This window comes from Nelumbo nucifera, chromosome 6 (genome assembly GCF_055504915.1).
Source record: "Nelumbo nucifera cultivar China Antique chromosome 6, China Antique-T2T, whole genome shotgun sequence".
Taxonomy (NCBI): Eukaryota; Viridiplantae; Streptophyta; class Magnoliopsida; order Proteales; family Nelumbonaceae; genus Nelumbo; species Nelumbo nucifera.
The window spans coordinates 13461094-13533182 of NC_142654.1; the positions used below are offsets into that span (position 1 = coordinate 13461094).

General features: G+C 37.7%; 2 protein-coding genes across 3 annotated transcripts; both read left to right on the top strand.

The window, feature by feature from the left end:
• Window positions 1-23838: 23838 nt before the first annotated feature.
• On the top strand, window positions 23839-53101 carry LOC104588913 (leukocyte immunoglobulin-like receptor family A protein). The gene is made up of 4 exons (XM_010247039.3): window positions 23839-24070; window positions 26334-26423; window positions 45151-45418; window positions 52646-53101. Exons 1-4 carry the CDS (start codon window positions 24028-24030, stop codon window positions 52920-52922), a joined length of 678 nt encoding a protein of 225 aa, XP_010245341.2. The 5' UTR covers window positions 23839-24027; the 3' UTR covers window positions 52923-53101.
• Window positions 53102-57532: 4431 nt separating this feature from the next.
• On the top strand, window positions 57533-70260 carry LOC104588922 (uncharacterized protein At2g38710). 2 transcript variants are annotated; one of them, XM_010247046.3, is made up of 5 exons: window positions 57533-57923; window positions 58871-58990; window positions 68254-68368; window positions 69189-69282; window positions 69759-70260. In XM_010247046.3, exons 1-5 carry the CDS (start codon window positions 57820-57822, stop codon window positions 69956-69958), a joined length of 633 nt encoding a protein of 210 aa, XP_010245348.1. In that variant the 5' UTR covers window positions 57533-57819; the 3' UTR covers window positions 69959-70260. The 2 variants fall into 2 exon arrangements, with proteins under 2 accessions (XP_010245348.1, XP_088746302.1); XM_088890176.1 differs by having other exon boundaries at window positions 57784-57923; window positions 58809-58990.
• Window positions 70261-72089: the final 1829 nt, after the last annotated feature.

A 72089-nucleotide genomic window follows, 5' to 3' on the forward strand; every position in this document is an offset into this window, starting at 1 on the left:
TATTATATAATTTTATTAGAATATTTAAATAATTCTTAAATTTTTTAATCCAAACTTTCTTTTAGATAGTATAGATAAAAAGTAGGGGAAAGGATAAATAGGAATTAGAGATAATTTAGGAGAGAAACACTCTACTAAATTAGAGATAATTTTGGAGATAAATAGGAATTAGAGATAATTTATAAGATAAATAGGAATTAAAGATAATTTTGGAGTAAGTGGGGGATAGTGGGGGAGATAGCTTATGTGAAATTTTAGAAGAAGAGATTATTTAGGTTATTGGGAAAGTGTTTCTCATTGGTTTTAAAAAAAATGACATGGAATAAAAAATAAAAAATTCAAAAAAAATGAGAAAATTTCTTCACCGCCTTGTTTTAATATGTAGATAGATTATATAATAATATATAGTATATAATATATTAATAAAATAAATATTTTTTTAAATTTTGTTATATCAATTTATTTAATTATTGTATATATAAGCATTTGTATACATGAAATTCATATAAAATTAAATTTTAAAGTTTTTTGTAATTTTTTTAAATAAAAAGCATGGGCCCGACGCACGGCCCGACCTGGTCCAAGGCTTGGCCCGCAGCACGGCACAAGCCCGTACAGACCTATACCGTGGGCCATACCAGGCCGACTCCAAATTTTTCACTAGGGAGGGCAGCACGACCCATAACGGCCCGCGGGCCAGCACAGCATGGCCCACGCAATTTACACCTCTAGCTGAGATAGGTATGGGCAGCATAGTGTAGGGTTTTGCATGTACAAGCTAGCGAGATTAGCCAAAATAGAATCTTTTTAGATAGAAGGGTAAATGAGGGTATTTTTTTTTAAATTTTACAGGGTGTCGTTTTTTGATATTATGAGTTGATTGGTAAGGTAGGATTGGCCAAATTGGGCCCAGATTGTGCAGATCTGGAAAGGGCTTGATTCAATTAATCTAGAGTATCAAAATGGAATCTTTGTGTGACCGAATGGCAAACAATGTCTATTTTAGATAAAAATTCACAAGGTAGGATTTATGGGTAGCCTGAGGTGATAGGTGAGGTTAGATTGTGCCAACAGGGCGCAGATCGAGCAGATTTGGAATAGTATCAATCTAAGACCTTGAAATGGAATCTTGGTGCGATTAAAGGGTAAATGGATGAATTTTGAGCTAAAATTTCATGGGTAGGTATGTTGGGAGGTCTTGAGTCTGGTAGAGTGGTAGGTGTGTCGGATCTAGTGGTCAAGGTGTTGATGGGGATTGATCAGGGCCATCATAGTGATATCAGAGAGGTTTAACGGTGGATTCAGGGCTTTTGGGCTGAAAGTTGGGATTTTTGGGGTTTTCAGGTGTTTCGGAAGGATCGAAAGGGGCTGATCCAGCATTTGGGGTGAATTGGGGTTCAGGTGGCGGACCGAGCAAAAATCAAATGCTGATAGTAAGTTACCCTTTTCTTCTTCTTCTTCTTCTTGTGTGTTTGAATACTCAAGAGGCCTCTTACCCATCAAGTGCCAGTCTGTCAAGTTTAGGCGCACGGTTCTTCTTCATGGCAAAAGAATGTACTAAAAAATGAATTATATGCATGGTTTTAAAAAACGACCCGAAAACGAAACCATTTTGGACACTGGTTTTTGGGTCGACAATTTGACAGTCCGGTTCGAACAGATGCCCTATTTTGACAACAAAAAAAATAAAAATAAAAATAAAAATGATTAAAACCATTGAACGAATCAACAGGTTGACAGTTCAACTGCCCTGATCAACAGGTTGTTGACTGATTCAACGACTTTTTGCCAAGGACCGGGTTTGGGGTAAAATGGAACCGGTTGCCTAGATGGTTCCCAGGCCGAATGGTCCAACCATTCGGGTCAATGGCGATTCAAAAACCATGGTTATATGCATTAAAAAAGGTTGTTAGAGCTTACATTTTTATATAGAGTGATGATCTTCATCTTAATTGATTGATATTTTCTCATTCATGAATTATATGGTTATTATTAGGATTTACATGTTTAATTAATAGCTTTGCGATTGACATCTTGAATTTCATATCCATGTTTATGAACTCATGGAAGGCAATATATATATAGTCTACAAATTGAAACTCTACTTTCTCCAAAAGAATCTTCCTAATCTTTCTCCCCCACGAGGATCAGGGAAATGGGGAAAATTGTCATCTCTAAGTTTGATAAACAACACTCTCTAAAATGAATTATTGTTATTTTTGTGCCATATAAAAATTATTAAAAGTAGTATATAAAATATAATTGATTATTAGTTATTATATAAAACAATTGTATACTTTTATATGTTTCTATTGTTTATCTGTAACTTAACAAATCCTATGCATCGCATGGGTCCTCGCTAGTATTCCATTAAATCTATGCATTCTCTTCAGACTCTTCTATCATGATAGTAAGACTTGTTCATGGAAATTGATATCTTATCCCACATTTATTTTTATCGGTAAATGTGTACATGCTTTGCATTTCATTACATTATTAACAAAAATAGGAGCAATTTCACTTTTGGGTTAATTTTGAATTTTGTATTTCATTACATTATTAACAAAAAGTTAAAAACAATTCATGTCATGTCTAATTTTCAATATGATTAACATAAAATATTAGAGATGTGTTCAAATGTTTTCTAAAGGGTTTCTATCTTTTTTCATATTTTTTTATCTTTTTAAATTTTTTACTATTTAATCATGAATCGAGGATTGACACATATGACCTAAATGGTTGAACTTTGACCCACCACCAAGAAACAATTTCATTTTTTGGTTGGTTTTACACTTTATATTTTATTTCCAATATCAATAAAGCAACTATTATTTATCACACATGTTTTCTTTAATATGATTAATATACAACATTAGATAGGTGCCTAAATGTTATTTACACTTTTTTATATTATTATATAATGTTTTTGTGTTTTTTTATATTTGTTTATTTAATTAAGATATCAATGGTTAACACATTTGACACAAAAGGTTGAATTTTTTACCCGCCACCACAAAAATAATTTTTATTTTTTTTGTTTGGTTTTAAATTTATATTCCATTCCAACATCAGTAAGAACAGTTATTATTTTTCATGTTTATTTTTATTTAATACGACCAATATATATATATTGGTCTTGACTTAGGTTAATACCCTAAGTATAAGACTTAATGAGAGGGAATTGAATGAGGAAAAATGTATTAGTTCAAATTATATTTTGTGCCCTCACAATTCAAAAATAGGGGCATTCTAGTCAAAAAATAGAATTCAATGAATGTTAATAATATTTAATACCTTAAATATAAGGCTTAATGAGAGGAACTTAAATGTGGAGAAAAATGATTATTCAAGTTACATTTTTTGCCCTTAAAATTATTGGGATAATTTAATCAAATGAAAGTTCCACACCCCATTCACATTTTCAATAATAATATAGATTTATTTGTAAAAATCTTACCATGAACGAATTCAAATGTTTGGTCTTGACTTGGTGTTTTTCTTTTGTGATTTTTATAATTCAGAATCTTGGCTTGGTGTATTGGAACCGTATCTTAATACAAATCTGATGTTTTATGTCAACCTACTCTCTCTAATATAGGTTACTCACAACTGATTCAGTTTCCTTTTTAATAGGAAACCTGGAATCACTCCCCTTAAATGGTAACAGCAGCCCATGCATCACAGGGCTCTTCTAGTCTATATTCTAAAATGCAGTTGTCCCCATCAAAATCATCATATTGTTTCCTAACCCATTTAGAATTTTGTGTTTTTTTTTTTTTTTTTTAAAATAAAAATTAAGTATAAAGCTCTTTAAACTCACCCACCAAATGTAACATGGGCATATTTTTAACATAAGCTTGTACATCACACATGCCCCTTCCAGTTTATTACTATATTATAAAATGCAGTTGTCCACATCATCCTACTCTTTCTTGCTTCCTTGCTCATTTAGAATTTTGTGGGTTTTTAGTTAAAAAACAAAACATGGGATATTCATCACAATCTTGCAATTCAGTTTTCTTTTTATTAGGAAACCTGTAATCACTCTTATGTTTTGGAGTTGACTATGATGCCTACAAGACATCATATCGGAAAAACTTTAAACCAACCAACTTGGATTTTCCAGCATCATAGTTTTTCCCATGTTTTAGAGTTCGGCTATGATGCCAGAAAGACATCATACCGGAAAAACAACCAACTAGTATGTGCATTGCACGGGGCTCTTCTTGGAGTTCAGCTTCCGTCAGGGCAAAGCCCATTAGAACAGTCTATACGGCCTATACTTATGTGCTTTATTTTATAGGAAGATATTCTCAATGCAAGGTTGCAAATGGTGGTTAAAACGATGTGGGCACAGGCTTGCCCTTAGGAAGCCGACCTCCTCTTCTTGTAATGTCTAAAATGGAATCAAGAATCCTCCCTCAAATGATTCTCCAAAGAGGCACTCAAATGGAGTCCATAACTAACTTACACCATCCCCACCCCTTTCACCCCCGGTCCGAATTTCAACTATAGCTTATACCCTTTGACTAGGGCCGCAACTTGGGTCAGGTTAGATTGAGAATTTTCTTAAATTTTCAATGGGCCCAAACCCTAAGATGTAGTATTCAAGTAAGGGAATCCAACTATTACAGCTCTACCATTGACACCATTTCCTGCTATGTCACCATTTTTAAACCCACCCTGAAAAAAAGGGCTTACAAGTATGCATATTATATCTACCCACAAGGATTGGATTTAGTAAACCATTTCAATAGTTGGATTTTGGTTTACCACTTGAACAACCAAACATCATGGTTCTAAATATCAATGCCTTAAGACTGACCTTTCACTTTTCTCTTTCAGATTTTACAGATAAAATTTTCACAATTTATGTATCACTCTCTTTTATTATATGCTTCTTTTGGAAATTATCTTTTCCTCTTGAATATGTTGTGGTGTGTTACCAATAAAAGTAGCTAAGAAGAAGAGTGGGGCATCGGATGGAACTCTGGAAGCTCTCTATGAGTCCTATATTGAGGATAGCTTCCGAGGAAGAAGTTGACTGCTACATTCAAGTCCCCTCCTACATTTACAACAGTTAGTCTATACAAGATTTCTTTACCTTGCGTTCAGACTTGGATCAGATCAGATAGTTGCATGGGAAAACTGATGACCTGTGACTGTGAGCTTTTTGAGTGTTTGAGCCAACTGAGAGGTGGCTCAGTTGGTATGTTAAGCTGGTTCGCTCTAGTATAGAGGTGGACTACTTGATTTTTGCAATCACCAATTTTGGGGAGGGGAGTTATTAGTATGGTTTAAAGTATCGATATGATATGTTTCGCATCGAGTGTATCGTATCGTATTTTTTGAAAAATATATGGTCCGAAATGTCTGTTTTCAGGTATTTTGGACCTCCAACTTTTTTTTAATAATAAAAAACATGTTTTAAGTTTCTCACAAAACCAAATTTTGAAAAAAAAAACTTAAAAAAAAAGTGTTTCAGCCATTTCTAAATACCAATACGATACAGCCGAAATGTATAAGGTATCGATACTTTGAACCTTGATTATTAGTGATGTGTATCACCAAATACCCAAAAAACCTTTGGGTGGGTGCATTCCAGGACACTGGGTACTACTGCGGCATCATTTGAAAATACGTCACTATTTGGAAGAGCATGTGTTTTAAAAGCAGCTTGAATTAAATTTTAACATACACCCCTACCCGTATTATATGGATTGGGGAAAACCGGATTTATACATTTCTTATTTTAAAGATTTATCTCCTTTTTACAATTAAATTGCCCTTATAAATATTGAATTTTTAACTATAAAAAAAAAATTACCCTTATAAATACTGAGTTTTTAAATATAAAAATGAGATAAATACTTAAAATAAAGAATGCCAAAAACAGCCTTAGCCTAATACCGTATCCCATCCATACCCATACGGATTATAAAATTAATACAGGTATTACTGGTCAGACAGTGAGAGGCACTATTAAGGGATCTTTCCACAAAGACCCAATCAACCTGATCAAAAGCCAGTTGGTTTTTAATAAAAATTGGGGAATAAATTGCTCCAAGTCTTTTGTCCTTCCATCCAGTCGGATTGACCGTTTGAAGTTGTTAATCACTGGAAAGTGGAGACGACTTCATCCTTTTGATTTTTCTAGTCAACCAAACGGCAAATTACAGAGGAGCTTATCTCTGGATTGTATATCATGTGTCCAAGCTCCACTCTGAAATTTTAGCCTTACCAAACCAAACCCAAGACGGAGGATCTAAACAAAGTGGTCTTTTTTAACTCTTTATACATGGACCCACAATCCTAAGGTCTCCATATCATCATGGTTAGGCTAGAGATTTCATGTTTTGTTGATTCCATATCAATGATGGAGACCCCATGTCGTGGGCTTCGGGGTGTTTTGATTGCTCAAACCAATCAAGAGTTTAATCAGCCTTTTGCAAAGAAAGAGTTGGATGTCAACATCGAGCATGGAATTAGAAATACCACGCCATGCCTTGGCGTTCTTCATGGGAATTGATTGCTTTGCAAAGGAAAGCAAACACAGAGGAAATCAAGTTGGGGGCTGTTGAGTGCTGGCAATGGGGAAGCTCTGTTTTCAATTAAGTTGCGGTTCTAATTCAGATGTGAAGGTAACCCTCTTGCTGATAGCTCTTGCAGTGTATCTCATCCTCATGTCTCTCTTTAACCAGCCAAAGCCGCGAGTTTTTCTTGTTCGTCGTCGTTGTTGCTGATGGTGGTAGCTCTCTGCTGCTCTGCTCTGTTTTTTTCCTTTGTGTGATGCCGATTAATGAAAATTCTGTCTTCCTTTGTTTGTCTTGGGACATTTTGTAATGGGTGTGGAGATTTTAAGCATTTATTTATCAAAGTTTTCTGTGTCGTGTTATATTGTCATGGGTTTAGAGCTATTAGTGAATCAAATTTGAGCTTCCTCATTGTTGTTATATTGTCTAGATTCGCCTCCTGTTACCTCCTCCTCAAGCTCAGTTTGGTTGCTCCATGGATTCCATTTGCATTAGTATAATTGCAAGGGAATGCAAAATGGGCTGAGTGCAAATTCTAGTTTACTTTTCTTCATTTTGACTGTCTCGTGTATGAGGAGAAAAAGTAGGAAGAAGTAGGGGTGTAAGTCGGGCATAGGGATGGCAATTTTCTTCATTTCCCCAATTCTCGTGGGAATCTGCCTCGAATGGGTCGGGGATGGAGATGATTTTCCCCTGCAGGGATGGGGATGGGGAAATTTTCCTCCCTGTTAGCGGCTCTCCCCGTCCCGCGAGGATCCCAATCTCTGCCCCGTGGGATCCCTACTAATAGATTGTAAATTTTAATTATTTCATTTTTTTTAAATAAAATAAAAAATAAAAACAAAATGGTTAATATTATAAAAAATTATGGGGAATGGGGATCCTCGTGGGGACGGGGATGGGGATAAACTTGTCCTCGTTAGCAGGGACGGGACGAGGATAGCGATTTTCGTGGGGACGGGGATGGAGAGAGGCTACTCGTCCCCACTCTGCCCCGTTGCCATTCCTAGTTGGGCAAGTTGGGGGTGGGTTTATATGGGAGTGGGTTAGCTAGAGACAAAAACATACACACTCAGCTACTACCTATCATGGTTGAACATGCCGGTGTTCAATATAGCTGGGTCCCAAATGGGGCCCACAGTGACAACTGGTGTGTTCAAGTGTGATAGGTAGTTCAGCCGGGTGTGTATGATTTTCTCTCCAGCTCATCCGAACTGGGTTTATGTATGGCCAACCCGGGCTTAATCCTAAGATTTGGGCCTAAGGCCCTAGCCCAAGGTCAAGTCTAATCTTCCCAACCTGATCCCAGCCCACATTCTAATTTGATGCATTCAAATTGGACTCGGGCCCGGGCTGAGCTCGAGTTGGTCAATGAAACCATTCTAAAACTAGATATATAATGTCTGTATATGATATATGTATGTGTGAATGTGTATAGTTAGGCCAAACTCAGGTTGGGATAAGGTCAGGCCAGGCTCGAGTCAGGTTTAGGCTAACCTGAGGGCTAGGCTCGATCCTAACCCAAAAAATAAAGAAGCCTGAAGTTTTGGACCCAAGTACAGTCGAAGGACCAAAAATCCAAGCTCAGCCCATTTAAAATCTCTAGCTGGATCAGTCTGGGCTCGAGTTGGGTAGGCCCAAATTGCTCTCCTAAGAAGAAGATGATGCAAATTTTGTATCAATTTTTTACATTCAAAATTTGCACTGATAATGAATGTAAATAAAACAAATGAGTCACATGCGATGTCATAAATTAAATAATAAAAATATAAAAATAGATTATTAATCAAAAGTAGGTGTGATAAATGAGAAGTATTGACTAAATTAAGAGAGAGAGAATTAAAATCTAACCTCTATGACCCGTTAATCGGGTCAAATAATTAAGCAGTTCAATTGGCTTGGTCACCTGATAGTTGACGGAATCAACATTTTTTTTTTCTTTTTACAAAGAAACGGCTGGGGGATGAAACAAACCCAGAAATCTGGCTGATGATGGATTGACCGGTCTGCCCAGCTGGTTCAACTGCAACTTGAAAACATTAGAGCCCATAAAGATCAGTCTGTGATTATAGCCCAGTTTTGATTGTGTTGGGTTAAGCTCGAGTTGGGAGTGGTTCGGTAAATTTGGGCTTGATTTCAAGTTAGACCATGCCCAAGCCAAGGTTTGAGTCTTAAGGTTGGGTCTGGAATGACCATTGGCCCTCAACACAGTCCAATCCATCCAAGTTATTCAGCTAAATTTACTTATTCATGTTCTTTTGGTTACCAAGTATTATATAATGACCTTTTTGTCCATAAAATGTCATTATTATAAGGGGTAAATTCGTTCTAGAACATTTTGTCAACTTCCCCCAAATGCCCCGTTCATTTTCAATAAATAAGAGGGAAAGTTGGTGAATGGGAAATTGATACCCATCCACTAACTTTAAGGTGTTTTTTTTTTTTTCCAATAAGTATTGGGCCTCATGTTAAAATTAGTTTTATTTACCTGGGTAAAATTAACCATTTCTTAGATGAGTAATTAATTTTTTCACATGAGGGAAAATTTATAAAACAATGGGACAAATTTGTCCATTTTAATATTGGCCTTTTATAGGTGAAAAGTCATTATATTACCTAATGAAAATAAAAAGAACATGGTTAATTGTTACCCAAAAAGCATTTATTCGTACACCTACCTCGGTAGCTGCTTTTGAGAGCATTCTTTAATTCCATTTCTTTTTTCTTTTTTTCAACTTCAGAATACGGAAAGTAAAGCAGTGTCGATTCAGTTGGGTTCATTGGTTGGGCCTGATCCTCTTTAGACGCAATCCACCTTTTTCCATACCAAACGACCTAACCCTTTCGTTCTCTCAACTGCTTTTCCCAGTTTAGGTTGAAAATGGGGAAAAAAATTTTGCACATATTTTTGGATGTAGCATCCAGGAGAGAACAGCGATACAAAGACTTTCACAGTATTACCCAACCCAGGTCCAATCCTAGGATCTGGGTATAAGTCCAAGCTCAACATACCCAATCCAACCTCAAACCGAACCAAAACTTGACAAAATCGGGTGAATACATCTATATGGATGGACTGGAGATCGGATTTGGTCCTCATGGAACCGTGCTCACACCGTCTTCATAGCCTATTGCAGCTGTGCATTTGGAATATCTCCATATTTTTATGTTTTTATTCATCGAGAAATATTCCCTATATGTACAGTTGCAATAGGTTGTGAGAACGATGTGAGCTTGGTTCTGTGAGGACCAAATCCAAACTAAATGGATTGTTGGGCTGGCTACCCAAATAAAAAAAAAGGACTGAATGGGTTGGTCCAAGCTTGAGTTGTTGGGCCCACCCAACGGCCCAAGTTGCACCCCTAGTCAAAGGAAGTCTCCATGTGAATCCAAGTTGGGGTTGGGTCGGTCCAGAATGGCTGTTTAGTTATTTTGATGCACAACCATCAAATAGCAAGACTTTCTGAATTGATTAGTTGAAACATCTTTTTCATTCTATTGCATCCACTAGACTAGCCTCCCAAGTTCCACATAGCTGATTGATCAACGCGACTCAACTTGACCTGGTTTAAAGTCAACATGATTCTAGATGATAAGCTTCATATGACACATCCATGTAAACTGTGACGAAACCAGGGAAAGATGAGGCGGCCACATATTTCATCATTTATCAGTCAGACTAACCATGGGTAATCTAAAGATCAATACCATGTTTATATCCAATTTTACTGGTAAAGATCCCCATTTAAGGGAATTCACAAAATCATTACTGGTAGTTTTGTATGGTAAGTCCGTAACTTGAGTGACAACAGAGAACCAGACGATAAGAACTGAAGGGGTTCAAAGAAACTTCACACCAAATCAATGGAAGATCAGCAGAGTGGACTGCTTTCCATGTACAGCCAATTTTGAAAAAGAAAAAAAGGAATGAAAGGAAAAGGAATTTGGAATTCCTGCTTGACCAACTATGTGTGACTGTGGAGCAAATATAAATTTAGAACTTGGGAGTAGCAGGCCAATAATCCCCTGACTTTGGCCATTTCTTCACCAACTGCCTGCAGAAGAAGAAAATAGATATTTGGGGTGGTTATTTCTCAGTGCTGGTTATGGGGAATGTCTGCTTCGAATCAGATGATGGTCCCGATCTCACCGGAATTCTCTTCGTGCTCTTTCTTGCTATCATGCTCATGTATGTATGCTCACAGCCACCACGACCACGGCCGAGGGTTTTGATTGTTCATCGTTTAAATTGAAGCTGTTTCTGGTTGTCTTGTTGTCAAACATGTCCTCTTCATGTTTCTGTGTATGTCATGCTACTACTACTACTAGTATGAGTTTGCTCACAGGATATGTGAACAATTGCATTCAATTAAACCAAGCATATTTTGAGTATATTTGTAGAAACTTAAATAGAGTTGCTCATACTACAGCCCAGAAAGCTAAGGTTTGAACTTGCTTTTTTTTCTGTTCTAATTATATGATCCTTTTATCCATAAAAAAAAAGAAGAGAGAGAGAGAGGATAGCGGAGATTAAGAATTGGCAATAAAAATTGTAAAAGTTGGCCTTTCTCTCAAGCTTGAATTTGCCTTGTCTTTTATAGAGAACACCATATATTAAACTTGTTGAATTAGTGTTTTTCAAAGGAAAGATGGGACTGTAGTACATGACTACATGCTTTCAACCAGACTATCTGAAGAATGAGACTGCTTCAGATGTATGTATGCCCTATTAATGCTTAACCATTTCATATAATGAGTTCTATGCCCGATTTTTGGTGTATATAGAGTAGTTCCGATGACCTAAGCCGCTGCTGCCTCATAGAGTAATGGGTGGACATCACCAATATGGCAGAGATATGGTGGCTCAGTTGGTAGCATCTCTGACTCATTGTAGCAGAGACCTGGGATCAAATCCCGCTGCCACCAGGGTTGAGGGGTTTTGGCGTTTTTGGGGCGGACACTGTAAAAAGATGCCACTAACTGCAAAGATTATAGCAACTATGGAGTGCTGTAGGTTCAAATTGTAGAAATTACAGAAGGCCAAGAATGCATGTTTAAGTAGATATAAGAAAAAGTATATAAGTCAGTCACGGAAAGCTACTAAACAATCTCATATTTTTAATGATGAAAACGACCACAACATTCTTTAAAATTGGAAGTTGTTGAGTAGTTTAACTAAACAAGAACAGTAGGATCAGTACCCTCAAATATCCACATCCAATATTAATTTTTGCGCTAGACACATGGAAAACCACTGGGTGCAGATGTTTGCATGGTCAGCATCAGTTAAAAAGTCCTTTGGATGGGACATATAAATACATTACCATAATAAATTCTTAAAACAATTTCTTGAGGTTCTGTACGCAACAACATCAAAATTTCAGAGAGAGTACCAATTAAAAACACATTTTACAAGAAAAACAACCTGGAACCTGAGTAATCCAAAATCGTCAGCTTGCCCATGATGCATTGCCTCTTGTCCATAAACCACTTTTCATTTCTTTCTTCTTGACCAACATCTCAGCTTCTTCCTTCTCTGTCACAGTATGCTTTTTCTCTTTTTCTCTTTCTTCTACTCAGCATTGGCCTTTTGTTTTTCTTTTTGTACTTCTTTTCATCTCTTGTAACAGGAACTTACCTAAATTGCTCCCTGGATCCAAGATGGTATTGCTTCTCCATTTTCTCCCTTGGATCATCTCTTCCTCTGCCTTCACCAAATTCTCAGACACTGATTTGATTTTCAGTCCAAGTACCATACAGCTGAAGAATTAATGAGCTATTTCTACATATGGGCACAAGAGTCAACAATCACCTTATTATTTATAAGAAAAAAATGGCACAGAAATTGGCACAAAGTTCACACCCTTGAAGCAGTTATCAATGCCCCTTCCCTTTCCAGTCTTCATCCATCTATCTTTGGCTTGCTTTTAGTTGATCCAGCTCAGTGGCCCAATTCTCTGCCCTCAAGATTCCTCAACTGGGCTTCAAGCAACATAAGGGGAAAAAAAAAGATTCCAAGGGGTAAAAAGTGGTCAGCATATGATTAAAGTTTGTATATTCATATTAGCTTAGCTCAACTCTCCAGTCCCATAGAGTTATCTTGACTCATCATCATCATCATCATCATCATCATCATCATTATCATCCATGCCTTATCCCAACTATATAGGGTCAGCTACATGAATCCTGTTCCACCAATCCCTTCTATTTAAAGCCATATCAACTGTTAAATTACTAGTGCTTAAATCATTTCTTAATACTTCTACCCATGTCCTTTTTGGTCTACGCCAAACTCTTCTACCCCCTTCAATGTGTAACAAATCACTTCTTCCAACTGGTGCAGTTGGTGGTCTTTTATGCACGTGCCCAAACCATCTTATAGTCTACTCCCTCTCATTTTATCACTTATTGGAGTTACTCCTAGGTTCCTATGAGATCACTTTGGCTGTTTGGGAAAAACAGCCTGGGCTGTTTTGGGAGCCTTTACACATGACACCTTAGCTAATTCAGGTCCTCATTTGTCTTTTCAACTAAAAAAGTATTGAATGTAAATACTATTTTACCCACACTTGTTGATGTCATTCACAGCAGGCTCCCAAAACAGCCCAGGTTGTTTTTTACAAGGGTTCAACTATGATATGGAAAAGATAGGATATCGGAAAAAACAACTGACCAATAAATCAGAATCATAAAGGTGATAGTGAACATGGTGTTATTTATCAAAATTCATGGGTGGGTTTTGATTGGTCAAAACCTTTTCCATTCCATATATTTTCTGCATCATAGATTTTCCCTTTTTACAAACAGCCAAAGTTTTTCCGGTTCCTACAAATAACTTCATTCCTAATGCTATCCTTTCTAGTTTTTGCACTCATCCATCTTAGCATTCGCATTTCCAAACGGATTGGATCAATATTCGAATCCCATCAAATCTGATAGGACTTGATCTGAATTCGAATCCTATCAGATCTTCACATCTTTGGATCTGATTTGATCCGACTTGTTTTCTTTAAAAATTAATAAATTATTAAAAGAAAAAAATAAAATATACCAATTTAAATAAAGAAATATACAAGTATTTCTTAATTATTTTCATCATATATATACATATTTTTTATAAAAAATGCAAATAATATAACAAATTTATAAAAATACAATATAAATAATATATTTATAAATAAATAAATAGAATATGTGTATTATATATATTTATATTTATAAATATATAACACATCGGATCAGATCTTCTCGGATCAGATAGGGGTGATCCGAATTCGACCAAATCGGATCGGATCGGATCATGATCCGATCCATTTGCACCTCTATCTGCCACATTCTCATAGCAAGAAATTGAGAAATTTTCCCTGAGAATCTTGGTGCTGCCTGATCACTCAAGGATGCATGAAATATAAGCCAATATTTGAGGGTGGCATGCTTTGCCTTCAAATAGCTGACCCATATATTTGGGACAAGGCGTATTTCAGCTCGGCATGCTTTGTCTTTTATGTTCTGAAGATGCCTTCTGTGCACCAAGAATCTGAACTGTACTCCAGCCTACTTTGCAAGATTCAAGAAGCAGCCTCCATGAGCAATAAGGGAAGCACCAACAAGCTCTCCTAGAACAGTCAAATTTGGGGCAATAGTATTCATTCTGCTTTTCAAATAACCGTACCATTGAGCTTTATAGTCTCAACAAGCCAATACTTAAATCACACGAGTCTCTGATATTCATCAAATCTAGGTCTCTGACTTCAGTTCCCATGGAAATCACTACCACCAGTTTCAGTTCTGCTTCAACCTCTTCTGGCAGTATCTTTACAGATTAACAAGAATACCATATCACAAACATTTAGAGGCATAAACTTTGTTCCCTGAAAGTCTGTCATGGGAAGCCAATCCCCGAACTAAACAGGCTACAGATATTTCTCTGAAACACACCATATTATTTATTGATAATTCAAGAGTATGCCTAGGTTAGGAGTTAGTCTTAGTTGAACCCATCAAATGGTGAGTCCCACAAAAACATGCAAAAGCATTACATGTATGTCAATGAGATGTTCATATTTTCAATACTAGTTTATTTCCAATATTTTATTATATATTAAAGATTTTATTTTTTTAATATTGTTCTTAAAATTCATAAAACCAATGTAAGCCTAACAACTTAAATAGCTAAATTACAATTTACAAATTGAGAAAATTCAACTTATAGTCTATTTGAAAGAAAAAACTAAATAAACAATGGGTTATGGATCATAAGTCATGTCTAAATTGAGGAAATTCAAATATTAGAGTCCCCTATTTGATGGTTTAAATGGTTGGACCACTAAATGGTGTGTCTAGGTCCTCAAGATATAGAACTAATCATGTTAATAGTCGAAGTATATTGCATGCATAATGACTATTGCCGGAAAAAGAAAAATTTTTATTAAATCATCATTGTTTTATTTATTGTTAGGGACTGCCTAACTCAGGGACTCTTTCGAGGGAGCCTGCCTCCTGAATGAGAGAGAGAGAGAGAGAGAGAGAGAGAGAAAGAAAGAGAGATTATATTCCCAAATTGATAATCCCCTCCTAGCTTCCTTTCCTTATTTATATACTACTGTTACAATTCTGTTATACGCACCTCTCCACTTGTCCAGTTTGTTAGTTAGTTTGTTCTAGTGGTTGGCTGTTAGTTACATTCTTTAAAGGCTAGCGTGGCCTTTTCTTGTACACTTGTATTCCCTTTATTTGTGTCTCAACAGTCCCTCCTCCCTTGAAAGCGACCTTGCCCTCAAGGTCAAGATGTGGAAATCTATTCTGTAAATCCAAGTAAGGTTCCCAAGTTGCATCCTCAATTGGGAGACCTGACCATACCACCAATGCCTCTGGTTCGATGTGATTCCCTTTGCGTATCCACCTGAAATCTGTTCCTTAGGTTCTTGGAAGAGCACTAGGAACTTCTGAACTAGCTGCTGTAGCTGTGTGCGGCCTTCTTTGGATCGGCTTCCTTGGGCTAGGATGGGGCCGTTCTCGTGGGAGTCTATCTGCATTAATATGATGTGGGTTGGGTCTGCTGCCTGTTTCCTTGGGGAGGCGAGACTAATGGGTCCTGGACCGTTGGACAGCTGCCCTTGAATATGCACCTAAGAGCTGCCCACTTGAAAATCCATGGTGAGACAGGCCCAATCACATATCACTGGCCCTAGTTGCCTTAACCATTGGACTCCGAGAACTACATCTGCTCCATTGATTTCCAAGGGGTGCAGATCTACCTCGAACTCATGTCCTTGTATCTTCATCTTTAATTCTATGCACGTACTGTCGCACACCAGGTTGCTCCCATTAGCTACGTGCACCCAGAAGGCTATACATGGTTGGACCAGAATCCCTAGTTGTCTGACCAATGTTTGGGTAATGAAATTGAGAGTGCTGCCACTGTCTATCAGAACCGACACATGGCGCCCTTGTACCAGTCCGTTTACTCTCATAGTTTGAGAAGAAGCAAGACCGGTCAAGGCTTGCAGGGATACTTCCGGGTATTCCTTTGTCCATTGCCCCCATTCTTGGTTGTCCATTGGCTCTTCAATGTCTGTTGATTGCTTGACATATTCGGTTTCAGGTTGAAGGAAGAAAACTTGAGGGATCTTACAGCGATGGCTCGGCCCGAATTTGTCTCCACATGCATAACAAAGGCCCTTTTCCCGTCGGTCTTGCATCTTAGCCCAGGTTAACCTCTTGGCTGAGCCGGGGCCTGAACCAGAGTTGGCGTCCTTGCCTGTGATTCCTACTCCTGATCTAGGCTCCGGTTTACCCAAGATACCTGGTTCTGGGTTCGGTATACCTGGTATGATCGCAGCTCCCAGAGGTTGATTAATCCTTCTTGCCCAGTTCAGTTTGTCTTCATGTAGTCGAGCTAATGCTGCTGCTTCAAGAACGGTGGTGGACTGCATGGCTTTTACCTCCAGCCGCAATTCTTCCCTGAGTCCACCAACAAAACTACCGACAAGCGCGTTTTCTGGCCAGCCTTGCACGCGCACAGCTAACCTTTCGAACACCATCTGATAATCTTGGACGGAGTCAGTCTGTCGTAGCTTAGTGAGGCTTTCATCATAGTTCTCAAAGGCCGAGACTCCAAATCGCATGGTTAAGGCGTCGGTGCATGTGGCTCTTGGGTGTCGTCGCCGGTACCACTGGTACCAGACGATCGCCTCTCCTTCCAGGTATGCAGAAGCTAATGGGACACGATCAGGTCCCTGTGTGTCGTGGTAATCAAAGTATCTTTCTGTCCGCAGAAGTCAGGATGTGGGATCTCCCCCTGCGAAGATGGGAAACTCGATTCTTGCTGTTCTTGATCCGCTTCAATGACTGGTGTCACTGCGCTCTTCTTGATTCGGCGCAAGTGGTGCCTGTGCCAGTCGTTCAAGCAAGGATGCGAAGCTTTCTTTGACGTCAGCCGATATTCTTTGCATTTCTCCTTCCATGTTGTCGACTCTGTTCTCCATTACGGATGACCTTGTGCTTGGCATCTTGGCTTTGATACCAACTTGTTAGGGACTGCCTAACTCAGGGACTCTTTCGAGGGAGCCTGCCTCCTGAATGAGAGAGAGAGAGAGAGAGAGAGAAAAGAAAGAGAGATTGTATTCCCAAATCGATAATCCCCTCCTAGCTTCCTTTCCTTATTTATATACTGCTGTTACAATTCTGTTATACCCGCCTCTCCACTTGTCCAGTTTGTTAGTTAGTTTGTTCTAGTGGTTGGTTGTTAGTTACATTCTTTAAAGGCTGGTGTGGCCTTTTCTTGTACACTTGTATTCCCTTTATTTGTGTCTCAACATTTATGCAATAGGTGAATATCACTTCGGATAAAAGGAAAATTCTATAAAACAATTGTAAGGCCAGCTATGCTTTATGAAGCATAGTTTTGGGCAGTTAAGAAACAGCATGTTCAAAAAATGAGTGTGGCAGAAATGCAAATGTTTGGATGGATGAGTGGAAAAATTAGAAAGGACGGGGTTAGAAATGAAGTCATATGAAGGAACCTAGGAGTAGCTCCAATAGATGACAAAATAAGAGGAAATAGATTGAAATGTTTCAGTCACATGCATAGAATACCATCTACAGCACTTGTTAGAAAAAGCAATCTGTTACAAGTTGAAAGGGCTAGAAGAGCTGAGGCAGACTGAAAAGGACTTGGGTGGAAGAAATGAGAAATGGCTTAAGCATCCATGGTTTACTAACGGATAATGGCACTGAACAAAACGGAATAGTGAAACAGAACTCATGTAGCTGACACCATATAGTTGGGACAAGGCTTAGATGGTGATGATTATCATCACTATTTTATTTATCAATAAAATATGAATAAGACAAAGAGAAAATCAAACTTCCGTTGCCTTTTTGTTTTGCTGGAACTTCTACAAACAAATTAATAGTGTTGGTATTTAATAGCAATTAGGACACGAGAGTCAACAAAGCGGACACCTAACTAACTAAGTTCACCTTATCCCTAGTTTAGCCAAGTCAGAAGTCAACTCATGGAAATGTGTCAACTCGCATGTCCCCTTCAAAGGCGGGGTATCATGCAATATTGGTGTAGCTGCTACTTGCTAGTCATTGTCAATAAAAAGAAAACCCCCATTTCCTCCCTCTGCCCCATAGAGGTTAACTGTTTCCAAAGAAAAACTTGAGCAATGATGTGAAACATCCCCCTCCTGCCACACGAGAGTCAGGAGTTTGAATTAAGACAAACTTTTGAGGCTTCAATTCAAAGACCACAAAGAATTTGGAATAAAAGTTATTTCAAAAAATTTAAACACAAATATAAGATATCAATGGAACTTTCGAAAGAAAAATAAAGAGCAAAGTAGATCAATTCTCTAATGGGACAGAAAGGATTGCAACCACATATAGTTGGAGGATATGTTGATGTCTTTTTTGGTCTCTACATTGAGAAGTTTATATTTAGCAGAATTTGAATGCATCCTGCTAGTCCACATCCTCATTTAATCTTTTTCATGAGGCTGTATATGACTACTGTGCAACTTGAGGATGGACTCGTACACTTTTGGCTCCTTTTGCCCATCATGCACATCATATTATACTTATTTTGCAACATTTTTTCTCTTTACAATACAATAACTTCTGTGTCGCCTTTCAAGAACAAGATGACGAATAGAGAGAACAAGAAGAATGGCAAAGAGGAGACAATCAACGGAGTGTAATAATACAGCTTTGTACTTTAAAAGAGAAGAGGCACAGTAGGAGAGTGAACATCCTGAACAGGATGAAATAATTCTCTTTTTAGATCTAATCACTTTACTACAGATTTTTGTTAGCTGAAGACATCCCTCTCTAGCCCCTTTGTGTAGTCATAATTCCATAGTGCTACACATTTTGGGTTGCCAAACTTTCCAATATCAAGGCACCATTACAAAATCTCTCCCCCATTAAAATAAGTGGGTATTTATCACACACGACTTTAAACTCAACATGCACCAGGAAAATGGCAGGAGATAGGAGAAAAGGAAAAAAGAGTTTCTTAATTGTAAAATCTAAGAAAAATGTAGAGGAAGACAACAGAACTAACTTTTCTAGCTGATTGTGCCATGGAAAATTCCTTCCACAGATCCTGAACCACAAATTCATAGTAATTAAGAAACCATGGATCTTGTATACTCAAAGCGAACAGCTACATACAATAAAGGATCAGAGAATGAAAATGTAAGTCACACTAATTACCTAAACATTAGAGACCTTTCTTTCATCTAATAATTTAAATAGGGCAAAGCCTGCCAGAGTTTCAAACAACACAAGCATTTTTAAACCTCAAGCACCTAAAGACAGGACCAAACAACAAGATCAGTTACTTCAAAGAGAATTGAGCTACCATATTTACTAATACTTCATTTCCTCTATAAAGAATATAATCATCTTCCTTGATTTGTATAGCCCACTCTAACAGTGGAGCAAATTAATAATAGATGCATAAGAAAATTAGCAATTAAAATATTTTTAGAGCATTTCAAGTGAAAACAATCAAAACATATCAAAAGGGCCTGCAAAAAATAGGGTACATTTGTATTATTATTGCGAAAATAGCCTTTATGCACAAGTATATCATGATCAACCTATGTGTAGTGAGTGATTATAAATTATCTTCCCACCACCAAAAGTTTAGAAAAGAAAAGAACTTATATCTGGAAAACAGAAAATAAGACCAGATATAACTCTAATCCTCATGTAATAGCAGCCTATATGTAATTGAGGCAAACAATAATGGCAATTAGCATATAATATTTAAGCAGGTACAAAAAAAAGGATTTTTTTATCAGTAACAAATGAGCTATTTACTAAGATCAAAAGATGAGAACAACAATGTTTAAAATGTAGATAGCCTTGGCCATCCATTTCAAAATACATACAAATACTACAAAGGAAGAGTTCCTGATCTAAAGATTCCCTAGGCCTAAACCCCTTGTCTTCTATTCCTACAAACAATCTTCCAATTCACCAAATGATCTTTCCTAGTATCTCCTGGTTCCCACAAATCCCTCGCGTTTTTTTCTAACATCTTGGCCACTAGGGATGGGATTCTAAAGACTGAGAGGTAGTAGATGGGAAGATTAGACATAGTGGATTTGATTAGAGCAGTGTTTTAAAAGGCGTGGGAGGCGTATGCCAGAGGCGTTGACACCTTTGAGGCGTACGCCTCAGGTGCAAGGTGCAAGAGGCGTACGCTATGCGCTTTTTTCACGAGGTGTGCTAGAGGCTTACGCCTCATGCGCATCATGCACATCTTATATAAAAAGACAGAAAAAAAAAGAAAAAAGAAAAAAAAGGAAAGGAAGGGAAAGAAAAAGAAAGAGAAGGGAAAAAGAGAAAAGGAAAGAAAAGAAAAAGGAAAGGGAAGGGAAAAAAGGATAAGGGGAGAGAAAGTGTTTGCCCCTACCCTTTCGGCTGGGGGGCTTCGCCCCCCGGACACCCCAGCCCCTTTCAACTAATGCTATGCATCTTTATTCTTCTTAATATAAAAGATTTTTATTAAAAATAAAGAAAAAATGAGACCCCCCCTTCCTCTTCATCCTCGTCCTAACCCCCCTCCTCTTAAGGAGGCTTACGCCTCCTTGTGTTCGGGAGGCTTACGCCTCTTGCATTCTGAACTACGCCTCACGCCTCTAGGTAGTGGAACACCTCGCGTCACGCCTCCGTGTTTTAAAACATTGGATTAGAGTTATCCTTCCCCAAAGAGAAATGCAGTTCTTTTTGCTACCCAACTAGTTTTTTGGAGAAACTATCCACCACTAGATTCCAAAACACTGAAGATCTAGGGCTGCCACCAAGAAGTACTCCAATGTACATGAAAGGCCAATGTAATATTGAACAACCTAGTGAGTCAACATATCTTTGACCCACTCCTTCCTCCAAGTTTACACCTCCTAGGCAACTCTTATCCAGATTTACCCTCATATTGAAGATTCTCTCATAACACTTGACTAGAAGCTTTAAATTTCTCAGTCCCCTCACCCCATCCTCTAGAACAAAAATTATAATGTCATCCACAACTAGCAGATGTGAGACTGGCACTTGCTCCCTCCCCAGTCCCCAATCTCCAAGCTTTGAAAATCCCCATCCTCTCTACTCTCAAAATCAATCTACTCAAAACATCCACAATGAGAATAAACGGAAAGGGGGAGAGGGGAACCCTTTGCCTAAGGCCCCTCTTGGTGGGAAACAAATCCTTTGTTGATCTATTAACCAAAATTGAATAATGACAATTACTTACATACCCTATGATCCATTCCCTCCATTTCCCCCCAAGACCACAAATCCTCAATAGCTCCTCAAGAAAAAGACCAATCTACATAATCATAAGCTTTTTTCTAAATCTAATTTGCACACCCAATCCTTGGATTTTGATCTTTTCTACACACTCATTAGCAATAAAATTTTGATCAATGATCTGTTTTCCTTGGATGAACGTTCCTTGATTTTGAGTGACCAATAGGAGTAGCACCTCTTTCAATCTAAGGGAGAGGACTTACAAAGGCTTCCTATCAAGCTAATGGGTCTAAAACCTTTAGGGTGGGTAGCTTTTGAGGACTTGGGTATCAATCAGACAAAACTGGTAATAGCTCCCTTGTGGATAATTCCTCTCTCGTGATATTCCTCAAATGCCGCCATCAAATCCCCTTTGACAACCTCCCAACAATTTCTTCTTGGTCAGTTATATCTCTACCTCCACAACTAACTTAGAGACTTATCTCATTAATCCTCTAACTTCAACTCTCCTATTCAAATCAAATCCCCAATCAATGGGGTATGTAGAAATATATACAAAGATGCCTTCCTGCTTCTAATAAGACTGAAATAAAAGAAAATACAAAATAACCCAACCCATGTGTGAATTCCTTTGGAACCCATTGACTTGGAGTCCTGGACCTGTTGAAAAACCAAGGACCACTGACTTTCAGGTATTAGGACCCTCAAATGATGATTCTGAATTGGAAAAGCATCAAAACGCCATAGAATACCATTATGGTATGCGACCTTGGACTTGAGTCATGATCAAGTTACAATGGCGAAAAGTGCTAGGCATCTGCCCCTGTCCATTCTTGGTCCCTGTTAAACCTGTTAAGCAATGTATTAACTGATCATATAAGCAATTCATAATTTCCTAGTTAAACTAGTCATGCCACAGCAAAGCATATTAAAAATTCACAGGCTAGAGAGAATATTACATATCTAATGACATAGCATCAGTAATCAAAAAAATTGAAGGAGCTGTGCATGAAACAACACAGAAAATATAGCAAATTAAAACTTAGCCAAATGCATGTCTGGAGCACTAGTCAAATAATCAACCACAAGGAAATTAGATTCGTTCAAATATCATTCTATAACTTAAACTCTTCAGCAATGCAAAGTTGCAAGTGAACTGCGGCAACTGCCACTCAGAATATGCATTCGTGATGCAGAGGAGCAAAGAATTTTTGGATACTAGAAGATCAAATTGTGTATTATAAAATTAATTTTGCTAAAAGTTAGCCATGCAAACAACGTATTAAGGGAAATGACCAAAATTGAAGGGGGAACCACACGGCTCAGCAATATAATAATACTCGAAGCCGTGAAGTAAAACAGTACAGTTATAGGACATCATTCCCTCTGCGTTTCTGGATTCAAATACATAGATGAAGTAGCAATGCAGAAAAAAGATAGACAGGCAACAATTTCTCAAAGAACTAATTATAATTACATTGAGATTTGGACGTGTAATAAACCGATAATGAAATTGTGCAGCAATCAGGGATTGTGTACTACGGCTGTGACAGCATTAAGCAGGAAGCAGACTGCTTTGAACTATCAAGTATCCACGGGAATCATGTTGGAGAAAATAAAAACGAGAACCAACAGACACCCACTCATGCATATCGAAGCCCATTTTCAACGAACAGAAAGAAAAAATGGAGAGAACGAGTGAAACGCCGAAACGTGCTCTGGCCTCTGAGAAACGGTGGTAGTCTGGTAGACAAAAACGAAAATGTAAAGAAGCTGGTTCGATGGATAAAGCGGCTAGCGGTTGAAACGGGCTAACTGAACCGAGCCAACCCATGATCTTTCATTGGTTGTAGTGGAGAGTCTGGAGACTTCGGGATTCTTTATCGCCCTCACTAGTGCAGTGCTAGAGGGATGGAGTGGGGTGGGGGGTTTGTGACCTACCCAGGGATAATGAGCCGGGTTAAGTGGTTAACCCACATCGGCTCGCCTCACGTTGACTCACCCCTGTTGGGTTAGGGTCATATGCTGTTCATTTCGTTTATTGTCTCAATTAAAGCTTTTTATTCAAATATATAAGTTTGCCCCAATAATCAGTAATGAAAATTTTAGAAAATAAGTCCTATTCACACTTAAGTATATATATATATATAAAGTAGTATAAACCATGAGGATAGCTTAAAAAATTTATCCAAAAATAAATAACAATAATAATGAATTAAACCACTATAAATAAAAGATGTAGTCTGCACGTGACATTCAGCTATCATCCTTCTACCATGGTCCATGGGTAACTTACCGGGGCAAGGCAATATAAATGGATGAAGCAAAAAAAAAAAAAAAAGGGAGAGAGGGACTCAAAATGGTATGGACTCGGACGAAAATCCACTCAAAGTCCAAAGGTAGACGATCCAGGAGCGCGTCGTTTTGAGTTACCCACTTTATTACTTCTATCCCTATGGAAACTGGTTTCTGATTAGTGATCAGAGCTCTTTCTCTATAAAACTTCTCGTGGCGTGTGAAAGGGAACGTGTTGTGAGGCGTGCTCTGTGGGGAGCAAAGGGGATTTTAACTCAACTCGTATATTCTCCTGCCGTCTTGTGTAGTAATCAAATTGAAAAACCCACTCAGCATTTCGGAGAGCGAGCGAATAAGCGGAAGGAAATCACAGAGGCTGGTTTCTTCGAATTTTTTGATTTCAAAGCGGTGATAGTCCCGAAGGAGAAAGACCAAAATGTATCATCCTTCAAGAGGAGGCGTTCGCGGTGGTCGAGATCGTAAGCTCCCTTTCTCCCTTCCTCGTGTTTCTCTTTCTAGGGTTTCTACTTTCTAGTCCTCATGTAATAAAAATATATATCTAATCGGAATATGTCGAATTTTAACTTGGATAAATAGTTAATTATTGCGATCGATCGTCGTTGTGATTCAGTTTCATTTATTTCAGATGTTTTTTTTTTCTCTGATAAAGATAAACGTTGCTTTTTCTGCGGGGTTTGAAGTGAAACCCTGTCGGTACTAACAGAAATTTGCAAATTCTTTCATGAGAAATTAGGGAGTGCAAATGTTTTATATAATTCAAATTTTCATGTGCAATGCTAATTTATGTGGTTCTGATTCTATGTTAGAGCATTGAATATTTGAACTTTCTCTGTATACTGTATCATGGAAAAAAGGAGGCAAAAAATGGGAAGTTTTCGTATGAAGTTGGTCCTAGATATATGGATTAAAGATCGTTGTTTTATTAATGTTTTTTAAGTAATGGTAAAATAATGTATTAAAGCAAAACGAGTGTGTTATAAGGATTGGGAAAAGACTGAAAACGTAGAAAATTTGGTAAAAATATAACACTACATGGAAGGAAGTTAAGAAGAAAGTAAGTGAGTATAAAGTTAGGGTATATATGACCAACTCTACCATAAATTACGCATTAAAGAGGGAGAAAGTGGAATTTATAATCTAGTAAAGACGAGAGAAGTGAAGAGTGGAGACTTAAATCATGTTAGATGCATCAAAGAAGGAGATCAAAGAGTCTTGATAAAAGTTGTGGAAATCAAGTGCTAGTTTGGGAGTGCTGAAGGCTGAAGCATAGTGGCTATTTTGGACAACATTAAATGAAGAACATTTAGAGGCTTACAGTGGAGGTGGGAATAGCGAATCTAATGTATATGCAAGGGTGTTTTTTAATGCTTTTGGTGGGGCCACAACCCCTGGCTTCTTCATTGATATCGGCAGTATTTATTAATATAGTTTGGTTTTGTTCTTCTATGTTATTTTTTGATGGTTTAACTCAATTAATAATCTTTGTTCTTTATTTTTTTAATTGTAGTTTTTTAGTGTTTGTTGTTGAACTTGAATGTGGTCATTGTTTTATTTTGTGCATTTTAATTTGTTTTTTATTTTTTTAATATTTCTTGCTTCATTTTAATGAGGTTAATGCCTAATTGGGGGGGGGGGGGTGTTCCAAACCAGTGTACATGATTTTACAAGGGCTACTTGGTAACATGCTGAACTGGGTTGTTTGGAAGTTGAACCTGATTAACATCCCTTTTTTTGAGGGGAATGCTGTTCAGCGTTTGGTAGTGTGCACCAAAGTGAAAAATGATGCAAAGGCCTTAAATGTGTCCTTGCATTGATTGACCCTGTTGGTTGAGAAATCTCATTCAACGCTTCATTTTTACCCTTCCCAGAAGGCTTTGTCAAATAAATGGTTCATTGAAGTTAGAACATAAATATGGGGACTGTAATTTCATCCCCTATTTGAGGGTGGGCCTTGGCACAACGGTTGGGTTGCTCCATTATGACCTGGGCGATCAGGGTTCAAGATTCAAATATTGGAAACAGCCTCTCTGTATGTGCAGGGGTAAGGCTGCATGCATCTGTCCCTCCCAGACCCTGCATTGGCAGGAGCCTTGTGCACCGGGCTGCCCTTTTAATTTAATCCCCCATGCCTAGTTTGGCTTGGTTTGATTTGATTACCTGGTTCCTCATTTGAAAAATGTATCTATCCAGGTTTAGTTTGGTTGCACATAACATGAAGGGAAACAAATGATTTACACAGAAAATGATAATTTGTGGTTTTTGGTTGAATGCTAGATGCTGTGGACAACGAATATTTTCTTAAAATGTTGATTTTCTCTACAAAATGATGACATCAATGAACTTCTAAGTATTTTCACAAGATTCAGCCAACTATCTTGATCATGGGATATGTTGAGAATAAGGATCAGTTATATCAGTGTTATGAATGGATTTCCTACAATTACTTTCTAGTATGGAATGAGTTAATAATCCACCTTTTTAAAAACTTGCAGTAACCTTAGATATCTCAAATATTTAGGTTTCCTTTCCAATTTAGGCCAAACACCAGGAAAATTATGAGAATGAGGTTTCCTTATTGAAATTATGAGAATAACTGGTGGTTCTGGACAAAACTTTATTCTCATAAAGAGTTTCTATGATGTTATAGTTCTGAGCAATGTAAAGTAGTTGTGTTCTGTAGCTTGGTGTTCGCCTTTCACTTAACCTGGTTTTCTTATGCAGAGTTTAAGTGGGAAGATGTGAAGGTTGATAAACATCGAGAAAACTATCTTGGTCACAGTATTATGGCACCAGTTGGAAGATGGCAGAAAGGTATTTTGTTTTTTCCAATCCCTCTACATTTGGATGATTATGATGAAATTTCCTACATTTTGTATCATACTTGCACAAGAGACATGAAAATTTTGTTTGATTAGTTATTGTTAAATCTGACCCTTGGAATATGTTTATTTTGGCTTGTCCTTTCTTTCAAGTTTTTGAAATAATTATCAGTATATCCTTAGTTTGCACATGCTTGGATCCTAATTCAAATGTTAACGTAATTGATAGTTCACAAGAAAATCAAAGAAAAAGAAAAAGAAAAGAAAAGAAAATAGTTATTTGGAATGCGAAAAACCACTTGCCCAATACATTGAATCCAAAACAAGGTTTAAAACTTTGGTGTCGGTGGAAATGTCGATCATCCAAATATAGGAAATATGTAGGAAATGTCGGAAATATCATATGGAAGTATTGTGAAAATTATAGACATGGTGGAAACATTGTAAAATATGCAAAAATATATAATGATACTTTATAAAATGATAAAGAAGCATAGGCACACATTTTTAAATTATTATCTTGTACCAAATCATTAAACAAAGCTGAGAAACTAAGGTTATAGATAACAGAATACATTCTGAAGTTGTCCTGTAAACCTTAAGATAAGCTTCATGATAGAATTAGTTAAAGCAAAATTTGAACTCATAGAAAATGTAATTGGTAATAGATCAATCAAACAATCTATTACATAAACAATAATTAATACTTAACTTCATGTTTCATGTTTAAAATGAAAATTGAGTTAGCTCAAAGTGGTAATCAACTAATCATGCAAGTTATCCAGGCAATCACATTGTTACTCCACATATATACACTATTGTCACCAACTTATGTTATAATAATATCTCTTGTACTCTGCATATTCTGGTAGTGTTCACTGGGAATTTGTTGATTGCAGTAAAATTTCATGTTGCTACCCATCGAAGTAGAGATGGAAATATGTCATGGAAACCATTTCTTGCACTCCACATAGTGCTGGTAGTGTTCATTGGGGAATATGTCGATTCTAGTAAGATTTTGTGTCACTACCAATAGAAATGGAAACAATAGGAAATTAAGGACATTTTAAACCATGATCCAAAGTACCAATAAAAGTGAGTCACGGTATGCCCAAAAGCCTATAAATCAATAAGTAGTTATTACAACCAATTTCAAAATTATTATTGCTAAGTTCATGATGTAAATGCTTCTAACTTATTGTATCATTTTATCTAAATCTAAGCTAGTTTACTAGCTTTAGGTTCCAAGACCCCCAAATTTCCAGTTTTCAGCTTGCATGTTTGTATGACCTAATTTGACATCTGTAACTTGCACTCAACCAACCTAAAATAGGAATTTATTCTTCCAACACAACTTCTCAAAACATATTACAAATTAGAATCGTGTCCCACTGGGAAATGTCACAAAACGATTGATTTGCATTAGTCTAAAGTTGGTTGTCGACCAACATTGCCAGAATTTCTAGATTTACTGTGTTCACGGGCCCAACTTCCAAGACTCGTAACTTTCGGTTCAATTATCCGTTTTGCAAGTGTGACTTATCATTGTGAAGACCTCATAACATACTACAATTTAAACATCACTTTTGGCCATAAGGATCATTAGACAACCGCTTTCCAACAGTCTACAATTGGTAGGCGCTAAATTTTTCCTGGAATTCCCAAATCTAACATATTTAAGATACCAACTTCCAAAAACCGTAACATTTAGTCCAAAAGTCCAAATGAAGAGTTAGGCTAACCATTTAGAAAACCTCAAAGATAATTACAATTTAGAACCAAAATCCAATAAAAAGCATCAACAAAATGCTGGTTCCCAACGGATTAAGGTTGGTAGATGAATGATAATAAATTTATTAATTTAGAAGCAAATTTAGAGTGAGTTCATACAACATCCCAGGGAGAGGCGCGAGCTGCAGCCCCTCCTTGAATCTTACAAGTAAACTAGGAAAGAAAAGCAAGAATCACAACTGAGCCCAAAACAATTCTTCCCTATTTACCCCTTGCTTAGCTAACACATCTGACAAAGTATTTGCTGATCTCCCCACCCACTGTACAGTGACCAACATATTCCTTGTCAACCAACTAAATTTCTTCATTTCATTCTTGTAACACCACATAGCCTCTTTAGGATTTTTCAACCAACCCACCACCACTTTGGAATCTCCTTCGATTGTTAGGTGTTGTACCCCCAGTTGGTTTGCAAATTGCACCCCTTGTACAGCAGCTAAAAGTTCTGCCCTGATGGAATCCCCAATTCCCAAGGGACCTGAGTAGAGCAACAAAATCTCTCTCTTCTCATTTCTCAAAGCACCCACATTCCAGATAATCCTGGATTACTCATGCTACTTCCATCAAAGTTCAACTTTAGTGAGCCTTCAGATGGAGGAGACCAGCTTGTAATTGATTTTCCCTTTAGAGATGAACACCTCGCTACTGTTGACCAATTTCTCGAAAGATCATTAAAGGAGAATTGATGAAAGATTTTCAAGGTCTTCAGCCAAGGTATTGCCCTATTTAACACACAGTCTTTCAATTCCTGACTGCTCCTTTCCTTTTCTTGAAAAATTCTAATATTCCTTTCTTCCCAAAGAGTCCAAATCAAGGCAGCACGAGCACATCTCCACATAATTCTCCCTATTGTTGTAGGCCAATAAAAGGTAGAATGGTTGAAGAGCATGTGAACTTCTGCTGGTAGACTCCAACTACTCCCAAACAACGAAAGTAGCCAAGCCCAAAGATCTGCAGAAAAGGGACAAGATATTAATAGGTGGTAACAATCCTCACCGTGAGCTCTATAGAGGATACACCAATTAGGAGAAATACAGAGGAAATGTGTTCTCTTTTGTAGGTTATCTAGAGTGTTTACTTTCCCATGGAATACTTCCCAACAAAAACGCCATAATTTTTTGGGGAACTAGCTTGCACCAAATTTCTTTTGACGGAAAGGGTTGGTGAGTAGAAAGTTGAGAGATGGACTTGAAGAAAGAAGCACAAGTGAAGGTTCCATTGGGTCTAGGAGTCCATACCCTCTTATCTGGCTTGGAGGGATCCAAACATACCAGATTAAGACAACCAAGCAAAACAGAAAGAGATTCAATTTCATCATCCCTAAGTCCTCCACGAAACCCAAAATCCCAAGTAGGATCTAAGGGTGTTCCCAAAGGTGAGACAAATTTTGAGACCACCTCTTTTTTGTATAAAGAAACAGAAAATAGCGAAGGGAACAAATCCTTTAAAGGTGTGTCTCCTACCCAAATATCCTCCCAAAAATGAACAGTGTTGCCAGAACAAACTTCATACCTGATAAAATTGAGGAATTGAGGAAGGGTGTTGTGAATGGCCTTCCAAGGTGCTGCTAGGTTAGCTTGCCTTGATACACAGCATCCCATCCATTCTTTGACCTCCCATGAATGCTTCCCACCACCTCATGCCACAATCTCTCTCTTTCCAATGGCCATCGCCACAACCATTTCTCTAACAAAGCTTGATTCTTTCTAATTACCCTCCCAAGTCCCAAACCCCCCTCTTATTTACTTCTGCACACAATTTCCCAATTAACCAAGTGATCCTTTTTTTCTTGTCCCGGCTCCCATAAGAAGTCTCTCATCAACTTCTCCAGTTTCCTAGCTTCCCTAATCAGTATCCTAAAAACAGACAAAAAATAGGTGGGTAAGTTAGCCAAGGTAGCTCTTAGTAGGGTAATTCTTCCTCCTAAAGAGACATAATTCCTCTTCCATGAGGCTAATCTCTTCTCAAACTTTTCTATCACTGGGGTCCAAAATCTACTCTCCTTAGGATTTGCCCCTAAAGGAAGCCCTAAATATGACATAGGCCAAGCAGAGGTGGAACACTCAAGACACTACGCAATAGCCTCGACCTCCCCTACCTCCAAATGTATACCCGCTATGTAGCTCTTTTCCAAATTTATTCTCAAATTAGAAATACTTTCAAATCCTTTGATTAGCTCCTTTAGGTTTGCTACCTTTTCGCTAAAACCTCCTTCACAAAAGATCATTAGGTCATCTGCAAACTAAAGGTGGGTGACGGGGACTTGGTGTCTCCCTATTCTCCAACCCCTAATGGCATCTTCACTATCAACCTTAGTAATGATCCTACTAATCACATCAGCTACTAAGGTAAAAAGGAATGGTGAAAGTGGATCCCCTTCCCTGACACCCCTGCAAGCTGGAAAAAGTCCCTCATCATACCATTTACCAGAATAGAGCAGTGACAAGTACTAATACACCAAAAAATCCAACTACACCACTTGTCCCCAAATCCACAGTTTCGCATAATCTCTAATAGAAACTTCCAGTCCACCAAATCATAGGCCTTTTCAAGATTCAATTTACAAATGAAACCTCTCTTACTAGACCTTTCATTTCCTCCACACACTCATTTGCAATTAAGATCTGATCTGTTATTTGTCGCCCTTGAATGAAAGCCCCCTGGGATTCACTAATGATAGAAGGGAGAACTGTTTTGATCCTCAACGAGAGCACTTTAGCCAGAATTTTATAGATGCTTGTCACCAGACTAATAGGCCTATAATCTTTTGGGTGGTTGGCATCATTCTTCTTAGGTATCAAGGCCAAAAAGGTGGCATTAATTCTAGGGCTTATAATGTGATTGCCTGCAAATTCCTTAAAGACTTCAACTAAATCCTCTTTCAACACCTCCCAACAGTCTTGATAAAAACCCATTGTAAAGCCATCTGGACCTGGAGCCTTGGATCTATCCATTAGAAAGACAACTTTTTTTTTTTTGATGAATAATAATAAGTTTATTGATTCAGAAGGCTCAATAAACCCATTGTAAAGCCATCTGGACCTGGAGCCTTGGATCTATCCAATGAGAGGCACGAGCTGCAGCCCCTCTTTGAATCTTATAAGTAAACTAGGAAAGAAAAACAAGAATCACAACTGAGCCCAAAATAATTCTTCCCTATTTACCCCTTGCTTAGCTAACACATCTGACAAAGTATTTGCTGATCTCTCCACCCATTGTACAATGACCAACATATTCCTTGTCAACCAACTAAATTTCTTCATTTCATTCTTGTATCGCCACATAGCCTCTTCAGAATTTTTCAACCAACCCACCACCACTTTGGAATCCCCCTCGATTATTAGGTGTTGTACCCCCAACTGGTTTGCAAATTGCACCCCTTGTACAGCAGCTAAAAGTTCTGCCCTGATGGAGTTCCCAATTCCCAAGGGACTTGAGTAGAGCAACAAAATCTCTCCCTTCTCATTTCTCAAAGCACCCCCCACTCCGGATAATCCTGGATTACTCATGCTGCTTCCATCAAAGTTCAACTTTATTGAGCCTTCGGGTGGAGGAGACCAGCTTGTAATTGATTTGTCCTTTAAAGATGAGCACCTTGCTACTGCTGACCAATTTCTCCAAAGGTCATTAAAGGAGAATTGATGGAAGATTTCCAAGGTCTTCAGCCAATGTATTGCCCTGTTTAACACAGTCTTTCAAATCTTGGCTGTTTCTTTCCTTGTCTTGAAAAATTCTGAGATTCCTTTCTTCCCAAAGAGTTCAAGTCAAAGCAGCACGAGCACATCTCCACATAATTCTCTCTATTTTTGTAGGCCAATAAAAGGTAGAATGGTTGAAGAGCATCTGAACTTCTGTTGGTAGACTCCAACTACCCCCAAACAACGAAAGTAGCCAAGCCCAAAGGTCTGCAGAAAAGGGACAAGATACTAGTATATGGTAACAATCCTCACCGTGAGCTCTACAGAGGATACACCAATTAGGAGAAATACAGAGAAAAGGTCTTCTCTTTTGTAGATTGTCTAAAGTGTTTACTTTCCCATGGAATACTTCCCAACAAAAAGCCATAATTTTTGGGGGGACTGGCTTACACCAAATTTCTTTTGACGGAAAGGGTTGGTGAGTAGAAAGTTGAGAGATGGACTTGAAGAAAGAAGCACAAGAGAAGGTTCCATTGGGTCTAGGAGTCCAAACTCTCTTATCTGGCTTGGAGGGATCCAAACAAACCTGATTAAGACAACCAAGCAAAATAGAAAGAGACTCAATTTCAGCGTCCCTAAGTCCTCTACGAAACCCAAAATTCCAAGTAGGATCTAAGGGTGTCCCCCAAGGTGAAACAAATTTTGAGACCACCTCTTTTTTTGTACAAAGAAATAGAAAAAAGCGAAGGGAACAAGTCCTTTAACGGTGAGTCTCCTACCCAAATATCCTCCCAAAAATGAACAGTGTTGCCAGAACAAACTTCATACCTGATAAAATTGAGGAATTGAGGAAGGGTGTTGTGAATGGCCTTCCAAGGTGCTGCTAGGTTAGCTTGCCTTGATACACAGCATCCCATCCATTCTTTGACCTCCCATGAATGCTTCCCACCACCTCATGCCACAATCTCTCTCTTTCCAATGGCCATCGCCACAACCATTTCTCTAACAAAGCTTGATTCTTTCTAATTACCCTCTTAATCAGGTTTGTTTGGATCCCTCCACGAAACCCAAAATCCCAAGTAGGATCTAAGGGTGTTCCCAAAGGTGAGACAAATTTTGAGACCACCTCTTTTTTGTATAAAGAAACAGAAAATAGCGAAGGGAACAAATCCTTTAAAGGTGTGTCTCCTACCCAAATATCCTCCCAAAAATGAACAGTGTTGCCAGAACAAACTTCATACCTGATAAAATTGAGGAATTGAGGAAGGGTGTTGTGAATGGCCTTCCAAGGTGCTGCTAGGTTAGCTTGCCTTGATACACAGCATCCCATCCATTCTTTGACCTCCCATGAATGCTTCCCACCACCTCATGCCACAATCTCTCTCTTTCCAATGGCCATCGCCACAACCATTTCTCTAACAAAGCTTGATTCTTTCTAATTACCCTCCCAAGTCCCAAACCCCCCTCTTATTTACTTCTGCACACAATTTCCCAATTAACCAAGTGATCCTTTTTTTCTTGTCCCGGCTCCCATAAGAAGTCTCTCATCAACTTCTCCAGTTTCCTAGCTTCCCTAATCAGTATCCTAAAAACAGACAAAAAATAGGTGGGTAAGTTAGCCAAGGTAGCTCTTAGTAGGGTAATTCTTCCTCCTAAAGAGACATAATTCCTCTTCCATGAGGCTAATCTCTTCTCAAACTTTTCTATCACTGGGGTCCAAAATCTACTCTCCTTAGGATTTGCCCCTAAAGGAAGCCCTAAATATGACATAGGCCAAGCAGAGGTGGAACACTCAAGACACTACGCAATAGCCTCGACCTCCCCTACCTCCAAATGTATACCCGCTATGTAGCTCTTTTCCAAATTTATTCTCAAATTAGAAATACTTTCAAATCCTTTGATTAGCTCCTTTAGGTTTGCTACCTTTTCGCTAAAACCTCCTTCACAAAAGATCATTAGGTCATCTGCAAACTAAAGGTGGGTGACGGGGACTTGGTGTCTCCCTATTCTCCAACCCCTAATGGCATCTTCACTATCAACCTTAGTAATGATCCTACTAATCACATCAGCTACTAAGGTAAAAAGGAATGGTGAAAGTGGATCCCCTTCCCTGACACCCCTGCAAGCTGGAAAAAGTCCCTCATCATACCATTTACCAGAATAGAGCAGTGACAAGTACTAATACACCAAAAAATCCAACTACACCACTTGTCCCCAAATCCACAGTTTCGCATAATCTCTAATAGAAACTTCCAGTCCACCAAATCATAGGCCTTTTCAAGATTCAATTTACAAATGAAACCTCTCTTACTAGACCTTTCATTTCCTCCACACACTCATTTGCAATTAAGATCTGATCTGTTATTTGTCGCCCTTGAATGAAAGCCCCCTGGGATTCACTAATGATAGAAGGGAGAACTGTTTTGATCCTCAACGAGAGCACTTTAGCCAGAATTTTATAGATGCTTGTCACCAGACTAATAGGCCTATAATCTTTTGGGTGGTTGGCATCATTCTTCTTAGGTATCAAGGCCAAAAAGGTGGCATTAATTCTAGGGCTTATAATGTGATTGCCTGCAAATTCCTTAAAGACTTCAACTAAATCCTCTTTCAACACCTCCCAACAGTCTTGATAAAAACCCATTGTAAAGCCATCTGGACCTGGAGCCTTGGATCTATCCATTAGAAAGACAACTTTTTTTTTTTTGATGAATAATAATAAGTTTATTGATTCAGAAGGCTCAATAAACCCATTGTAAAGCCATCTGGACCTGGAGCCTTGGATCTATCCAATGAGAGGCACGAGCTGCAGCCCCTCTTTGAATCTTATAAGTAAACTAGGAAAGAAAAACAAGAATCACAACTGAGCCCAAAATAATTCTTCCCTATTTACCCCTTGCTTAGCTAACACATCTGACAAAGTATTTGCTGATCTCTCCACCCATTGTACAATGACCAACATATTCCTTGTCAACCAACTAAATTTCTTCATTTCATTCTTGTATCGCCACATAGCCTCTTCAGAATTTTTCAACCAACCCACCACCACTTTGGAATCCCCCTCGATTATTAGGTGTTGTACCCCCAACTGGTTTGCAAATTGCACCCCTTGTACAGCAGCTAAAAGTTCTGCCCTGATGGAGTTCCCAATTCCCAAGGGACTTGAGTAGAGCAACAAAATCTCTCCCTTCTCATTTCTCAAAGCACCCCCCACTCCGGATAATCCTGGATTACTCATGCTGCTTCCATCAAAGTTCAACTTTATTGAGCCTTCGGGTGGAGGAGACCAGCTTGTAATTGATTTGTCCTTTAAAGATGAGCACCTTGCTACTGCTGACCAATTTCTCCAAAGGTCATTAAAGGAGAATTGATGGAAGATTTCCAAGGTCTTCAGCCAATGTATTGCCCTGTTTAACACAGTCTTTCAAATCTTGGCTGTTTCTTTCCTTGTCTTGAAAAATTCTGAGATTCCTTTCTTCCCAAAGAGTTCAAGTCAAAGCAGCACGAGCACATCTCCACATAATTCTCTCTATTTTTGTAGGCCAATAAAAGGTAGAATGGTTGAAGAGCATCTGAACTTCTGTTGGTAGACTCCAACTACCCCCAAACAACGAAAGTAGCCAAGCCCAAAGGTCTGCAGAAAAGGGACAAGATACTAGTATATGGTAACAATCCTCACCGTGAGCTCTACAGAGGATACACCAATTAGGAGAAATACAGAGAAAAGGTCTTCTCTTTTGTAGATTGTCTAAAGTGTTTACTTTCCCATGGAATACTTCCCAACAAAAAGCCATAATTTTTGGGGGGACTGGCTTACACCAAATTTCTTTTGACGGAAAGGGTTGGTGAGTAGAAAGTTGAGAGATGGACTTGAAGAAAGAAGCACAAGAGAAGGTTCCATTGGGTCTAGGAGTCCAAACTCTCTTATCTGGCTTGGAGGGATCCAAACAAACCTGATTAAGACAACCAAGCAAAATAGAAAGAGACTCAATTTCAGCGTCCCTAAGTCCTCTACGAAACCCAAAATTCCAAGTAGGATCTAAGGGTGTCCCCCAAGGTGAAACAAATTTTGAGACCACCTCTTTTTTTGTACAAAGAAATAGAAAAAAGCGAAGGGAACAAGTCCTTTAACGGTGAGTCTCCTACCCAAATATCCTCCCAAAAAAGAACAGAGTTGTCAGAACAAACTTCATACCTGATAAAATTGAGGAATTGAGGAAGGGTGTTGTGAATGGCCTTCCAAGGTGCTGCTAGGTTAGCTTGCCTTGATACACAGCATCCCATCCATTCTTTGACCTCCCATAAATGCTTCCCACCACCTCATGCCACAATCTTTCTCTTTCCAATGGCCATCGCCACAACCATTTCCCTAACAGAGCTTGATTCTTTCTAATTACCCTCCCAAGTCCCAAACCCCCCTCTTCTTTACTTCTGCACACAATTTCCCAATTAACCAAGTGATCATTTTTTTCTTGTCCCGGCTCCCATAAGAAGTCTCTCATCAACTTCTCCAGTTTCCTAGCTTCCCTAACTGGTATCCTAAAGACAGGCAAATAATAGGCAGGTAAGTTAGCCAAGGTAGCTCTTATTAGGGTAATTCTCCCTCTTAAAGAGATATAGTTCCTCTTCCATGAGGCTAATCTCTTCTCAAACTTTTCTATCACTGGGGTCCAAAATCTACTCTCCCTAGGATTTGCCCCTAAAGGAAGCCCTAAATATGACATAGGCCAAGTAGAGGTGGAACACTCAAAGACACTCCGCAATAGCCTCGACCTCCCCTACCTCCAAATTTATACCCGCTATGTAGCTCTTTTCCAAATTTATTCTCAAATTAGAGACACTTTCAAATCCTTTTATCATCTCCTTTAGGTTTGCTACCTTTTCACTGAGACCTCCTTCACAAAAAATCATTAGGTCATCTGCAAACTGAAGGTGGGTGATGGGGACTTGGTGTCTCCCTATTCTCCAACCCCTGATGGCATCTTCGCTGTCAGCCTTAGTAATGATCCTACTAATCACATCAGCTACTAAGGTAAAAAGGAAGGGTGAAAGTGGATCCCCTTGCCTGACACCCTTGCAAGTTGGAAAAAAGTCTCTCACCGTACCATTTACCAAAATAGAGTAGTGACAAGTACTGATACACCCAAAGATCCAACTACACTACTTGTCCCCAAGTCCACAGTTTTGCATAACTTCCAATAGAAACTTCCAGTCCACCAAATCATAGGCCTTTTCAAGATCCAATTTACAAATGAATCCTCTCTTACTAGACCTTTTCATTTTCTTCACACTCATTCGCAATTAAGATCTGATCTGTTATTTGTCGCCCTTGAATGAAAGCCCTTTGGGTTTCACTAATGATGGTGGGGAGAACTATTTTGATCCTCAATGAGAGCACTTTAGCCAGAATTTTATAGATGCTTGTCACCAGAATAATAGGCCTATAATCTTTTGGGTGGTTGGCATCATTCTTCTTAGGTATCAAGGCCAAAAAGGTGGCATTAATTCCAGGGCTTATAATGTGATTGTCTGCAAATTCCTTAAAGACTTCAGCTAGATCCTCTTTCAACACCTCCCAACAGTCTTGATAAAAACCCATTGTAAAGCCATCTGGACCCGGAGCCTTGGATCTATCCATTAGGAAGACACTTTCTTAATCTCTTCTTCCTCGAAATCCCTTTCTAGCCACCTTGCCACTCCTTCATCAATTCTTGGCCAATCCATCCTTTCCATGATTGTCCTCTCTCTCAAAGGCCTTCTATAAATCGATTTGAAGTGGTCCACAAATTTTCTGGCTATGTCATCCTGGTTGGTAATCACCTCCTCTCCTATCTCTAGCTTGGTCACAAAATTCTTTCTTCGTCTCCCATTTGCCAAATCATGGAAGAATCTAGTGTTCCCATCGCCTTCCTTAATCCACTTGTGTCTAGATTTTTGTCTCCAACTGATTTCTTCCCTCAATAACACCTCTTCCAAATCCTTTTTTAATTGTCTCCTTAACACTCTGTCCTCCTCGGTCAGCCCATTGTGAGATTCCTTTACATCCAAGTTCTCTATTCGAGAGATTAGGCCAAATTTTTGCTCCTCAATTCTACCAAACTGATCTCTATTCCACTCTTTTATTTTGGCTCTCAACCTTTTTAATTTCTTGTGAAACTTGATCCCCTTCCATTTTACCCCCCTCTCCTCCTCACCTCACCACTCCTTCACTTTTTTCACAAAATCTGGATGGGTAAGCCACATATTTTCAAATCTAAAAGGTTTGGGTCCTATAGGAAAAGACTCAGTACCTATTTGGATAGGACAGTGATCGGAGGTGACCTTGGGTAATGCCCTAGCAACCAAGTTTTCCAAACTATTCTCCCAGGCAAGGTTAAATAAGAATCTATCCAACTTCGAGCACAAAGGGGTTTCTTGAAGGTTGGACCAAGTGTAAGTGGCTTGCAGTAGAGGTATTTCCTTCAGATCACAATCTTCAATAAAACCATTAAATTTCCTCATGCTTGTTGAGATTACCTGTTGGGGATTACTAGTTTCATCAGAGTATCTAATGACGTTAAAATCCTCGCCCAGGCACCAAGGGCCATCCTATAGCCCCTTGATTGCATATAGTTCCTCCCACATCTCATTCCTCTCTCTATAGGAATTAGGGCCATAAACATTGGTTAAGACCCATACACACCCATTCTCTACATTCTTACACTTAATGGAAACTGAGAATTTGCCTATCAATTCTTCTACTACTTCCACCACATCCTCCCTCCACAGTGTTATGATCCCCCCCGAGGCTCCCCAAGAAGGAGACGAGCTCCAACCTAAGCCTCTAGACCTCCAAAAACTCCTCACCCATCTCCCATCTAATTCCATCATTTTGGATTCTTGTAACAACACAATATCGGGTTTTTCCCTTCGGAGTAGGTCTTTGATCACCCTTCTCTTTCTTGCACTCCCTAACCCTCTTACATTCCAGCTAATAATTTTCATCGAGACAAAATAGCAAAAAAAACCCATGAAAAGGCCATAATCTCTTCATTTTAGGCCCTTCCTCCTATCCCCTCTACCACTGAATTCTAAATCTCCCTCAATGTTTGAGATTAGCCTTTCCACTTCAGATTTTTTTTTCTTTTTTGTTCCTTTTTCCCCCTTCCTAATACAACAATCATCCTTTTTCTTTTCTCCATCCTTTCCGGCCAATGTCTGAGGAAGAATTTTACCCTGCTCACACTTATTTTGGCTACAACATCTCTCTAAGAATCCTTTCTTTTTTTTAGTTCCTCCATCATTGTACAGATCAACTCCCAAATTCTGTCTGCCTCCCCCTTACTACTTCCTTCCATCACCCTCTCTCCTCCTTCCACTATCACCCTCTCTCTTGCATCAGAACCTCCTGGATGGGAAGCTAGAATATCTGTTATAGGCATAGCAGACAAGTCAGTACCTAAAAAAGAATTGGCACCCATACCTGGTAGGACGAAGGTAGGACTAGAATCACTGGAATTGAATTGCTGACAGGCGACAAATGGTTTTAAGGCCTTTCCCCTTTTTGGACAAAGTTGTGAAGTAGACATAGTGAAAGAATCACTTCCTGACGACCTACCCACTTGGAAAACTTTTCTCTGTGTTTCCGACACTGGAATACCCACATCCATCCTCACGGCCGATACAGTCAACTTTTTTGGATGTTCTTGACAAAGAGAGAGTACTGTAGTTAGTTGATTGGTATGTGTTTTTCTAGCAAAATCAACTTTTTTGGATGGTGAAGGGATGTTGGAATTTATCCACTACAGGCATGACAGAGTGTTCAACCAAATTGCTTGTGACTTGACTACTTGAGGGTTTCTGATATCAAATAATGTTTGGAATTATGTTTTTGAGGAGCTGAAGGACAAGTTTGGAGAAATGTTAGAGTTTCCTAGTTGTTGTCACACTAGGACCATGTATGTGGATGGCCCTTGTAGCCAGCTCGGACACTTTGAAAAGTTTTTGTTGAACTGGAAGTTACTGTGGATTTAGGGGGAAAGGGGCCTATGGAAACACAAGTGATTACTAAGCTTGACATGAGGTTTATAAAGGCTGCAAGTTTGGCTATTAAAAGTTTTATTTTTGAGAGGGAGCAAGAGAAAGAGGAAAAATTTAATAATATCTCTAAGTGGTTTAGTTGATATGGAAAAATTTAATAATATCTCTAATTTGCGAGGAAAGGGGATTTTAGTGAGAAGTGTGAAGGTTGGCAAGGGGAAATATTTGAGAAAGCGATGGAAAGTCCAAAAGGGTTGGAGAAGAGAGATCTGAAAGAGGGCCTGCTTATTCTGACGATGAATTTGATGAGGTGCCCGAGGGGTCTAGTGATGATGAAAGCACCGATAGCAAAAAAGATGGAAAGTTCGACCAATATTGGTACTTTCGGCACGTCTTTTTCTCCCTTTAGTTTTCATTTTTCGTTTTTCTTGCATATTAAATTTAGAATTATGTTTTTTCACCGGATGCTCATTTTTCTGCCACTTTCCAACAGGAAAAATAATTCTGATAAGGACCTCGCATCATTAGGCTTTCAACGAATCCAATCTTGTATCTTTTGGATTATGGAATGAAAGTTATGTTAAATTTTGGGATGGGGACATAGTGGACGTCTGCCAACCTTAGTCCGTCGGAAGCCAGCATTTTGATGATGTTTTTGATTGAATTTTGGTTCTAAATTGTAATTATCTTTGAGATTTTCTAAATGTTTGATAAAACCCTTCATTTGGACATTTGGACTAAAAGTTACGGTTTTTGGAAGTTGGTATCCTAGGAAAAATTTGGACTAAAAGTAATGTTAGATCTGGGAATTCTAGGAAAAATTTAGCGACCAACCAATTTTAGGCTGTTGGAAAGTGGTCGTCCAATGATCCTCATGGTCGAACTGATGTTTAAAATGTAATATGCTATGAGGTCTTCACATTGATAGGTTACACTTGCAAAAATAGATAATTGAGCCAGAAGTTATGAGTCTTGGAAGTTGGGCCCATGAACACATTAAAATCTGGAAATTCTGGCAATGTTGGTCGACGACTAACTTTTGTCTTAACCCAAATTATTCTTTTTGAACATTTCTGGATGGGACTTGATTCTAATTTGTAATATGTTGTGAGAAGTTGTTAGAAGGATAAATTCCTATTTTAGGTGGTTGGAGTGTAAGTTACAGATGCTAAAATTTGGTCCTATAAACATGCAAACTGAAAACTGGAAATCTGGGCGTCTTTGAACCTAAGCTAGTCAACTACCTCAGATTGGTTGTAACAACTACTCATTGATTTATAAGATTTCGGACATATTGTGACTCACTTTTATTGGTACTTTGGATTTGGTGTGTTTGGTAGGTGTTTTTTGTCTTCTAGTTAACTGTTTTCTTTTATTTTGTTTTTTTTTTAATTTTCTTGTGAACTATTAGTTTAATTAACAAAAGAATTTCTTTGTATATATGTGTATTTTTTTGTTTATTTGAATTAGGATTCAAGCATGTGTGGACTTTAGATATTATGAATTTGGAAAATAAGTGAATCTTTGGGCTATTGTGGTATATTGATAATTATTTTAAAAACTTGGTTGACCGTTTATTAGGTAAAAGAATCAATGGCATTTTCTCGAACTTGTTAATATCTATTTATTTATTTTTTATTGTTATGTTGAATTCATTTTGTGAGAGTTGTGTGATTTGATGTATCTGCTATAGTCTAATGTTATATGACTACGTGTAGACCCCCCCCCCCCCCCACACACACACAATTGGGATGGAAATGATGGCATCCTAGACTAGTCTATTTTTTATTGTTATGTTGAATTCATTTTGTGAGAGTCGTGTGATTTGATGTATCTGCTATAGTCTAATGTTATATGACTACATGTAGACCCCCCCCCCCCCACACACACACAATTGGGATGGAAATGATGGCATCCTAGACTAGTCTATTTTGAATATGGGCCCTGGGCCCTCAGCATAGGGCATATATGTGGTCCTTTAGCATTGAGGTGAAAGTGGTTTGTTAATTTGCTATGTGACTATGAACTTGAATTTGAATATATCAGTATCTGCCCACAACATGTGTCCCATACAACTTGTCCTTATGGTTTTGTGAATTGTTGGAGCATTTGATTTTTTTTTGTTGTGTCTATTCTTCACTGAAATAGAATAAATCATTTTGAATTTTTTGTTATGTGTTAGATGTTTTTTCTGCGCATTTCTAGAGCTGCAAAAGTTTGGTATCTCATGATTTTCTATGCCGATCCAATAAGCAAGCCTCATCCTGCACACACACTACTCTACGATTTTTTTTCCGTGATTCTCTTGTCCAGCACGAAGTGCATCACCTTCTGGAATCTCATAATGTTGTCTAACAACCTATCTCTAGTCCTTTGCCATGGTCATGCGCCTTTCTAAGGTAAACCACTTGGTGACAAGTTTCTCCACTAAATCGTCCCAAGAATCGATTCCCCTTGGTGTTAGGCTCACAAACCAGGACTCGGCTAGGCCTGTTTGCAATTTGGAGAACTCTCTGATAGTAAGATCTCCGTCCAGCCCAATGGATCCCATGGAATCTTCAAAATTGTTGATGTGTTCATGGGGGTTCCCACACCATCTGTCGTACAGGATCTACTGTTGGAGAGGGGTGTGCCCAACCTGGTAGGGTTTGTTCAAGATGAGGTTGGAGTAAAGCTTTTGGAGGAGAATGGAGATTCTAGCTCAGGTCTGGTTAGCCTTGATGAGGCTCTGAACATATTCATGAATCTCAGCCTGGCTCTCTGGAGATTTAGAGGGGCCACTGGCTTTTTCGACTATGTGGGGTGGTTGTATTGGGGGGAGGAAGGTGGGTGGTGGTTCTTCATGCTCAAGTATGACATTGTCGCTGACCTACGTTATGCTACTGCGCTACAGTGTCATTGCAGTGTGGAGAATTACTGCATTGGCGTATTAAATTGCTGGTGGGCTAACATCTGAAGCTCAGTTAAGTCTTGTTCTGTGGTGATGGTCCGCCACATCTCATTGCGGGAGTGTGTACAACATAGTTAGGTATTCTTCAGTACAATTTACCTGCTGTTTGAGCATGTGGATTTAGGCATGTGTTGCTACGTGATTGTGTTGTGGTCACTTATTTAAGTTGCACAGTGCAATCTCTATAGGGTCTAAATCCATGTGCTTACACCATAAATAGGGTTTGCCTTATTTTATACTTTAGAACTGCTATGCATGTTTTGTGGTGGGGCTATGGGGAACAAGAACTGCTAGTAGAATAAACATTGGCAAATCCTTACTGGTTCAACAACCTTAGAGGTAGGAAGGACTATAAAGTAAGAATAGTAAATTGTAATCAAACTATCAAAGAAAATGTCTATGAATCTTTTGGATCTTGTGCTAGCCTTCATGACTTGCTCCAAACAAGTCTCCTTGGGTGTTCATGGATTCAATGTGGAGGTCCATTGGCCGTACATAGTTTACATTCTGAAGATGGCTGATCCTGTGTCAATGGAATGGGCTTGTGGGTGTGCTTGTATTACCTCTCATCTTTTTTGAACTCAACATTCACGTGAGTCAACCCACCTACGTAAAGCCTTGAAGTGCAGTTCTGGTGCTGATGAGCTCTACATTTTTCCTAGAACATTCTATGATCTTTCTTCAGGTACCATTTGTTGTAGAGTCCTACTTGATGCATATCTCCTTGTATCTGTTTTAAGACCTATCACTGACTAATCTCCTGCTCATTTGTCTCTTATATTTGTGAAAGGTTCTCTCTCTCTCTCTCTCTCTCCCTCTCTACTAGGTTGCAGGTGGAAGCCCCCAGTAGAGATCAGAAGTTTATTTAACCTTCATTCCTTACTATGCCTAGGAAAAAGGAGAAGAATCATTTGGAAGTGTATGAGGAAAGCAGTATCATGGCAGATTTGGGAAGTGAGGAATGGTAAAATTTTCAAAGAGCAGAAAAGGTCCATGGAAGACATTGTGGAAAGCATCCAAGTCAAAGATGTGCATTTTGTAAAAATATTAGAGGCATTTGCCCCATTCTCCATAGTTGACCTTCTTAGAAGGTGGCAATACATTGTTGATTGCTCAATCATCAACTATTAAACAATGCTTATATTGCAGTGGAGCCCTCCTCTTCCAAACTAAATCAAACTGAACTTTGATGGGTGCAACAGGAGTAACCTAGGTGTTTCAGGAGCTGGTGGTGTGTTCAGAAACTCCCAAGGGACCATTTTTAGGTATATACACTCAGATCCTCTAGGTGTAGGAAACTCAACAAGAGCAAAGCTGTCAGCTGTTCTTTGGGGACTTAGGTTGAAAAAGTCGCTCAACATCAGAAATTTAATAGTGGAAGGGGATTTTAAAGTGGTGATGGGCAAGGTTCAAAGTATTGATACAATATGCCCTGTATTGGGTGTATCGTGTCGTATCTTCAGGTGTCCAATACACCTGTTTACAGGTGTTTTCGTGAACCCTTTTTTAAACAAATAATATATATGTATATATATTATTTTTTAATGAATATATATGTATATAATTGAAATTTGAAAAAAAAAACATTAAAGGCGCATGTTTAAGTACCGATACACCTCTGCCAATACACAGAGGTGTATCAATACTTTGAACCTTGGTGGTGGGATGGGTGAAATAACTCAGTAAACTAGCATGTAATTACAGATGAGGAGAAGCCTAGATTTCCCAAGCAGTATCCGTTGAAATTCAGTTTGACAACATGTCAACATCTCTTGGTGAGGGGACACCAATGCATCAGGGAACATCTATGCTCATCAAAGAAGAGGCCACCTCATTGCATCATCTAAGAATGTCATCCACATTGGAATTCTTTGATCCTGGATTATGTTTAGAGCTGCCATCAAACTATATTTTAGGCTCCTCCTTGGTGGGAATTGTCCTTTCTAGATTCCCATGAGAAGAAGGCTGGAGAATCCCTGGCAGATTTTTCCTCGAGTGATTATATGATATCCCTTGATTTATCAGTAGCCATAACCTTGGTGGTGAGGTGGAAGGCAACATCATTCCCATTTCATTGTTTTGAAACTGCACTCATGTTTCTTTTCTCCACAATTTCCCACGTTACTGCATTAATCATGGATCTCTACTCTCTAGTTGTACCATTGTTTTCCTCCCCCCTATCAAAAACATGGATTTCTAGTAGACTTTACCCCAATGTTCTAAAGAATGTATGCTGTCAATCTTTATCTGCTTAACAATGTGTGAATTTATCTTTTCTAACTCTTCTATTTATTTATTTATTATTTTGTTTTTCTTTCCAGGGAAAGACCTACACTGGTATGCTAGGGGTAAAAAATCTGAAAATTCGGATATGGAAGCGGCCAAAACAGAGATACAAAGGATCAAAGAAGAGGAGGAGCAGGCAATGCAGGAGGCTCTTGGCTTAGCTCCTAAACGTGCTAATCGACCCCAAGGCAATCGATTGGATAAACATGAATTTTCAGAGCTAGTAAAGAGAGGATCCACAGCAGAGGACTTGGGTGAGGGCCATGCTGAGGCAGCAAGGGTTCAAGGTCTTGGCTATTATAGGTATGTCAGTAATCCAGATTAATGATATGTATCATTGTGTGGTTTGTTGTTGCATAATGTGTCTTTCCACAGGTAGTCCCCCTCCCCCTTTGCAGGCTTGAGGTTGTTTTTTCATCTTTTCCAATGGTTGGACTAGCACATGGTCTACCTCAGGAAATGACTTATGAATGCACTTTCGAAGTAATAGTGTCTGTGTGTATTAGGGACAAAGCAACTAAGGCTCATGAAACTTTAGAGAAAATCTTTAGATAGCTGCAAAGAGGGAGAAAGCCTAATGTAAGGTAGCAATTATCAAGAGTGTTACCATGAGAATATCATATTTGGTGAAATTTATGGAATCTTTTTTCTATCTTCTCGACAGATGACATTATTAGAAATTGGCAGTTGGTGGCAATATCTTCCTCAGTAAGGAGTTCCAGGCCTTTTGGTCTCCTTCTGACTAACTACATCAAGATAATTTTTTATGAATGCAGCTTGGGGAACCTTGGAATATTAGGAATTAGGTAAGTGTTTAAGAATGATTAAGGAAACAAAATAGCACAGTTTTCTGGTCCAATTGGCTATGGTGATTCTACTTGGACCTAATTATTAGCAGTAATGTAGGTCATGAGACTGGCCAACACTTTGGAGTTAGAGTGTTATTGGCGGATGGAGATTCCAATACAGTTGTGTGATGGTTAAAAAAGAAGACCACAGACTCTTGGGAATATGTTGGAAATTGGAAAGCTGTATGAGTGTTTGCAATCTTGAGATTTAAGAACAAGTTATGATTGGGTTCAAAGATTTGCCAATATCACAACAGATACCAATTGATCCTGAAAAAGATGGAAAGTGGGGCTGTGAGGTACTGAGGTTGAAGTATTTCTCCCAGATTCTAGCATGTGTAAAACAATTGTAGAAGCTTTTGCTAGAAGATAGATAGTTGAATGCTACACTTACTCTTTATAATTGAATGCCAAAGGAGTTTGGGTTAACATGGATATCAAATAAACCAAAACTTTGCAAGCACAGTTGTTGAGGTGACAAGGCACCCATGGAAGGTTGCCTTGCCCAAGTGCCTAGTTGTTTTTGTACTAGGCGCCATGTAATATTTTTTATACTTTTATTTTCTGAGGTAATTGACGTCATAATATTACAACAGATATTTTTTATGCTAATAAAAAACAGATATTTTTATGGATAACACAAAAGGATTTTATTAATATAAACAGGAAAATAAGTACATAAACAGTTCTCTGCAGGAAAATTTGTTAGCTTCTTTTTTTTTTATTCTCTTATTTGTTTGGGTTTGATTGAGACACACGTTGGTGGATGTTGTCTTGACCTTTAGCCTTGAAGACTTAAAACTTGAATCAATAAGCAAGAGTAACCAAAGTATGTTTTCCTCCTCATCCTCCTCTTCTTCGTCTGGCCCTTTATTTTCTTCTTTTCCAAGACCGAATTAGGGGCTCCTCCTTTTTCTAACCCCACAGTTTACTCTCGGTGGAGGGGTGACCAATAAGATATTTATTAAAGATAAGAAAAGCAAAACCTAACCTATGGGGGATATAAAAACCTCATCCCTCTGGAAAAGCTATACAAGCGAGATAATCCTTACCATACACATACAATAATGGTCTGTTTGGTTGCCAAGAAAGGATGGGATGGGAAGGGAAATTTTATTTTCCCATTCCTGTCAACACTATGTTTGGTTGCTGAGACCAGTTATCTCAACAAATCTGTTTCCTAGTGTTTGGCTGCTGAGAAAATTTTGCAGGATTCTTCAATTTCACAATATGGGTCACATTAATGGACCAGACCATTGCCTTAAGAGAGACAAGAGAAATGCACCCCCTTCCCTCTTTGACAGACAAAGAAAAGCGATTAAACAAGTTGGGAGGCCACCTTGCAGCTGCTCAAAAGAAAAAGGGAAAGGGAAAAACCCAGTTGGCACAAGAAAGAGGTTTTTGAGGCTATTAATACAGCAATAGAAAACTTTTTTTTTTTGATAAAAAAGTTAACCAGATTTCATTAAATAGAACAAGGAGTACATGAGCAGATGCACTAAATAAAGGAAAGAGAACTTAATCAGCAGAAACGCAAAATTACAAGGGGGGAAGCCTGTTGCTGTATAAATTTTCTAAGTTTGCTCCAATTCTAGCTAATCCATCTGCAATATGATTCAACTCCCTCAGTATCCACAACAGATTAACATTTACAATTTCCAAGGAGTCTCTTGCCTCTGACAGATAATGACTCAACCTCCACAGACCCCCTCCTTGTGAGTTCTTAAATAGAAAACAAATTTTAAGAACTCACAAAACCACCCAAACCCAGAATTTACTTGCAGTCTGCATAAACTGCTTTGATTCATGAGATTCCAAATTCCTCCTTTTGCTCCTCCCAATTGACAAAAATGTAAATGCAACAAAAATAGGAGTAGGCCCAAATCACCTCTGTTTTTCCATTTAAAGCGCATCTGGTTTCCTACAATCAGAGAATAATACCTAGGATTTCTGTTTGGGAAAGAACAAAATCAAACCCAGATACATTTGGCAGAGAAATAACAATAACCCTCACATAAATTTTAAGAAGAAATCGCAATCTTAACAAGTCAATTTCTTTCTGGTAAATCTGGAGATCCTTGAAGAGAACAGTCAATACCTATCAATTCACTACATTGTTAAAACCAAAAAAAAATGAAAACCTACCCAAAACCAGATGTTTTTAGTCAACCCAAAAAATTGAAACCATTGGCGTCTTTGATCCCTTCAACCGGAACAATTAGAAGCTGCTCTGAGACATTAAAACTTATCAAAAAATTGATTAATGATTGGAAAATATCCCCAAGATGAAACTAGTTATGTTTACTCAAAAACTGTTTAATCTTTACTGAAAACAGAAGACTCGTTGGAGTCCAGTTTCTCATTAAAAAAATAAAGAAAAAATGACGTTTCTCTGATGGAATGATTAGGGCAAGTGTCATTCCACTGCAAGAATAGAAAAATAAAACAGAGAGAGAGAGAGAGAGAGAGAGAGAGGTTTTCCTCCTCGTCCTCTTCTTCTTCTTCTTCTGGCCCTTTATTTTCTTCTTTTCCAAGACAGAATGTCTTGGTGGAGGGGTGGCCACTAAGATATTTATTAAAAATAAGAAAAGCAAAACCTAACCTATGGGGGGACATAAAAACCTCACCCCTCTGGAAAACTATACAAGCGAGATAATCCTTACTATAGACATACAGTAATGGTCCGTTTGGTTGATGAGAAAGGATGGGATGAGAACTGATATTCCTATTTTCTCATCCCGGTCACGCAAACCAAACAGACTGTAAGGAAAATACCAGTGATAATCTCTAAAAGCAACAGAAAAACAAAAGCCCGCTAAACTATTTAACACGTAAATAAGGTAATAATCCAATATCATTCTCCCCAAGAGTGTTAATCAGATCAACCGGAGCCTCCATATGACATGCATAACTAGCCAAGATGTTTGTCGCTCTGTCACCTTCCTGAAAAATGTGAATGAGTTTGACTTGCATATTTTCCATCACTTCTTCCATCCTTTTTATTCACTACTAGAGAGACCAAATGTCCAATGTAAAACCCATTTCCTTTCCATCATGTTCAAAATAGTCAACGAATGAGAATGGACTTCTATTTTTTGGAATTCCATGGCTCTAGCAAGATCAATCTCATCAAGCATAACTTTTGATTTTTCCTGTAAATTAATTGAGAAGCCATACCAGTTTGCAAAAGCTTAAATTTGATTGTTCCTCCAATCTCTTAAAATACCACCTCCATTCCAGCCTGGATTTCTTACAAGGCTCTGTTGACATTCAGCTTGACAATAATCAGTCTCAGGAGGGTAAACATAAAACCAAGTTGTCCTTTTGCTGTGAATATTACCTTTTTAAGCTTGTGGCTAGCAATGGCCTTCTCCATAAAGTTTAAACCTTTATCAAACAAGTCTGGCCCAGGAATTTCATTAAGCCATTTTGTCACGGGGCTAGTTGATGAGGCCCCATGTTCGCTCGATCCCCACGCAAGACACACACAATGACACTCCAATGGCATGCTGAGGGTGCAGTGAAGAATTCAACTTTGACAATTTGCTAATTTTCCAACAAATCCCTTGAGAACAAAGCATCCTATTCTCTATCCTTCTTCTGTTCCTTTATTTCCAGATTTCCTATAAAATGATACTACGATATAGCTTGGGTCCCATTGGTCATTTCTTCTCTTAGCACATTATGACAGATTTAATCTAACACCCACAGAATTTGCATTGAAAAATTCAATACCCATATGTGAGCAAAATGGACCCATACTTTTCTATCCAAACTGCTATTGATAGATCCTATGTCTCTGTTTGAGGACATTTGCAGCATTCACACTTGGAGCAAAGTGGCTCCACCCTTTCTTTTTGTTGCCAAAGCTTTTTTCTTTTAGTTTTTCTAAGATATGATTATTTTTCCAAAATGCTAGTTTGTTTGAATATCTCTCCATTACATCCCAAGAGGGGTTTCCTCCCAAGGGTATACTAAGTAGTGATTTAAAAGGCGTGCCTAGGCGCATAGGCGAGGCACATTTTAGGGTAGGCGCCTCGCCCAAGGCCTAGGCACAGCTCATTCAAAAGATGCATGCCTGGTGCGCCTTGTGCCTTAGCCCAGGTGTGCGCCTTTTGAAAATTTGCCACTTTTTCCATTTTTTTGAGTCTGGCCGTTGGGCCGGGGGCTCCGCCCCCGGACCCCCATTCCATGCCCCTCGAGGCCAGCCCAAACAAGGCCATGTTAGGGTCTTAAATTCTTAGTTTTCACACAAAATAATAATTCACTCGCTCACCAAAGCTTCGAGAATCCCCTATTTGGTAATGTTGTCCATACATTCATCCTAATAAAATATCTTCTTAAAAGCAATTAAAACTATAAAATTATTATTTTTGTGTGAATACTAAGAATTTAAGACCCTAACATGGCCTTGTTTGGGCTTGCCTCGAGGGACATGGCACAAAGGCGGCTCGTAGAATTAGGAATGTAATATGTCACATTAGCTATTTGATGCAATTGAGAAAAAAAAGAGATTGTGGGTTTTATATGCTTGAAAATGTTTTATATGTTTGATTTCATTTTTAAATTCTCATTTGAATATGCTTTATATATTATATTTATGTATTTTAATTTTAGATAATAGGTTTTTTAAAACATTTATTTTAAAACTTAAGTTTATATTTTTATTAGTATTATGTTTTATAATTTTTTTGATTTTTTAGCTTTTTTTTTTTTTAATTTTGCGCCTTGCCTTGCACCTTGCGCTTTTAAAACACTGATACCAAGATATTTGAGGGGCCACCAAACCATCTACGAACTCAATAAGCCAGTAAACTCCTATCTATCTCTCCCATATTGGTCTTCCGCAAAGCTACACTTAAGATTTACTTGCAGATCCAGAACCCTCTCTACTGTTTCAAGGATGGAGAACATCATAGTAATCCCCCCTCCCAATAAAAAAGTATTATCAGCAAACCACAACTAAGATAGAACAGTGATCTGTTGCAAATGCAAGTCTGTATGGATGTGTTCACTTGTGGTTAGTTATTTAGCCAGATTCACATGTGATGAGAACTGCTCACCACGGAAGCCCCTTCAAGGGTGGCTCAACCTCCTGAAACAGAAAAAGTGGAAGGGAGAAACAGGAAGGTAAGAAATAAATGAGATGAGTCTCAATTCACTGATTCCACTTATTACACAATTGGGACCTTATATAGCTAAGCAATCCATAACAGTCGTGAGGAGAATATCTTCATGTGGCAGTGTAGCTAACTCTGATAGTGTATCTGAAGACGTGGCAAGCTAGCCCTTTTGTCTTCTAGTGAAGTGATGAGTGATGGGAGCGTGACCTGCACCTGTTGGGCTTGAGCTGTTCCCTTCATGTAAGGTGTCAATGGACCGGTTTTGGATTGGACCCCGTCTAGTCCAAAATCAATTTGGATGGATTGGACGGACCAACAAGACATTGGACTGGACCAATCCGGTCCAAAATATTTATTAGATTGGATTGGACCTGGTCTGTCCGTAACAAATTTATATTGGGTTGGGTTGGATTAAGCCAATATCTGGTCCATTGATATAACATAAGAATATATGTGTCAATGGACCGGGTTTGGGTTGAAACCAATCTAAATCAAAATGATTTTGAACAGATTGGACGGTCCAGAAATACTTTTCCTTGTCTTCTCCCATCCTCCAAAAGCCCACAATTGTCTGCCTCTTTTAATAATCTGGCTATAGTTTTTACCAAAAGAATAAATAATAATGAGGATGGAGGATTCATTGCCTAATCCTCTTATTGCCATGAAATCCCAAAATCCTCTTATTTCCATGTACGGCCAAATCCTCCTTGGGGAACCATTGATGAATAATGTGATTCACAAGTGTGTAGACTTGTATCCACCTTCTCTGAAATCCCAAAATAAGACTTGTCAATCAGTGACGCGCATGGTCCAGGGAGAAATAACTAAAATTCCTAAGAGCCAATTGCTCCATGTGAATTCTGTAACCTAACTTTTCATGGTAATGTGATGCTCAAACTTGGCTGATCTTTAACCTCAAACCCCTTACCCCCCCCCCCCCCCCCCTCCACAAAAAAAGGAAAACAAATAAATAAATCCCAGAAATTGAAGAGGAATGCATGAATCCCGTTTCTTGTCCATCATATTTGGAGCATGGCTTGTTTCATTTGAAGTATATGCACCTTGATCTGAGAATCACGTGCCAGCACCACCTCAAAATTGAGCCATTTTTTGCCCATCCAAACATTTTATTTATTTATTTATATATTCTAGTGTTGTTGGTTCTAGCTTGTTGTCTTTTGTTATATTTTGATCTCATCAATGTTGATCTTTGTTGCCTTGTTTCCCTGGATCTTTCTTGTGATGGTGGTCGGCAAAAAATATATATCTATATATACAGAAAAATAAACATCAGACTCGCCAGGAATGGTGGGCCTAATTCAACAGCATCAATGCGTGTTAGAATTTAGAACTTCACATGATATTTTTCCAAAGAAAATGTAGGTTTCTGACATTTCTAATAGATACAAACTCAGGATCTGTAGTTATTAGGATCGCAAATGTGCAGATTACATTACCATGCTGGCATTCCTATTCTAATATTTCTTCTTCGCATATTTTATCTTGTTGTAGCCTCTTAAATATCTATATTTTTTGTTGTTTTCAAATTATTACCATAGAGCACCCCGTCTTTGGGAAGAATCAAGTTCTCTTCCACCCATGCCAGAGGTGGTTTCATCTGAGATGGTTAATACAGCCGAGCTCAATCCACCAGCAAGAAACACCGAAGCTGCAGCATCTTCTTCAGGGGATGAGAGGAGTCCGAAGAAAAGGAGGCATGAAGAGAAGAAAGAGAGAAAACATGACAGGCATGGGAAACGGCATTCACGGCATTCACATGATTCGGAAGACAAGAGGAAACACAAACGAGACAAGGAAAAGAGAAGACATGATTGATCGATTGGGTCGCATATTATGTTACCCTGTACATTGTTCTCTGGATAAGTTTGACATTGTGTTCTTCAAGGGCCTTATTACATTACTCATAAAAAAGGCCTTATATCCTATATATGTGTCGCCAAAGTATTGTCCCAGTCTTTCTTGTTTTGTTTGCAAGAGGACCATATATGTTGCAATTTGTGTTTTCCAGGGTACGATTTCATTTTAAAATCTGAAGACTAAAGGCATGGGCCCTTTTGGGAGGGAGGGCCGAACCTCAAAATTCAACTAACCTAGTTCAGCTGCTTTGAAGCACTCCGGATAAGCTATCTAAAGAGGTTGAAGTGGACAGTCCTTCAAATAAAATGACAATTTAGGCTATGGATTTTCACCAAGCAAGGTTAACGACTTAATGCTTATAGTGGCTGTCCATGTAGGAAGGCTAGAAGATGTTGCCCAAACGGTCACCTAATACCAACAATGATTGTGATACACCCAATGGGCGATAACATTTCAAATGAGATAGAATGGATCCAATACGTTATGGTTAAGGCATCATGTACCTAAACCCCATCGTTGTTGCATCAATTTGTCAAACGACTCAAACCCCAAACATGCTGAAACCCAAATCTTCTTTGCAAAGCCCAAGGCACCGAAGCAACATTTTTACTTCGTTTGTCTATAATTCAAGTTGGATCCTATTTCCTGACTAATTGGATCCGTTGTCTTTCTCTATGGAACCAATAAATGTTGCATTACAATCTGTGATTTGCAAAGCATAAATATAATACAAGCGCAATGCCCATACAACAATATGATAAGCCAAACACAAACACCCACTAGTTGTCTAGTTGTCTCTGAGACTGGCAGGCATTGACTGATTGTTCGTTTTCATGATCCGTCCTTTCTTTTCCTATGCGTTGTTTGATAGGCCCATGGCTTGTCACCATTGGTGTTGTGATATCAAGTTATTAGTCATCTGATGCTGATGATCAGCCAATACCCTTTATCCTCTCTAAATATTGAGATTCAAACGTGGATGGTAGACCTTTCTGCAGTTTCTCTTTGACAAAAGGAAACCCTTTTCTTTTGAATCTTCAGGAAAAAAAATATTCCGATCCAATGGTCTGTTTTAAAGCGCGTGTTTTAGTTTGTTGGTCTGGTGTCTCTATTGCATCAGGTCCCCATTCTTAATCTTATCTGGGGTGTATTGGATTTGCCTTTCAATGCGTTGTGTGTAGGCGAATCCACAAAAGTTGCAGGCCAGAGAGAGAGAGAGAGATGGAGAAAGACGACGAGAGTGAGCACCAAATGTCCCCACTTCCCGCAAAACAATGCTTTAAAGTAAGGAACAAGTCTTTTATTTTTATTTTTAGGCCTTCAATTCAACTAAAAGAAAGAGATATATAATTATAAAGGAAGAAGAAAGGAATCCAACAAAATACCCAAAATATCCCCTCTCGTTTTACAAGACGATGACGTCATTGACAATGAGGTTACCAAGTTAACCTTTGACCCTTCATTCCAATCCAATAAAATAGGATCTGCTTTGATTTGTGGAAATAGGTCCGGATTTGGAATCTAGTGGTTTAATTCAAACTATTTGGAATCGAATGGCTTAATGTGCTATATTAGACTAACATTCTATAAAGAAATGAGTTGCTTCATTGAGGGGTTCACAATATGAACAGTTTAACTACCAATTTAGCCCAAGAAGGCTTACTAATAGTAGAAGATAGACTGATAGAGGCTTTGCCCGACCAGTTGTTTTGAGGGTCTGGTTGGTTTAATGATCTATTTCCTTCATCTGTTTGGTTTAGACTGGAGTTGTAATCGGAACCAAAATCAAAATTGGCTAGAATAGATTTTCACTTCCAGGTTTGATGATGACACCTGTGGGATGTTAAGCAATATGCATGATTTGTTTTTCTTAAATGAAAATAATTGGCATTTTTTTTAACACGGTACATAGTGTTCTGAGAACAAACTCAAGCATATTTGTGAACACCCTCTTAGTGATAAATTAGGATCTGCTGATCGCTACGTATTGTTGGCCACGTTCACCCAGTTGCACATTGGGAATATCTCTTATAATTTATATCATTGATATTCCCGATATGAGGCTGGGCGAACATGGCCAACAAGGTGTTGTGGTTAGTAGATCTGAACTCTAGGGCTGTTCACAAATAAATTCAACCTGATCAATTTAGCCCGATCCAACCTGATTTGGCCTGTTTTTTTTCACCACCGATCGGTTTTGAGTTGTAAAGATGGGTAAACCGATAATTCGGTTTGGTTTCAGTGAACCGAGTTATCTATAAATATATTCTCACTGAAATATTATATATAATATGTATATTTCAGTTTTAAATATATATACACGCATTTTAGTTTTAAATATATTTCTAGCAAATATATTATAAAATATTTTATATAATATATATATTTATGAAATATATATTATATATATAACTGAAATATATATTTTGGAAATGTATTAATTTAATCCAAAACCAACCCAAACCGACCTAAACCGATCAGGTCAGTTTTGCTTAATGGAGGGTCGGTTTTGGTTTAATCTTTAAGTAACCTGACCAGTTTTGCTTAAATACTTGTATTAAATGTGCACATATAGAAATTTTAAATTACAATAACAATTACTACTATTGTTGTTGTTGTTGTTACTACTACTACTACTACTACTACTACTACTGCTGCTGCTGCTATTACTACTAAATTTTGTATTTTTATTTTTATTTTAACATTTATTTTTATTTAATATGATGACTATATAACATTAGAAATATTCCAAAAATGTCTTTGATATAACTTTGTACTTTTTATTTTTTGTGTTCTATTTTTTAAATATTTATTATTCAATTATGACATCATGATTTTTTTTATCATTGACTCACCATTTAGATAACAAAATAGTTTTGCTTTCAGATTAGTTCAGTTTTAAATTATATATTTCATTAACATTATATAAATAATTTTTTACTTATCACATTTAATTTTTGTTTGACAACATAATTAATATATATTTTTATATATTCTTTTAATTATATTATATCTTATGTATAATATTTATTTTTGTGATTCTTTGTATTTTTTGTTTTTAAAAAATTTATTATCATTTCTAGGTTGTCTTTAATTTTGGCATTTCATTTTCATCATTTATAAAAATACTTCTTACATTTCATACTTGTTTTTGTTTAGTATAATGAATATACAATAATAGTGACGTGTCCAGTTCTTTTATTTTTTGTATTATAAATTTTATTTGTTTTAATTTTTTATTATTTAATTATGACATTATTTATTAACGCATTTGATCCCAAATGGTTGAACATTAATAAAAACATTTCTTTTTTATCATCAATGTTTTTAACTTGTTGTTGACTTGGCTAATTGAACCGTTCAAACTGTCACTCAGCCTTGATTCTGGGTTTGATTTGTTGAAACTCCCCTTGTAGTTAAAAGCTATCTAACCCAGGCGATTCAACCATTGGCTCGTTCGACCTATTAAGCAAGCCGTAGGTTGCGTATTTAATTATGTGCACACTTTTGGACGCCATAACTTTGTACTTTGAAGTTCGATTGAGGTTATTTTTTTTATTATTTTGAGTAACTTTTCATGACCTATACGTCCCAATGGCCTTTGGCGCCTTACCTTGCTATTTTTGTGAAAACCCCTTTTTTGGCCCCAAATTGCAATTTTTAATATTTTGTATAAATAAAAAAACTGAATTAAAAATCATAAATAAATGTAACATAATACATATATTATATATAATTAATATATGTAAAAATATAATTATACTATTTATCGATAAAATATATGTTTTTACACACACACACACACGCACACACGTATAGTGTTGATACAAGGTGGTTTGACCCATTTGACCTTGATAGTCGAATTGGTGACCTATGACTTGAAGGCAAAAACGGGTCGACCTCTGGGTCAGTTTTTAAAACACTGTTTATCATACTTATTATTGTTTAGTATGTCAAATATATGATGTTAAAATGTTTCCAAATTTTGTAATTTCTATATTTTTTGCATTTTATTTATTTTGAATTTTATTATTTACTTATGGCAACATTGATTGACTCATTTGACCCAAATGGTTTAATTTCTTACCACCACTTAGATGAAAACATTATTTTTGCCAGGTAGATTTTCAAAGTATAAGCTTTTATGTTATCAAAATTATTAATTTATTATCTATGGATTTAATTATAGAATTTAATGATGAAAAGAAACAATATTTCAAAAAAAAATCCCAAAATAAATGGCTGGAGCTGAAACCTTGAAATTTTGGTTCAATTCTAAAAAATTAACTAAAGTATACAACATTTTGAGTCTCCTAGAATTTATTTGAACTCATATTTATCAATAATAAGGTGATCAAGCAGGCTTTTGATCTTTGTAGGCATCTGCCACGTGGTAAATTATGAGGCCCCACATCCGCAACTAGGGTTTTTTCCCAAACAAAAATTGTCTTTCTGTTTCAACGTTCAGCCATTCACAAACTTCTTGGGGCCAATTTTGTCATTTTGATTGCCCCGGAAATATTGCCTGAACTACTGTCTACTGATATATCGGTGTTTCTTATGAAAGTAGGGGTAATTTGGGAACAAAGTCAAATATTTTATTTCAGATGAGCCGTATAGTCGGAGGAAGAAAGAGGCGAGGAGAGCTTATTTAGCTTCTCTTCTCTTTTCCAAGGTTCTCCATCATCTGGCATGCAGAGCTTCAGGAATCTTAATTTTCTTTTTCATGCTATTTAGATTCTGGAAGAGTTGAACGTCCAAAATTCTTGACTCACGTCGACTATCCATATATCCTCTTCTGGAGCTCTGATCAGACTGTATTTTGTAGATTTTCTGGACTTTTTTCTTATTGAAAATGGTGTCTGCGAATCGGGAAATGGTGGTTTACTGCTTTGACACGCTTGTAGCTCATTACAATAGTGAAGAGGTTCCTCCACCTGCCTTTGATGAAGGGCAACAGTATGTTTTCGATGTTCCGATTTTTTTTCCTAATTCTAGATTTAGTTGTTGGTTGATGAAGGCATATTCGCCCTTCAAATTTGCAAATTTCGCAGGTTCTATTCAATTTTCTGGGTTAATAGGTTTGTTTAGTTGAGTACCATTAATTATTTTGGTGTTTGAACACCCAAAACACGAAAAACATAAAACATAAAGAAAATTGAAATAACAAGAAGAAGAGAGGAAAGCGCTGTTCGTTTAATCGCTCTATTTACCAACTTTGGCTATAGGTTTTTCTTTTGTCCAATTTATTTGCATATTTGATGTTTTGACCTGTGTTATAGATATTAGATATTAATTACATGAAAATTTTCTTCTTTGTCGTTTTGTTTGTTGGGGGGAGGGGGGGGGTGTACTTCGGCTCCATTGGTAATTTATAATGATTTCTTGACATTTCATTCTCTTTGTTATGCTTTTCATGTATTCATCTTCTCAGTATAGTTTCTTGTCCATTTACATTTTTTCTTAAATTCGTTATTTACAAAATACTTATGTGGTAGTGGTTAGTGACATTGTTAAGGCGCAGAGTTGTTGAAGATATCCAGTTTTGGCGAAAGCAAATAAAAAGGGGAGAAAAAGGAAGAAAGCAAAAAACTCGAACCAAAACTGAACTAGATTATTCCCTCCTAAATTGGATACACCTAATTGGTCTTGTATGATTTGGTTTATACTAATTCAATTTCCCTGGTTTTGACGATTGATTAATTTCTGTTGTTACTTGGTGCTAAATTCTCTTTGCTTGGATGTTTTATGTGATCTCATGGAATTGTATCTTCATCTTGCATAAACTTCCTTATATTACATTTTGTATGCCCATGATTTGATAAGGTTTATATTGGATGTTAGAACTTTGTTCAGGTATATTTTCCCCATGTGACAATGTGACATATGGAGTTTCCTTATTTCAGCCCACTGTTCGTCACCTGGAAGAAAGTGGTGAATGGTGGGGAGCCTCGTCTACGTGGATGCATTGGAACTCTGGAAGCTCGTTACTTGATAAATGGGTTTAGGGACTATGCTTTAACCAGGTACTTCAAATGCATACGTTATGTTGAAAAGGACATGTAGTTTGAACAAACATTATTTATGTTGAATTCATATTCTAAAAGTTTAATGGCATTATGGGAGAGCGATCTTTTGTCCCCCCACTGCTTTTAAAATTTTATTTTTTGATTTTCAACAGTCATTGGGCTCTTCCCTCCTTGATTAGTGGTGGTATTAGTCACGTCTTGTGTTGTTTAGGAATGCTTTTATGTAATCCAAAATTCTGGTGCATTTTGAAAGAAAGGAACCATATAATTCTTTAAAAGAAGTTCCCTAGATCATATTTGTATTGACAAGCTTTAGCAACTTCTAATGGATTGTTTCTGTTTTATACATGCTCTATGGTTGTATGGCCACTCTCTGTACTGGGTTCATCCTTTTATGTCAATACAATACAATATACTTCACCTTTTCTCAGAAAAAAAGAAGATTTTGGTTCCTTCAAAATTTGGAATTTTCTATTTTTTTTTTCTGGGGGGGTGGAATCTTGCCTCATTATGATCTTACTACTTCTACCCATGTCCGTTTTGGTCTACCCCTAGCTCTTATAGCCCCTTCTACTTGTAACAAATCACTTATTCTAATTGGAGCTGTCGGTGGTCTTCTATGCATATGACCAAACCATCTTAGCCTACTCTCTCTCATTTTATCGCTTATTGGAGCTACACCCTGGTATTTACGGAAGGCTTAATTCCTTATCCTATCCTTTCTAGTTTTTCATTTATCCACATTTCGACCACACTCATTTTCTGAACATGTTGTTTCTTGACTGCCCAACACTCTATACAACATAGCTGGCTTTAGATGTTATTTTCAAGCTTCTGATAATCCACATATCCAAGTTACAAAAATAAAACTTGATGGCAGCAATTCCTAGATTGGTTCAACTCTTAACTTACAAAGATGAGATGGTCATGTCTTGGATGGTTAGTTACATGTAACCTCATTCTGCAAGGAACTGCATGTTTATATCTACAGCTAAGGACATCTAGGATTGGGTTATTTCTACAAGCTTAAAAATACTACCAAGGAATGTCAATTATGTAGGTCAGTCAATGATATTTGACAGGGGAGATGTTTGTGGTGATAATTTTTCTTCTCTTTAGTCTCTATAGGAAGAGTTAGATCACTTGGAGGCTTGTGGGTGGAAGGATCCTCTTGATGGTGACTAGTACAGGTAACATATAGAGAAGCACAAGGTGTTCGAGTTCTTGGTCAGGTTGAACCTTGAGTATGACTTTACATGACATCATCTGGTTTTGGTAGAATTTCAACTGCATATTCCCTTTCCTAAGGGGAAGAGAACTGGAGGGTCACTATGGTGCATACTCATACACCTGGCTACTCTGCTATGGTATCCACTAAACCTTATTTGAGTTAAAGGTATTAAGGTGGTTGAAGGTGATGATGTGGTGTGTGATTATTGTAAGAAAACAAAGCATTACCAAGGACAGAAGCTGCATCTAGAATTGAAACCAATTAAATTTAAGGAAACCAAGAAGGGCAATGCTCACGTGACCAATTAAAATTGAAGCCATTTTTCTTGAACCGGATGAACACAGGTTGCTTAAACTTTGATCATTTTTCTCTATTCTACTTGATGGGAGCCTTTGCAGGCAATTTTTGGTAAAGAGCTAAGAGGTGGAAACCCGTTTCATATAGAGGAGGGAGACTTTGATCTGTTTCCTTACTTGTCAAGGTAGCCAATCAATAACATCTACGTATTGCTTGTTTGAAAGCTATTATGAATGAACACGACCTTGGAATTTAATTCAAGAAAGATCAAGGGTCATTGCAGACCATGCAAAAACCAAAAATCTGATAGAAAATGTCTTCTTGAATGGAGATATGAGGAGGTATATATGATGTTGCCACCTCGTTCCCCTGTCTTTGTTTGACAAATTTAGGAGTGCTTTGTAGCAATTTTTTTCAACCTGTTGTTGACCAAGATGGTTGACTGGGTAACCCATCACTCTACCAAAATTCTGTTTCCAATTTTCCTTTGAACAGCTATAACCTAAAATCCTGTTTACTTAGTCAGCCACCCAGTGGCCCGGCTGCTTGAAGCACTGAACTGTTCAACCCAGACAGCTGATTCTGAGTTAAACAGTAAACATATTTTTAATCAGAAAAATAATTTCTTAAAAAAACTCAATCCAAGTCTCAACTGCTAAAAAGTAAAAAGTCTAAAAGAGAAAACCTAATTCACATCTTGCTTTCAGATTCCTTTTTCGTTCTTCTCTTCCCAAGAGCTAAGTGCTTACAATGGCTCACTGATCTCTTGCTCTCTGTCGTAGTGAATGGAACTAGATGGCTTTCATAAAGTGTTGAGCCCATACAATCTCTCGTATCTCAAAACCTCCAATCCTTGAACTCTCATTCTCTGATTTCCCCACTCCTTTGAAGCTGTGAACCTGTAGAGCCTGGAAAGTCTCCTTCCTCTTCATAATTTCAGATCACAGAACTGTCTCTGATTCTGAAAAGTCCTAGATTTATTCACCCTTGTGAACCCCAAATACCAAATCAAATATGTTCTCCTTCTTACCCTCATTTTCCTTGCATTTTCAAGTTAAAGGAAACAGCCCTGCTATCACAATTAGTTTGGAGAAAGCTAGAGGATGCAAAAGCATCAAAGTCCCTCCTTATCCTATTGTATTTCTCCAAAATTGCATCCCATCAAAGGTGGCTTTCTTGGTTTGGACTGTATCACTGGGAAGGTGCTTAACAAAAGATCAGTTGGTGAGGAGGGGAGTGTTATTGGAAGATTATCTGTGCCCCTTTTGCAGTGAAAGTGTAGAATGTACAAACCATCTGTTTATCCATTGTAGTTTTGCTCACTGTCTATGGACTCTGGCCTTGCAATGTTTTGGGGCACAGTGTTGTCTCCCAGCCTTAGTGTACATGGGCTGGTTGTAATTTCTGGTGGTTGTTTAATGAAAGTTTTTACATTACCTGTTTGAAGAAAAAAAATTGTACTTCTCCAAAATATTTTACTCCTCTGAAACCAAGGTGCCTATTGGGTGTTTCCTAGAGGTACAAAGCTGCAAATGAAGCACAGCGATGCCACCATTGTTTTTTTTTTTTTTGATAAATAAAATTTTATTCAAGAAAGATCAATATGATAAGACAATACAGGCTGCCCAAGGAGAGGCACGAGCTGGTACCTCTCCTAAACGACAACATTGTATTGCATCAGATTAGATAATGAAAATTTACAGAGGTGCCCAAAATAAATGTTCCCTTGAGGCCCCTTGCTTAGCTAACCCATCCGCTATTAGCTATTCTACTCACCCACTGAGAAGTAAAAGTCATGTTCCTTGAAAACCAATTAACTTTCTTTAGAAGTTCCCTGTAGCACCAAATAACTGAACCTAGATTTGTTAGCCAACCCACAACAACTTTGGAATCTCCTTCAATAAGCAGATTCTGAACTCCTAACTGGTCTGCAATCTGGATACCTTGTACCACCGCTAGAAGCTCAGCTCTAATAGAATCTCCTATACCCACGGGGCCTGAGAATAAGGCTAAAATATTGCTGTCTTTATCTCTCATCACCCCTCCTGTCCCTGAAGGACCTGGGTTGCCTTGGTTGCTACCATCAAAATTCAACTTTGTCCAACCTTCGGAAGGAGGCACCCACATAGCTGGTACCCTGTTCTTCATGGTACTGCTACTAGTCACAACTGTCCAGTTCCTCCAAATGTCATCAAAAGAGAATGTGTGAAAGGAGTCCAAAGATCTCAGCCAATGGATTGCCCTAGTCAAAATACAATCCTTTACAGTCTGAATATTTCTCTCATTCTCTTGGAATAGCCTCACATTTCTTTCTTTCCAAATTGTCCACAAAGCAGCAGCTCTAATGCACCTCCACATTGTTTTACCAGTTTTTGTGGGCCACACAAAGGAAGGGTCAAAGAGCTGATCTACGGCTGTAGTCAAATTCCACTTGATCAAAAAAAATTCCACTTGTGTTATTGATCAAAAAAAAAAAAAAAAATTTCCACTTGCACCCAAACAAGGCAAAGATCCAACCTCAAATAGCAACAGAAAAAGAACATGTTAAAAGTAAGTGGGAGCAATCCTCATCATTAGCCCTGCAAAGTACAAGTTTGGAGACAAACACATGGAAGGCCTTCTCTTCTACTAGCAGTCCAAAGTGTTTATCTTCCTATAGAACACCTCCCAACAGAAAATAATGATTTTAGGAGGTACTGGTCTAGACCAGATAAGAACAAAGGGACTTAAAAGAAAGAGGCACATGTGAAGTAACCTTTTGGATGAGGGGACCATAATCTCACATCAGATCTGAGGGGGTCCAGAAAAACACTTTCAAGAAGTGACAAAAGGTCTGGAACACAAGAGAGTTCATGATCCCTCAAGCCCCTACGAAACCCAAAGTCTCAATTCAGAGAGGATGGGGAAACATGTGTTGGAAGAAAGTGAGAGATAGCTTTTTCCTTGTAGAGACTAGAGAGAAAGGGAATAGAGAGGGAAAAATGTCCTTAAGAGCAGAATTGCCCACCCAAATGTCTTCCCAAAACAAAACAGAAAGACCAGAGTTGACATCATACCTGACAAAATTGATGAATTGAGGGAGCATACTCTGAATTGCTTTCCAAGGAGTTGCAAACGTGGCTCGATGTGATACACCAACATCCCATCCATTTCCCAAACTGCCATGTATACTATCTATCACCTCATGCCACAACCTCTCCCGTTCTATAGGCCACCTCCACAACCATTTTCCTAAGAGAGCTTTATTCTTTAAAACTAAATTCCTAGACCTATCCCACCCTCCTCTTTCCTCATGCAAAATATTCCCCAATTTATTAGATGATCCTTTTTTTCTCCCTAGCTCCCAAAGAAAATTTCTCATTAATCTCTCCAACTTCTTGGCCTCCCTAACAGTAATCCTAAAAACAGAGAAGTAATAGATCGACAGATTTGCTAGGGAAGCTCTCAGTAATGTTACTCTACCCCCTAAAGAAATATAATTCCTCTTCCACAAAGCTAATCTTTTCTCAAACTTTTCCAGAACCTGGGCCCAAAAGGTGCTCTCCTTAGGGTTGGCTCCTAGAGGTAGGCCTAAATACTGTAAGGGCCAGGCAGAAATGGGACAACCTAGATGCCACCATTGTTGTTTCTCGTGGAATGAGAAATAGAGGGGACATTTAATGAAGACACCCTGAAGCCTACATCTTCTCTGTAGTTTCTTGCACATCCATTTTTTCTTCTTTCTTTCTACATTTTCTGCAATTTTAGCCATTGTCATCATATATAACAATAGTTCATACTTCTTAATTCTTATGCTTGATTTTGTTAAGCAATGTAATCAATACATAACATTAGATAGAGGCATGCTTAATTTTTTCCTTCAAATATCTGTTTTTTTCCTACCTTTTTTTTGCATTTTAGGCATTTCCTTCTTTGTTTTTGTGTGTTTTTAGGTGTATCCAATTTCTTTTCTTTTTTTTTTTTTTTGCAAAAAAATCTGCAGCTTTCCATGTTTTCTGCATTTTATCTATTTTTCTATTTTCTAATATTTTATTATATCTCATGGTTTCTGTTTGACCTGGATGGTAAACCATTGACCCGCCATGCAGAGGGAAAATCAGTTCTGTTTCCAGTTCAGTTTTAGAAACATTACTTTATAGAGGATTGACTTTCTGCGGTCACAGTTAGATCATACTCTATTTATCAAAAGAAAGGGGGATTTGATTATTATTCTTATTGTAGATTCTCATTTCTTGTCTCAAAATGTTTTTGGCATAGAGGTGGCTCGTTCTAGATATGGTGTGTTCATATCACAATGGAAGTATGTGCTGTATTTTCTTAGAGTCACAGGGAAGTTAAAGGGTAAAACTAGCTGATACCCCTATAGTTCTAGGCCACAAGATTTGTGCTACAGAGTAGGGGGTGCAACTTGGGCCAACCTAAGTTAGCATTTTACACTATTTTGGGCTTGGGCCTTTGGGCAGGGCCCATTCAAATTTTGACAAAAGCCCAACCTGAGCCAGCCTAAGTTGCAACCCTGCTACAGAGGGGTAGTTCTTGGAGGATCAAGATATGTACTAAAGACTTCGTTATCTATGTATGACGTGACCAGGTATTGCCTATGCATTAAGTGTTGCATGCTCCTTGGAGTCCACATTTAGCAGCTGCAAAGAGGATTCTGTCTTACTTAAAAGGGAATCGTGGGAGAGGGGTCTCATATTCACAGCAATGAAGGTGGAGGTTTATGTAGATGTAGATTGGACTAGGTTATTGGATGATAGAAGGTTGACTTAAGGATTCTATGCTTTTGTTGGCAAAGATTTGGTATCCTAGAAAAGTAAGAATTAATCAATTATTGCCTAGGTGAGTGTAGAGGCAAAACAAGAGCCATGGCACATAGAATACTGGTGCAGAAGCCATCCTTGCTGTTTTGTAATAATCAAGCAGCAATCAGTATTGCTCACAATCTAATACAATTTGATAGGCATACCATATAGAGGTTAACCAACACTTCATGTGGGAAAGAATTATTGCAGGAGATGTATGACTTCCTTTTGTTAAGACTAACCAGTAGTTGGCTGATGGGTTCACCATTTGGTTGACACTTATAAGTCCCTTACCAATTGCTTAATTTTGCTTGAAGTTTGCCTCTGTTGCCATGTTCCTTGACTATTCTTATTTAACCATCCTGTCATAGTTCTTCTTTCACCTCTAGTCTACTTATATTTAGTCTCTTAACCTTATCCTTGTAGAACATCCATCAATTCTGCTTTTCTGGAGTCCTCAATCCCTATGGGACCTGAATATATTGCTAATACAGCCTAAGTTAATCCCTAGATACACTTCCGATGCCTGAATTGCCTGGGTTACGCAAGCAGCACCCATCAAAATTAAACTTTACTTGATTTACAACTGGCGGTACCCACTCCTTTTGGACTGTTTGTCATGGATGAGGATTGCACAACTCGTTTTGGACTTGATTTACATCCAATGTGCCACTCTTATTGTAAAATTCTCTATGGTTGCTTCCTTATATAGTGCCTTCCCCTTGAATATCTCTGCTTCCTTCTCTTCCCAAATGGACCAAAGAGAGGCAGTCTTGGTGCATTTCCAGACGATCTTACCCTCTCTCTCTTGGACAGTTGAAAAATGATGTCAAGCAGAGGCTATGCACGTTTCCTAGTAGTGACTATCTACCACCAAAAAGAGCTAGAAAGCACTTCCAAATACTGGATGACTGGATCTGTAAGGAAAGAAAATTAGTAGATGGAAAGTGGATTCTCTACTTGCCTCATACAGGAAGCAAATTTGCAGTTGCAAATACCAGTTAGGCCTCTTTTTCTGCAAATGATAACACATGTTCTTGTTTCTGCTGTTACTGACATTAGTTCATTTTGTTTTATGTGAGCCTTACTTCATCAGTATAGTTTTCAAGGCGAATAGGTGATTCTAGGTATTAATGGAGTACTTTGTCATCTTGGTGATGGAATCTTACAAAGAAAACTAAATTCTATTCCTCATTTGTACATATCAATCGGCACTCATATAATTGAAAAAAAAAAACAATTCTCTTTGTCAACATTTAATTTTCCTCTCAAAACATGGCAAGTCATCATATCTAATAGATAATAGCTTTTTATATCAATTCACTTCATGTAAAAAAGTGCCAAAGATTAATTAGGTAGTCCACCCCTCTCAAAACCCTAGATAGCTAGGACCAACATTGGTGATGGCCTTTTTTAGAGAAGTTTCTTGTAAAAAAATATTAGCAACTAAAGAAGATAACTCTTTATCCTTTCATTGTCTTTTCTCTTCTTGAAACCCTTAGATTTTTTATTTGTTAATGATAAAACCTTTAAACAGAGCATAAGTTATATACATAGTATATGATCATTGTCATCATCATCATCATCTAAGCCTTGTTCCAACTATATGGGATCAGCTACATGAATCCTGTTTTTCCATTCTGTTGTGTTTTGTGCAATATCCATTGTTAAACTATATACATAGTATATGCTACAATGTATTAACACTTAGCAGCAAGTTGTAGCCATATCATGGTTTTCAAGGGAGCGCCTTACAACCTAGGTGATGAATTTTTAAATGAAAAACACATATCCTAGGGTAATTCCTTAGGTTTCATAGCAAACAGCAATCATATTTCACTAATTGTTACTAACAATGTTCATCAAATAAAGAAAGAAAAGAAACCTCAGAAAATATAGGGGTTGAGCCCTTGTTTTTATCCTTGGAAAGGAAAAAGAAAATAAGAAAATAATATTTTCTTGTTCGAGGGTTTAACCCAGTATCCATTGACTTATGTATTGACCTAGCCCTAACAAATAAAAAATAATAAAAAGAAACTAGTATATAAATTCTGAAAATATAAAACCACAAAATGAATAACTTAGTGTAATAATGTCTATTGTAATACTTAATTTTCTAAAATAAAAAATATAAAGATTTTATATGACACCTTGAACAAAAACAACTAGGTTCTTAGGCAAGGAAATCTTGTTGCCTTGTGATTTAAAAATCCATCACCTATGAGCGATGGTTATAATATTACAGTAAGGTGCTCACCTTGTGATATTTGTCATTTAGATAAGTGCCCTTCTTTTAAAAGTCAAAGCATTGGATGAGGTGCTCCACCAAGGGTACCTTTTCACCAAGGTGATTCCTTGACAGCTATGTTTGGGTATACATTATGATTCAGATGCATGTAAAGACTTGGGGGATGTTCGATAACTTGGTTTTGTTTTTGAGAACATAAACAACTGCCATGCCAGAAAAAAACAATACAAATTTACTAATGTGGCAGTTGTTTTTGTTTTCAAAAACAAAACCAACCATGTTGTTGAACACCTCCTTATGAGTTATATTTCTCCAACCATTGAACCCATTATTTTTCCAAGTTTGTGGATAAGATCAAATAGTTCTTTGTGGCTACCCTTTATTTTGAACGCATTTTAATTTTTATTTACCTCTACGTCCAACTCTTACTCTCTTAATTTCTACTAAAGAAAAATGAAACTCTAGCTTACGTATTAAATAAAAGTATAATCGAATGAAATACCTGAGCATAGAACATGTACCCTGTGTGTGTGTGTGCAAATTAGTACTTTTCTTATGTTGCATGCTTCATATGTATATGGACTGACAAAATCTCTGTTCTACCAATTAAGTCTTTAGGGTTGCATTATCTTGCTTCTGAACTGCAGCTTATGGGTGGTTAATATTTCATATGTTGCAGTGCTCTAAGAGACCGCCGGTTCCCCCCAATACAGGCTAAAGAATTGCCTTACCTGGAATGTACAGTTTCCATTTTGACAAACTATGAAAATGCTCTCAACTATCTTGATTGGGAGGTCTGCATCTTTCTTTTCACTTTTGATTCAATTTAGGAGTACTTGGGTTAGGATTTCTCTGCATTGTACCAACTGTATTTCATATAGTTAACAATGGAACCACCACATGCAGGGTCTTACCAACCAAATCTCCTATGTTAAATATGCAATAGTGGTGATCCTAACCACCTAATCTATTGCATTTATTTTATATATGGAAGACTAAAATAGCCTTAATTATTATGGTGAGAACTTGGTGCCTGAGACCATTGGGGAAGCACCGGCTCCAACATCTTTGGTACTTGGATCCCCTTGACCATATCCCCATCCCCCTTTCTCTCATGTGGCTGCACTATATGTGTCTGTGTGACTATGGAGCTTATCAAATTCTGTGTCCCAGATATTTGGTTCCATTCTGTGTTCCACTGCACTCTAGTATCTGGTTGCGTAGGGTCAGGATCATCAAAATGAAGCAATTTGTGGCCCAAGAGTCCTGGTAGAGCATACTGGTCCCTCTGAAAGTGAGAAAGGTTAGACCAGTTAGGACAGGATTGGGCATCATATTGATCTTAGTTCTCTTCCAGCTTCACATGATTGTATGTTATCAACAGAAATGGATTGAATGTATTCTATTCTCATGGCCAATGACATGGAAATATATATATATATATACCAAGTAATTGTGTTTTGGATGCTGATTTCATATTTTACTCAGCTAATTTCACACGAATTAATTCTACAATGAACATTTAAGCTATTGAGTTCACTGATCCTTCAAACCAAACATAACCTTAGCTTGTTGATTTTTCTCATTCTGGCATTAGAAGTTTGCTTAATGCAGATAGGCACACATGGTATAATTATTGAGTTCACTGATCCTGACTACAATGTGAGGCGAAGTGCAACATACTTACCCGAGGTGGCTGCCCATGAAGGTATGTTTATGTTTGGTTGAATTTTCTTGTCTCAATTTAGATTATTTATCATGTAATGGTCAAGTCATAGAAGTGCAGAAATGAAAGAAAAAGGAAAAAGTAACCGCAAGTACATTGTCTCTCCAAATGGATAAAAGAATTGCTTCATCCTTCCTTTAGAGCTTCACCTCTTGACTAGAACAATGGGAAGACTTAAGTTCTTATATAAAGAATCAAACAGAAGTTGTTTTCATATTTAACTGAAACCATTAATAATTTTTTGGAGAATGCACTATTTTATTTGTTTTTCCCTTTTCCTTTCCTTTTACACTATTTTCTTATTGTTTCTTTCTTCTTCTTTTCCACTTTTTCCTGTGTTTCCTAGCATGTAAGCCTTTTAGTGAATATGATCCTTATGTCCATTTGAAACCCAAAATTTGATTGTTTTAGTCCGATCAAATTTGTTGTTACAAGTTTTCTTTACATTTTGGTTTCAGGCTGGACAAAGATGGAGACAATTGACTCGTTGATGCGCAAAGCAGGTTATAATGGTACCATCAACGAATCGCTCCGTAAGCGGATTTCCCTGACTCGTTATCAGAGCACGATCTACACTATGCACTACAGTGACTATGTCTCCTACGTGAAAAGAATCAGAGGAGCTTCCCCTGTAGTTAATGGGTTCAAGTCCAATTAACCATTGATTGTTCCATCAGCTTTTGATTATGACAGAAAGCTGATTTGGAATTGATAGACTTGATTTATGAGCAATTGGGTTGGAAAAAGGGTTTCTTTGTGTTCCAGCCCTTCTGCTTAATTGTTGTTGTGACACTCAAAAAACCTTACATTATTCCTCAAATTCATGTGATTTGAAGAGCAAATGAACTCTTTAAGATGCAATGAATTTGAATTAAGACTTTACAAACTTCACGAAAAACTTTATGTAGATTAATCCCAAATTATATGTTCACTAGTTGAATTCCAAGCAGAGACAGCTTACATGGTGTTGGTGTTGACAATTATATATTTACTTGTTCATAGCTTGAAGTCAAATTATCAATTATCGACTATGCTCACGTTGTTCGTGTCCAGTTAATCTGCACCATTGGATGGTAAAGGTCTTGATTATTTGGACAATGAATGATGAACCTGAGCAACCATAATAAATTAGAGCTGCAAACGGTATTGGTATGCTCGATCCAAGGTTCAAAAATTGACACGTATCGGCCTGTCAATACATATCATATCGGGGTTCTGACTGGTTCAGGGGTGGAGGAACCTTCAACTAGCTCCCTTGATACTGCCTGATACACGCGTATCGAATTTTAGAACCTTGGTTTGATCCGATTGTAAAATTGAATATGGATTCACCCCAATTCGATACCTGTTCTTGTATCTTCATGTTTGATACGTACTTATTAGCATACGGGATACGGCTCCATAAGTTTGAACTATCCCTCGATAAACAACTAACGAGGAAAAGAATATAAATAAGGCTACAAGGAAGATTTGGAAAATTAAAACCTTCATCTTCTTTTCAAGTCTCAACGATAAATTCCCATTTGGTAGAGACAACAGGAGATTTGGACTGCCCTTTTTACAGTGAAGAGACATCAAACCACGTTTTCTTAGACCTGCCCTAGAGTAAAAACAGGTGTTCTATCTATATATGGGTAACTATTAAACCAATTAATGAGGACAATGACATTCTCACATCACATGGTGGAACAATTTATGGGTTATTTGGGATAGCATGATTGATAAAGTATTTAGAAATAGAGATTTGAGCTCAACTTATGTAATTCTTGGGGGCGTTTAATGTCTTTACATGTATATTCAAGTGCATGATCATAGAAATAGATTATGCGGATATTTGCCAATGTGAATGGTTTTGTTTTCTAAAACAAAAACAACTGTAACATCAGCACATATGTATTCTTTTTGCTTAACATGGGAATTGTTTTTTCTTTCGTAAAAGTGCTTTTATAAAAGTGTATTCGTAAAAGTGTTTTTATTGAAGTGTTTTTTGTATAAAAGTATTTTTATAAATATATTTTTGTAAAAATGCTTTTGTGTAAAGTATTTTCATAAAAGTGTTTTTTTATAAAAGTATTTTCGTAAGGGCATATTTTGAAAATTAGAAAGAAAATAAAGTACAAAATAATCACAAATGCTTATTTAAATGCTTATCGGAGAAAGACTACCAAATGACCAATATGAAACAAGTGCTTATTTTTAAAATAAGAACTTGAAAAAGTTAGGTGCCAAATGCACATAAATGCTTATTTAAATAAACACTTATTTTTAAGCAATTATTTTTAACATAAGCACTCTCAAACATGGCCTTAGTATGATATGGATTGAGCTGAAATATTGCTCTTTAGAGAATGAGAGTCATTGTAGCAAATGCTATTCACATACGTGTACAGAAGGCAATTTCACATCTGATTGACTAGCCAGATTAGGCCAAAAGTGGTTTTAGTTTTGATATAGGGATTCATTGAGACCTTTACAAGGTGAAGAGCCTTAGGCTTGTGTAGTTTCTCTTTCTTTTTCTTATTGTTTCTGTTTTTGGATTGTTTTTTCCTTTTTGTACTATAAGAATGATTTTGTTTTCCAAAACAAAAACAACTACATTTTGGTATCGTTGTTGTTTTCTAAGACAAAATAACTATAGGTTTTGTGCCTATTTTGTATTGTAATTTGGTGCAAAAACATTGTTTCTATTGCAAGAAATGTCAAATTAACAATTTCTCCAAAAATAAAAAATTTAAGCATTTAATATTGTTTGAAATGACTTACAAATGTTCAATCAAATAAGAAAAAAT

Coding starts and splice junctions, on each gene's coding strand:
- LOC104588913 (XM_010247039.3), top strand. CDS start 24,028: ATGTATCATCCTTCAAGAGGAGGCGTTCGCGGTGGTCGAGATC. Junction 24,071..26,333: donor CGTTCGCGGTGGTCGAGATC/GTAAGCTCCCTT, acceptor TTTCTTATGCAG/AGTTTAAGTGGGAAGATGTG. Junction 26,424..45,150: donor AGTTGGAAGATGGCAGAAAG/GTATTTTGTTTT, acceptor TTTTCTTTCCAG/GGAAAGACCTACACTGGTAT.
- LOC104588922 (XM_010247046.3), top strand. CDS start 57,820: ATGGTGTCTGCGAATCGGGAAATGGTGGTTTACTGCTTTGACACGCTT. Junction 57,924..58,870: donor GCCTTTGATGAAGGGCAACA/GTATGTTTTCGA, acceptor TCCTTATTTCAG/CCCACTGTTCGTCACCTGGA. Junction 58,991..68,253: donor AGGGACTATGCTTTAACCAG/GTACTTCAAATG, acceptor CATATGTTGCAG/TGCTCTAAGAGACCGCCGGT.